General features: G+C 25.7%; 1 protein-coding gene across 1 annotated transcript; it reads left to right on the forward strand.

Annotated features, from left to right (window-relative positions):
* Positions 1–925: 925 nt before the first annotated feature.
* Positions 926–57998, forward strand: LOC129962103 (myotubularin-related protein 13-like). The gene is made up of 41 exons (XM_056075832.1): positions 926–1142; positions 8804–8889; positions 10176–10448; positions 13182–13284; positions 14030–14146; positions 15153–15285; positions 16164–16272; positions 17712–17825; positions 18896–18973; positions 22119–22232; positions 23251–23379; positions 24297–24395; positions 26136–26290; positions 26858–27023; positions 27107–27256; positions 29333–29401; positions 29592–29780; positions 29887–30012; positions 31655–31851; positions 32145–32308; positions 33179–33252; positions 33795–33990; positions 35547–35680; positions 37953–38128; positions 39206–39402; positions 39860–40073; positions 42293–42373; positions 43026–43138; positions 43554–43811; positions 44731–44963; positions 46284–46460; positions 46539–46643; positions 46803–46988; positions 49098–49424; positions 50446–50679; positions 51860–51955; positions 52199–52412; positions 53171–53323; positions 54303–54457; positions 55068–55199; positions 57458–57998. The coding sequence occupies exons 1-41, from the start codon at positions 1088–1090 to the stop codon at positions 57548–57550; spliced, it is 6174 nt and encodes a 2057-aa protein (XP_055931807.1). The 5' UTR covers positions 926–1087; the 3' UTR covers positions 57551–57998.
* The last annotated feature ends 6261 nt before the right edge of the window (positions 57999–64259 follow it).

Raw genomic sequence — 64259 nt, forward strand, 5'->3', positions numbered from 1 at the left:
CCGTTTCATTCTACTTTGCAGAAATATATTTGAATTTATAATCCATAGTTTCAAAACTGATTTAGTGATTAAATATTTAAAAAATGCTTGCTTAAAATTACTAGTGGTCTTTCCTCCTTTTTGTATATAAATTCCTCCCCTTCTTCTTCTTTTTTTTTTTTTTTTATCCAAGTCAAACCATTGCTTGTACTTTGTTAAGCGATACATAAAAAATCTCAGAGATTTTCCAAGCTTATTACAATTTTGTATCTCATTGAGAAATTTTTTGATCATTCATATATCTGAGAACATTTCTCATATCGGCACTTCTATTCTAATATTGTTAACGTGCCACATTTGCTTTACAATTTATTTCATTCCAGGTAGTTAAAGATGCAAAATAAACAGTTCCTTAAAAAAGAATAAAATTTAAAACATCATTTTGTTGCATTAAGATTTTAATCGAAATTCACAGGGAAAGCAAAAAGCCTAAAGCTTTTTTTCTAAAGCCATGCATCAAATTTAAGAAAGCAAGTTCTTTTCCTTTTTATCTGTACTGCATATAAAAAAAATGATGGCGCAGTCATTTGGGAGTTCAAAAAAAAAAAAAAATTGATACAGGAGCAAAAATTTATTTCAGTGCTTCGTCAGCCGTGTTCTATTTTAGCACTGACTAAAAAAATGAATGAGCTGCGTATTTTGATCCCTCTTTTCTCTCTCTCTCTCTCTCTCAAATGTTAGTAATTTTCTTCACATGTTTGTAGCAAGATGGCGTTAGAAACCTGTATGCTATCCTTAATTTTTATTGGTTGAAAGAGAATTGCGTCACCTTTAGATTGGTTCCATCCAGTCTAAACTAACAAATTTGACGTCACTTCCTGTTCAAAACAAGATTCCTGACGTCATCATCAGTTTGAAAACAGCTTCGAAGTCATCATTTAGAATAACCGCGGTTCCATGGATCGAGATTAGCCGTGGTTCTGCTTTCTGAGAAGTCTGCTTCCGAAGCATGGGAGTTGGATGTCAAATGAAGTGGTAATTCTTTAAAAAATGGAGGTTTCACGATGATTATGTTGGGAGTTACATATTTGTGTATTGCGTGGGAAGAATGTCACGCCTAGCTGACTATTTTGTTGTAGTCGGCTTCGACCACGATAAAGAACGTAAGTTAATTTTAAAATCCGCTATATATTTAAATTATCCTTGCATGCTTCAATTTGTTTATTAATGTAAATAATGAGTCATACTCCAGTATGATTCCTGAGTGTTTTGTAAACAATGAGAGAGTTGTAAGTGTTTGAATTTCTTTCTTTTTTGCAAATTTAATACTATTTTCTGTAATGTCAGTTGCATTCAATTAGAATTTAAAAATTCCACAAGTTTTGTCACTTGTTGCAAAGGGTGTGAAACTTCATTAAGATTAATGATTCAAGGATCACCCCGCTAGATCTCGTATTTTTAATTAAAAAAATTAAACTTTTATATGATTTTATCTAAAACTGGATGACCAATTTTAATTTCAAAATTTATGATCAAAAATTGACCCATGGTCGATAATAAATTGCAGATCTATGTATTTTGATTATTTTAAGATATTACTTAATGGGTAAAAGCACTTGAAAACACTTTTCATCCAATTTTTTTAATCCGTCTACACGCTGTTTTTGAAGGTTGGTTAAAAAAAAGTGATTTTGAATCCTTGAGGAAGCAGTCTTAAGAAATTTGATATTTAAAAACTGTTTTTTTCTTTTTAGTGAATATCATCAAACATTTATAGTTTTACAGTTTGTAATATGTATAATATTAACAAATTATAAAAATTTTACATATTTTTTTTTGTTTTAAGTGATGTAAGAATTTAATGTCCAACTTTGTTTACTTTTTTGTATGTGATTACAATGTTTGATATGTTATTTTTCTGTATATGCAATCGTGAACTAATTGTTAAAGTTAAAAAAAAAAAAAAAAAAGAGATTAAAATTATAATTGTTTTTAGAACTATTTATAACTTTTTTCACTGTAAAATTTTTTATTGGGTAATGTTTACGTTTAAGATTTATAAAAAAATTATATTAAACATATTAATATTTAAATTGACATTAATTACTTTTTTAATTTTCTACAGAGTGTTATTGCAATTTTATGTATAATGTATGTTTATAAATTACATTTATGTGCTTTTTGTATAATTTAATTTATTGACTATGAAGTTATAATTTTAAAATTAGGGTGATTTTCAAACTTTTCTTTTTTTAAAACCTATTTATAAAATGTTGAAAAAGGTATAAAATTCATTTGAATGTTTAAAAGAACCTATGATTTCTTTCGGAACTTAAAGATGATGGTAATATTATTAGTAATGTAACATTCATTATATTATAAAAATTTCATTATTTTCCTAAGGATCTTTTTTACATGCATGAATTTGCAGTATTTATACATTCTGTAGATCTTCAGGTTTACTTGGTGACCTTAGGATTACATCAAGATCACCAAGCTCTATTATACATAATGCAATAACACAGATATATACTTTGGTTGCTTGCCATTTGAATCTCGGGTATTATTGTAATACATACGATCCAGGTTTGCTTAAATCTGAAAAATATTTTATATTTTATAAAAATACATGTTCTAATTTTTTTTAAAAACTATCTTTAAAAGTAGAAATGATTTGAAACAAGGAAATAATATTTTATGGGAAATATATATATTGTTTTGCACTTCGATATTTAGAGACTTGTTTGTATAAAAACTATTTACTTTTTGATAATTATATTTTGAACTTAATCCATTCCTGCTTTTTTGTGTATATAATATTCTTGCGAGTTAAATTATTATCTATAAAGACTGTCAACTTAAATTTTTAGTGATATTTTGATTAGAAATATTACATTTTGTAAAATTTTAAATATGTCCTCCTTTTTAAGTTGCTCCCTTTAATTTTTATGAATATGATGATTCTATATTATTTGTATAGTCATAGCTTTTTCATATACATAAATAATTTTTCTTGAATTTTGAAATATTTCTAGAAATAACTAATTATGATAAAGTTATAAAATATGGGAAGTATGCTTGTCAAGTAGCAGAAAGACTCTTACAATATTCATCTCCAAAAAGAAGTTGAATATTCTTACCACAAGTTATAAAAAGAAATTATTTTGGGAAATTTTAACAATTATGTGATATTTTCCGATATGCAATGGAACATTGCTTAGCGAGCGTAATTCATTCTCGAATCTTGCACATAATGTGAAACACTCCTGAAGAGAAAGCATTTTTTTCCATAGAAATTCCATGTAAAATAAGACAGTGTGTTCCATTTTGTAAAATAAAGTGCTTAAAAATTTAAAATGCAATTTATTAATCGTAATGTATGCTTTTAAAAAAAAAGAAAATTGCATAATTTTTGTCTATGAAAAATGTTGAATAAAAAATTTAGTGAAAGGGAGGCACAACATTGTTGTTAAATGAATTTGTAGTGTGCACAACTACTATCTTACCAGTGCAATGCTTCTCAACATACAATGCACTGATTTCCTATGCTTTCAGTATTTCCTTTATTTCTTTAAAATGTTATTACTCTGTTGTATCTATTATTTCTTCGTCTCCTGACCCAAACTGAGGCATTTTTTGTGTGATACAAAATGCAGCTCCATAAGTTCGTTATCAGTTTTGGCATGGTCTTTCAACAACTGGTGCAGTTGCTATGCATCTCTAGTCCCATAATCTTGACTGGAAACAAAATCTCGTCAATAACAGTCCAGTGACATTTGTTAAACCCCTTTAATCTTGTTCATTAATGCAATCATTAATCCAAAACTTCTTCCATGTAGATATAAGGGTTTTCTTCAAACAAGCTCTTAACACAGACTGATATAAGCCAATCCAGCATGTGACATTACAGTATATCAGCACCACTCTTTCTTCGAAACATTGCTCGCTAAATGAGTCATTTTTGCTTGTTAAACAAAATTTGACTGTACAGTGAAGAAATGGTATGTAGAATGTTACAGTTAACTGTGGTGCTTTTTTTTCGTTAAGAGTTGCAAGATTGAACTTTGTGATTCTTTATTGGAAGGTTTATGTAAATTTTAAGATTTAAAAATTCTTTAAAGATTCAGGAACTTTAGTTGGTTATTAAAAAAAAATACTGAAATCTGAGAAAGTATTATGAAGTATTTATGTGTGAGGATAGAGGGAAATGTTTTTACAAAATTAATTGAAAATGTACACTTATTGTAAATGAGGACTGACTTCAATCTTTTTTATAGGTAACACAAGTGTTTATCCAACATTACATCAATGAAGTGCTAGTTGCTTCTCATGAGAATATTAGGAAAATCCCATTATATTACCTTTTAAAATTTATTGATTTAGCTGCTGGTACCCACTGATTGCCTAATATTTTCATTTTAGTAATCTGCTTGCTTCTAGAGAGATTGACCTTGAAACAGTCTGTGGATTCATGAGAGGCATTATCATGTGAATGGCTCAATGAATGTATAGAGCAGCAGTAACTGAAGTAAACCTTCATTAATTTCTGCAGTTTTGATTACCATTTAGGATATTAGCAAATCATGCATTTAGAATATGTATATTAGCTTAAATACATGCTTACATTTGATTTATATTTCTTTGAATAGTGAATACAAGTAATTGTGAAAAGGAGGTGTGATGTATAAAAAGCCATAATTAATTAAAGAGCTCTGCCAACAGTGTCCATGAGAATAAGTGCAGCTGTTGTTGCTTAATATGCTCATTTTCGAATTTAAAAATTTTAATAACAATCGTATTGAATAAAATCAATTATTTTTTTATCATATCGGAGAAAAGAAAAAGCAATTACCTCTGGCTATGTTTCCACTCTATATTTTCCTATTTATAAGTGGTTTAAAAACTTATTAAAAATATTGTATAATTATTACTTATCAACAGTTATTCCTTAATAGTTCACATGTATTACTTTTAAAATTTGTGGAATGATGCTATGTTTCAAAATACCGCTGTGCTCATTTCAGTGTTTGTTGGAGACTTAGCTACAAATTTTTAGCAATTTTGCCAATCTTATGATGATATTTATCTGGGAATGCTTTAGATTTTTAGCTTTGTAAGGCAAATAAAATATTCTAAATTGTCAGATATTGTGAGTTTACTTAATAGGAAATTTATGCTTTCCATCCCAGCCATGTTGGATTTTGTTTGTTGTTGCATATATAAAAATTAGATACAAAATTTTTGGTAATTAATATGTGTCTTGCATTAATGTCAAATATTTCAGGAATGATGTATTATAAAAATTAGTTAGTAATTTGTTAATTTTAAGAAATGCTAAAAACAATCCCAGTTTTTTATTGTTAATCTTATAAAAGTTTAAGTTTTTAATTATACATTTTTTTCACTTTTTTTTTTTTGTCAAAACATTTTTTTTACATCAGAAAACATTGTGCTTCTGCAGAAATAAATATTAAAATTAAAACAAACATACACATATTTAAAAATATACTTTTAAAGTTAAATGTTTTTAATAAACATAATGCATTTTTATAATACATAAAATATGCAATGCTTAGAAAATATGCAGGTTTATGTATGCATGATGTAAAATGGTGCTTAATTTTGTGGCTAAGGTCCATTAAAAAGTCCTTAATTCTTGTAGCAGTTTCTTTCTATGTACCCTGGGTTAACACTGACTCATTCTAAGTGAACTTTTATTTCTGTTAAGCAGTTAAATTTTATTTATCAAGTGTTAATCAGGTTTTTTTTTTTCATTGATTTTGCTATTGTAATTCAGCCACAGTCATAATTTCTGACTGATCAACAGATTTCGTGGCAGATCTAGTAGTTTAGCTTCCAATTTAAATCAATCTAGATCATTCTAATTCATACAAAAGAATGAGTTTCATTGCATTGAAGAAATAGTTCTTATATATTTCCTTATAAACGATGTAATAAATTCTGTGAATGTCAATTGATCATGCTGGTTGAAAATGAAAAATTGATTAATTATCTACTTCATAATTAATAACATTAAATGCTGTAGCAATCACACTAAGCAAATATTTTTGTGTAAATTTGAATATTTTGTTTTGGGAGCAAAGAATTTCGATAAGTGAATTAAACATTATAAAATGAATGATTATATTAACCACAATTGCATTAAGTGTCATTCACTGTATTGTGACAGAACTATTTTCATTTGATGTGGGGCACACACTATTCTAATGGCAAGAAGAGAGAATGTGCAATCATTCACGCTTTTGTCGTATTCGGGCTTGAATTCAGAGATGGACAGCATTTACATTTTTTTCTCAACATTTCAAGGGATTGATTTTGTTTGACTGTTAAGCATGCAAAATGTATTATGAAGGAGTTTTACTTTTGTGATCTAACGAAAATAGAGAAAACCATAATGATTTTCCCCCTCAAATTTTTGAATACCTTAGCCTTACTATCATTACTGTCAGCAAAGAGATAGTAGTGTTAGTAATGGAATATGTTTATTAACCGCTTAACTGGTTTGCCTGTATGCCATATGTGCGTCAATTTACTGAATTTTGATAGTTGTCAGCAAATAAATAAACCATTCATTATGATTATAATTCAATATTAAAATTACTTTGAATATATAGATAAACCAAGTATTCAATGAATTTCCATTTGAATCAAAATAAGAAAATATTCCCAAAATAGAAGGTGTCACCTTATTAGGTAGTAAAGAAAACAAAACAGTTAAGTGGTTAATGTGTAGTGGATTTTTATAAATATTGATAGATATTATTTGAAGAGCAAACAATTCATATACTGTAGAAATAATTAATAATTTCCTTGTGAAGAATACTTGACTTACTATAAGGAAATTTTGAGTTTAATATAACAAACTTTAGGTAGAATCAACTGTTTCAGGCCAATCAATTTTATCTTTATATTGAAAGGTTTTCTTTTAGTTGTAGCTCAACAAAAAATAAATTAAGAATCATTTTCTTCTGTACAATTGAGCTATCTCTCATAAATTTTTTATTGTTGGATTCTTGCTGATTTGTAGTTTAAGACTTCACTTTTTTTTCTAGTTTCCACTTACATGAAAAATCTACAAAATATTAAATTTTTTGGAGAAAAAAACTAATATTAAAAAAAAAAAATTCTGCCTTTTGCAGAAATTCTGAATTTGGATTTCCGACAAGAAAAAAATAGGGAAGAGACAAAGTTCCTGCATTTTAGATGAATTTTTTTTTTAATGATGTACAATTAAAATCAGATATGAAATATTTGGTATGTGCATTAACCGGGATTAATTGCCTCCCCCCCCCCAAAAAAAAAATTGCATTTTAGTCTAGTGACTATGTTTATTCATCAATGACATGTGGTGGTTTAGCCTAAAGTTTGCTGATGGTGTACTGTTAATACGTAATTAACAAATATCTCTTTTAAGTATGTGGGTCGTTACTCTTTGCAAATTAACTGTATACTATTGGTAAACCATAGTATTAACTACATGTCATTGGTGAGCATAGTCCAATTTTGGCTATAAAAAATAACTATAATCTTTGATAATTTGTCTGTGGCATGTGGTTTGCTATAAACCATGAAATCTTTAATGATTTTCTGAACAATAAATCACTAGCATCTGGTAAATAGATAAAAATTATCTAATAAAAACCAATCAATGAGCTAAATACCTTTATTTTTCCAAAAAAATATTATTTAAAATTTAAGTAAGCCTTAAGATATTTCAAATTCTTTATTTAAATTAATGCATATATGAATTAATATGCAATTTCATGTTCTTGCATATAAGAATTGTTATTTTTATCGTTAATTAAACTTAAAATTTTATAGGGAAAATTATATCATAGAAATTATTATATAATCACAAATACTTTTTATAGTAATATTTTAATATGCTGTCTAGTCTTTTTTTTATTGTAACACAGAAATGAGAGTATTGTAGTATATTATCAAAATTATTTATGGGTGATAATTATTTATGATTTCTAATATTTTCTTGTAAAATTAATTTGTAGTCTCTGTTTAGCAATTTAAAAGCAAAGAAAAGATTGAAAACAGAATGTTGAATCAATATTTTATTAGATTGTATTTGACTCTAGTTGTGTTGAATCAATATTTTATTAGATTGTATTTGACTCTAGTTGTACAGATTGTATTTTAGCTTACACTGCATTCTTTCGTATTAAGTTTATAAATATGTTACCATTCATAGAAAGGATATGATTCATCTGGCATACATTGAATATTGGTGTTCCTCTTAAGAACATGCAACTATTTTTTCTTAAGTAAATGGTAGGCCAATTTTGTAATTAGTCAATAATGCAATATAGTACCTTTTGTGCATCATATTGCATTATTGAATAATTACGGATTAGCATTTGGATATTTGTTTGACCATTAAATTAGACCATGAAATGAAGTTAAATACATCTTCTCTTTTGGTCAGTATATGTCAAAAATCCATTTATTGCAAGAAATTGGACTAACTTTGATTTTTTTTAAAAAATTGTTTTGTAAAGGTTCTCTATGCATTCTGTAGCAAAATCATCGTTAAAAACTTATGAATTTTCAATTGAATTATCATTTTCTTTAGTTTTGTCCAAAACAATGATTTTTCCATGTCACAATAATTGAATTGGTGATGAATTAAAACTGTTTATCAGAATTTTTTGGAAATTATTCATTACAATCAATAGGCTTTGCTTTTATATGTGTACATAAGTATTTAAGTTATGTACTTTTATTTTTTGATACAATTTCTTAATAAAGTTTGTTTCTTTATTAATGTTTGTCTGTTGATTTTAAAATTTAGGAAGTGGATTGAGTTCTGGCAAAATTCTTCAAAGATTTCCTGAGAAAGACTGGGATGATACACCTTTTATTGATGGTATTGAATTAGTAAGTATTTCTTTCTCTTGGCGATTTGGCTATATTCTTTTTATTCAGAACTGGTAATTCTTGTTTGTTATTGCTATTATATAGACTTTCAAAATTCTGAATTAATGAATTTAAATATTTATGAGCATTCATAAAGATCTCTTTGTGTAAAAAAAAAAAAAAAAAAAAAAAAAAATTAGGATCATAAATTTAATTTTAGTGCTTTTTTTCCCAGTCTTTTCAACCTTTATAAGCAAAGAGGAAAGATGTTAAGTGCTTTAAATGTCATTTTTCATATATCTTAATGCTTTCTAAATCTCTGGTTTTAATAAATTTCCTAATTTTTGACAACCGAAAGTCTTTTTATTATTAATTTACAAATAGTAAATTGAATTTTAGTTAAAAGCAAATTCATATTAGAGAAAAGACATGCACATTGAAATATATCATTAATACCGGTTCTTAAAATCCTTTGCTCTACATTTTTAATTATTTTTATGCATTTTCATCATTGAATCTTGCTATTAATGTTTGTTTGTCTTTACCTCAAAATCAATACAAAAATGAAACTTAATGAAAATAAGTAAAGTGTAAATACATATTGCTATTATCTTAATTTAAAAATTGTCATGGCAGGATTTTTTTTTTTTTTTTTTTGAAAAACAAGGACAGTAGCTTATTTGTGATAAAATTAATAATACTTTTATATAAAACACTAGCAATATAACTAACATTCTAAGCTAAAATCATTATATTCAGATTGCAAAATTAATATTATTTTCAAATTTAACTAATTTTTTAAAACAAAAATTGAAAGAAATGATCAACATACTGACTACAAAATTGTTACAGGGCACACATGAAGTGATAACTATTATTTTTAAGAGAGGAAGAATTTTAAAATAAAATGAAAGGTTAATAAGTGTGCTTAATATTGAATCAAATTCTTTGTAGTTCATGCTAAAAAAAGGGTTAGAAAACACCAGGAGGTGTTTCTCTTTTGAAGAAGCCTTCAGAAGGTACATTTCTTTCTTTGTAAAAAAAATGTGCTTTTATTTTTAAATTTGAAAATTTTTCTTTTTTTAGGTAATGAATATATATATATATATATATATAATTTCTTATATTTGTATCAGATCAAAAGACTTGAACTTGAAAAAAATTTAATCAATTTTTTAATCTTTTATTTTTAATATTTAATTTCTTATGTTAATAATCAAGTTATCATTTAAATGAATTTCAATTTTCAGTAGATCTATGAAAATTTATAAATATTCATTTTGTAACATTTTAATTTCAAATTTTAGTTTTGTCAACCTCAAGGCTGGAACCTTTCAACAGTTCGTCAGCAACCGACATTTTTTGTATCGGTACTCACAGATATTGATGCCAATCGGCATTATTGTGCTTGCCTCTCCTTCAATGAGCCTGTCGCTATCACTCCTTGCCAACCACCTGATGAAGAAGGTGAAGAGGAAGCAGTGGAGTCCACTGGGGGGCTGGTACAGCATCATTCCATTATGTATGCTCCCAAGTGTCTAGTTTTAGTTTCGAGGCTAGATTACTTCTCAACATTTAGGGTAAATTCTACTTATATTTAAATCATAATTACATTGTGGTTTGATGAAATTTGCATATGATTTCTATTAAACTTTTCTTCCTTTATAAAAAAAAAAATACCTAATACAAAAAAGGATTTTAGAAGTTTCACATTCTGAAGAGATCCAGGATGTTTATTCTTTTGTTCCTTTTTTTGTATGAACTTATTTTGTTTTTATAATATTGGGTAACAGTATTAGGTAGCATAACAATAAAATTATTTTAAACAGCTCAAGAAAAATTATTTCTGTTGCAATGATAAATTGATATCTTTCATTTAATTTTTACTAACCCAAATATAGAAAATATTGAATTTTCTTTTTGAACGTATCTTTAGTGATATGTATTGAATTATTTTATATATTACTTGTATGCATATGTAGGTAGCTGGTTACCAATCAGGCAAGACTGGTCTGAGCTAACTAAGTTTATTTGCAATTAACATTTATATATATACAAAATAAATAGTTAAAAATAGTGGTAAGTATAAAGCACCAAATGTGGACAATACGCTTTGGTTACAAAATAGTGGTAAGAATGTTTGAATTAAAACTAGTGGTAAGGATGTTATACTGCCACATATATATTTATATAGAATTTAGTAGACTTTTAAAATTTTACACAAGATGATAAAGATTGATAAAATTGGTGAAAGAAAAAGTATTTCAGCATTTAGATTAGTAGCTTATTAGATTTGGCAGCAAAATTTGATTTAATTAATATTATATTCCAAATATCTTTTTATCATTATGCATCCTCAGCATATATAATAGAATGTTTGAAAATTTTATTGGCAATATGATTGCAAATTTATGAAAGCATTTATTCTGGACCGCTCTTTTGATGCTTCACTTATACACTGAACATTTGGCACATTTTTTTTTTTTTATTCCTTTAATTTTACTATTTAACTTTTTTTTTTATCTGTTCTTGAGTATAACATAACCATTTTTAATCTTTGAGGGGAAAAAAGAAATGCTTTTAAATTATCACTTAATTCCAGTTGAGCAAAGTTTGCTATGTTTTGAGCTGTTAATGTTCTTCAGTGTTTCTAAGCTATCTTTTTTTTGTCTTTAAGTGTAACATTTGCTTCAAAATTATTTGCTGAATGCATTCTAAGTGTTCTGATTTTATCAAGCACTGTTTGTAATACTAATATAAATTATATATGTTGGTTATTTACAGAATAGATTATTGAATCTGAAGTTATTAAATTTGATGCAAATATGCTTTATATAGTAGGAATGCAAATTTCAGAGTCTACTTTCTTAATTTTTTTTAATACAAATTACAATTAGATAAAAAGTAATATTTTGGGATTTTTTACAATCATTCTTTCACATTAATTCTGAATGAATTGTTGCATAAAAATGATTTCTCCTCTATTTTTGAAAGTGCTAAAATCTATTTTTCCAATGATATTGGTTTAAACATTGTAAAATAAGTAGTCCATTTTTTTTTTTATGGGATTAAGTATGTAATTCTAATGGAGAATTTTACTTATTCTCTATATAAAAAGAAAGAAAAAAGTAAACCGGATATTAGAAAAGGAGAAATTTTATAGTTCACTACCAATTTTTTTTTTCTGAAATTTTTATTTTAGTTTTTAAACATTTTTCTACATTTTAAAATGTTAGTAAGTTTTCCTTTTATGTAAAGATTAATAATGCCAGGCAAGATTTTGGGAAATTTTTGTATCAGATTTATAATCTTGTTTCAAAACAATTTTTCCACAAATTTAATTAGAAAATGACAGATAGTGTTGAATGGAAAATGAATACTAATGGAGACTTTAATTAAATTTTTTCCTTGTTTGGTATTTTTTTTTTTTTTTTTTTTTTTTATAAAGGCATATGTTTGTTAAAATTTTTGGGTTACATATGATTTAATTTTTAGATATTTTCTATTATTAGTTCAGGTTACAGGTATTATTATATTTTATTTTCAAATAATCCTCCCCCTCCCCCTTTTTTTTTACTTGTGATTTAAATGCTTTGTAAATTGTATCAATGATTGTACTAAGAAGTATAAAATCAATAGTTAAGAAATGGCAGTTAATAATTGCTTTCACATATAATTTTTTGAACATCCAATTTAATTTATTTAACAACAAACTTTGAAGAATTGATGTATTATCTCTGATGGTCTATTTTTTTTTTAATTCTTAATATATCTGAATTTTATATTTGATTTTTGATTGAATTGTCTAAAAATTCATTTTTTCTTAAACATTGCACTTGACTATTGTAATAATTTTTTAAATATATCAATTTTATCCACTGTTTTACAAAAAATAATAATAAATAAATAAATAGTTCATTAAGATCTTAAATTTTTAGTGGACAAGATTTTGTGGAATGGTTTTATAATTTCAAATTAATTGTTTACAGTACAAAAAATATTCACTATTTTAAAAACCTTTCAAATTTTATAATTAATTAGAGGAGCCAGCCAGCTGGTTGCTAGAGATAGTTAGTTTAAAATAAATCCTATAAATTGACGTTGAGCAATTAATGTTATCTCCATCAGATTGTTTTTTAGCATCACAGTAAAAAAATATTACAGCATAATATTATTAGTCCAAGGATATGTAAGCAGTAAATATAAAATTTTGTATCAGTACGAAAGGTGTGAAAAATTTATTTTTATTTTAAAATGTTTTTCAAGAAAAAATAACTTTGTTATAAAAAGTTTATTTTATTATTATTTTTTAGAATTGTCTGGGAATCATTTATACTGTGTATATAGATAACATTTCTGTACAGATGGAAACTCTGATTGGAAACATATTAGGCTGTGTTCAAGTACCTCCCCCTGGTAATTATTTTAGTAATTTTTTTTTCTTCTTGGTTTGGAAATGGAATATTATGTATGTAATTGCTTCCTGTATGAACTTATAGACTTCTCATTTGCAGCATTCAGCGTATTTGGAATGCTTGTTTTACTTAGTAATAATATAACAGCTGTTATAAAAAAGTTTTTTTTTAACTTATAAGACTAAATCAAATGATTTCAGTTTAATTTTTATACATTTTTATAAACATTGTCCATTTTGTTTGTAGATAAATTATTTATGTCATTGAAACTCTGAAAATTTATTTAAAAAGTTATTTTTTACCTTAAAAACCTTACTCTGAAAGTATTTCTAATCTCAGTCTTTGATATTTCAAAAATTTTGTTCACTTGTTGAGAACTAATAAAGCATTTACAGTGATTTTACAGGAATTTGCATGATTATAATTTATTGAATTCCAAGAAAACTACTCGAATTATATGAAGAGTTATAAAATTATACTTATTATTAATAATAACATGTTAAATTTAATTCCAACAGAAAAAAAGCTAAGAGTGCAATTTTAATTTAATATTTTATTTTGTGTAATAATTATAACCCATGTAATTTAATATATATGTTTGTTTCAGATTGTTTTTAATATGTATGCAGATTTTATTTGTTTTTCTTCTTTAAGTATCTCTTGTAAATGTAATGCAAAAAAAGGGGGGAGGGGAATGCTGAAGTTTGTACTTGTGGGAATATGAGTGATGTTTTGTATCTCCAAAGGTGGACCACAAGTCAGGTTTTCTATTGGTGCTGGTGATAGGCAAGCTCTTCAGCCACCTTTGTATTCAACAATCCCTGTTACCGGTACTACAGTTTATCAGTTATTTGAACAGCTGGGTATGAATATATTTATATAATCAATTTTATTATAATTAAATAAAGTGCATGAAATTAACTCGCTTATTTTTAAGCATATTAAGTTGTATATGTTTGTAAACTAAATTTGTTATTGGAAAAGAATTGATGACAATTATCACTCTTTTAATTTGACATCTTGCTTTCTTATTGCAGTGCACTAAATATTTTTATTAGACTTGAAAGATATTTATTGATAACTTTTACTGATAGTTGCATAAATCAGGAGATATTCTATATTGATGTGAAACTTCAATGTTAAATGGCCCATTCTTCTGTCATTTTTTTTTTTGTGTGTATGTGTGTCTGTGAACATATTTCGATTCAGCAACCATAGCTCTGGATTAGTTGATCATTTCTCATCAAATTTTAAATAAAATGGTGGAAAATTTGTCATGTAGAATAATTAACATAAGTCTTAGACACACTTCTCAAGTAGAATAAGTTGCATGGTTATAAAATTTTTTTTGGAAAAAAATAAAACCTTTGCTTGAAGCCATTTGACTAAATTATATACAAAGTTTCAAATAAAATTTTACATAATCGGTTATCCAAGTGAACTATTTGATCACCAAAGGTGGTTAGTTTTTGATAAAGCATCTTCATATCAGTTTCATACTTTTATATTTTTTGAATAAAATTAATCAATATAAATTAGAATGCCTTTAAAATAAATCATGCCATCTTGAATGCATTTTTTATACATAAAGAAAATGAAATTTTTGTTATAATGCAAATAGTATCCTCTTTTATATAACTTGATTTCATTCAAATGAAAATCAGTTTTTAATTATTGCTTCATAAACTATGACAAGAATTTTCAAAGATTACTATAAAAATTCTTAACTTTAATTTTTCAATTACTGCAAAACTTACGGTTTTTAAATAATTTGAAAAAGTTTTTATTGTATATCAGTATATCTCAAAATATTATGATCATTATTAAATTTAAATTTATACACTGAATGTCAAATACTTTTTCTTCTAGGTATACACAATCTTGTCACATTGTTTTGTGCTGCTATGACCGAACATAAAATACTCTTTCATTCCAGTAGCTATTCTCGTCTTACAGATGCTTGTCATGCAGTAACTTCATTGATGTACCCTTTCAAATACAGGTAGTGTTTTTTCATTAATGGTGCTATATTTTATTTTCAATTCAATTAATTTTTAAATACTTTGAAATTATACAAAAAATCATCTTATTTATCTGTAAAGGCTTACTTGGAAATTACCGTCTCTTAAAGTATGAAATTTCTTGAAGTAATCAAAAGGAAATAAATTGAATTTCCTTGAGACTGTTTTGTGTTGAAAGCTTAAAATGATGGTATTTAAAGTTTTTAACTATGCAAACTTCTTTTGAAAAGTTTATAAGTTTCTAATATGCGTGATAAATAAAAAGTTTAATGTATTTAGCATTAGATGCTGGTAGTAATTTCTCGGATTAAATATAGCTTTGAAGATTGTCTATTTTAAAACCTGTGTTTTATTTAAATTCATATTTATTAAAAAACAATGCAGTAACATGTAAAAAGTAGATAATTGATTTATTAAAAAGATATGTTCCAAAATTAATTCAAGTATTATGAAGCTTTAGAAAAACCGAAAAAAGTTTGTGGAAGGGGAAAAAAAATGCAAAGTAGCTTTATAAATTAAATTGTTGTTAAACAGGGGTTGGGGGATGAAACTAAAGACTGAAAAATCTGCAGAAGTTGCAGAAATTGATAAATGAATTGGCTCAATATATAATTCATATTTAAAAAAAAAAGTTTTGTAAAATTTATTGTTAAATGTTTGTATCATGGTAGTAAAAAAATACTATTGTTTTTTTTTTTTATTTCACTTGAATCATTAATTTTGCATAATTTTAAATTAGAGAGCATGAAGGAAGTGATCAATATCTCCTCCCCCTTCCTTTATATGTGTTAAGTAATTAAATTTTGTATGTATATATTTATATATTTAATTTAATTTATTGTTATTTGTTTATTTATAGTCATGTATATATACCTTTGTTGCCCTCTGCTTTAATAGAAGTATTGAGCACTCCAACTCCTTTCTTAATGGGTGTTCATTCTTCTTTAAAAGGGGAAGTTTTAGATTTGGTAAGTAAATGAATATATTTCAAATGAGTATTTCTAGTAGAAATGAATAATATTTTTTCCAGTGGCTATTAAATTATTTTTATAGCTTGTAAGCATATGAGCTGGAAAGCTAAATGGGATGTCAAAGTTTAACTATATGCTAGTTTCAGGGGGGGGGGGGATATAAATATATCTTAGAAATATATTTAATTTGAAAAGAGTGCAAAAAGATTTTTGCAACAGTATATTTATCTACCAGTAATCCAATGAAATCTATAATCTATTCTTTATACAATTTCCCCTCCTCCATGTCAAAGAAGTTTTTTTTTTTTTTTTTTTTTTTTTTTTCCTTTTTTGCCTGTAATTACTTGGGTAATTGATCCAAGGTAAAAAGAGGTGATTATAGATCTTACAAGACTTCTTTGTTTTATTACTAAAAAATTGTTACTTGCATTAATAAGTATTACCAAGCATGTAAATTGAACTTGTGGGTTTTTTTTTTTAGATTAATCTGTTAAATATTTTTTCCTATTTAAAATTATCTTTCCTGCATACATAGATGGTCAATAACTTTCTAAATGCTTGAATTTACTTAGTGTTTTTATGTTCAGTTCAGTAGAAGAGGATAGTTAATGTTTGTAACTTTTTTTTTTTTTTTTTTGAAATTTCATAAATGAAATATTTTTTATTTCAATTATTCATTTCAATAGGAAATAATTTATATTTTTCGATTTAAAAATTGAATTTTCATAAATCATATTTATTAAGTCTTTGAGATGATTAATATCTTTTTTTATTATTATTGTGGTAGGCATTTAATACCCAGTTTGACAAAATTGATATTCAGTCAGCATGCAATATTGTGATTTATTAGACAAAATTGATATTCAGTCAGCATGCAATATTGTGATTTATTATATATTCTTATTTGTAGTTAAAAATCTGTTTTCTGTAAACCAGCTATATCGAACCACTACATTGATCTACCTTAAGGCACACAGAAAAATCTGAATGATTGGAATGCTACAGCATTATAGATTGGAACTGTGAAACTTTAATGCCAAACCTAAAAAATTGCTTGTTTTGGCCTTCATAATTGTTTTTACATTTTTAATAGTACAATTTTTAAAATTTGTATTTCTTTTCCTGTTCCTCATTTTAGTGTAGTAAGATTTGTATAATTAACATTGATAATAACATTTAATCCATTTGATTACATTCTTTTTAACGTGTCCCATTTTTTTGTGTAATGAGAATGTCGCAAAAAAAAATCTATATTTTATTCCCCCATGGTTATGTCTCTCAGTTTAAGTAATTTAAAGAAATAAATATATATTTACTATATTTGTGTTATTCCTTTTAATTTTATTACTTGCATAAATTTAATTTGGTTTGTATGCTTTAGATATATAATATTTAAGACAATTGATATTATTAATTTTTGGTATTTCCATTTGTAGTTAGATGTCATTGTTGTAGACCTGGATGGTGGATCACTCTTAGTTCCTGAATGTATAAATGTTTCTAGGCTTCCTGAACCTCTACACTCAATACTTTATTCTCATATGTGTGAGGTAAGAATCTTCTAAAAACTTTTTTAACTGGTAGTAAAATGCTTTTAAGATACAACTATTATTGTCTGTAGACTGAAATTTATAATGCAGATAAATAATTAATAATAAATAATTAAATGGGGAAAAGACCCAAATACATACATAAATTAGGATAAAAAAACAATTGCAGAGCAGATACACAAATTGACACATATATAAATTGGTAATAAGTAAGGAAATGATGTTTTAATATTTGAATTTCGCACTTACACAGGTTTATTAAGAATTAACAGGTTTAAATAACAGGTTTATTTACACAGGTTAAATTTAAGATTTTTTTTAATTACACATTCTATTATTTATATAATTTCTTTTAGGTTAATATTTTATAGCAGTTGTTTAATTGATTTGTCTTATGAATTTTAATTTCACATCTAAATGCTTTAATCCCTTTTATAACACTCATATTTCTCTTATAAAATATGAAATCAGCCATAAACTTTTTATAAATAATTATTTCATTTTTAATATTTAATATATATAACATATTTTGTTTGAAGCAGAATGCAGGTTGAAGACATAGATGAGACATTGTATTTTTAATTCCGTTTCATTCTCTCTCGGCAGGGATGATTATTTACAAGAAGGCACAGTGGGGCACAAAAGCAGAAGTAAGGAAAAGTGCAAAACAATTGATCACTAGTCTTATGTAACATAGGATTTCCGGCCATGTGCCGATGGAATACATGTGTTGACCTTTGACAAGGGCAACGAAAGTTTCACTTGCATTTCATACGTAGTACTGATGGCACATTATTTTTACAAAGGAATTAATTAAACCGAAAGTGGAATTAGATCAGGAAATAAGAGAATATTTTACTATGGACTAAATTAAGATAAAGTTTTGGAAATTAATTTGGATTAAGTTAAGAGTTTAAAATATCATTATATATATATATATATATATATATAGTATTTTGTAATTGCAGTAATTGTAATTGATATATATAGCAAGCAAAATAAAGTAAAAATGTTTGCTTTAACATGACTGCAATTGAAAAAAATGTGCCTTTAATATTATTATTTTTAAGGTTTTGCGTCCTGAGCTTAAGTCAGCTGATGATGCATTTCCTCCTGGTCGGATTAAATTTTCGGAGTCCTGCTTGCTTGTAAGTTTTTGTAAAATTATATTTTATTTTTGAAATTTAATATCATTTTTACTTAAAACTCACTGTACTTGATTGATCTCATTCATTTCTCTTGGATTTTAAATGATGCAGTAATTTTTATGATTAAAAATGATGGCAAATTGTATTAATAAAAAAAAAAGTTCAAAAATTTCTTGTCATTTTCAAAAGAAATTATCCTTGATTGAATTGAGTCTTATTATAGACTTGAATAAACACTTGATGGTGGAAGATTTATTTTATTGATATAATTTCACTTCTATTATTTTCAGTACTTAGTTTGTAAAAAGTTTTAAAATAACTGGTTTAGGATGTAAAAATGTTAAGTGATTATTAATCTCATTTATAAACTTCAGTAAATTTATTTATTTATAGCTAGTATATATATTTATAATAAATGCAAAAATGTGATAAAATAAGAAAACAAAAATGAAAAAAAGATTTGAAAAAGAAATCAGAAAATTGTTTTTCTAAAGAGCAAATATTCCATAATATTTAGATTTTAATTCCATGATGTTTTTCTGCATAAATAATGAGGTACTAAATATTAAATAATAGTAATATATTCTCTTAAAATTCTAAAATTCAAATCAGAGTAAGATGATGAAATGCGCCCTAAACTTGATATACCTTGAGAGATCAAGATGAGAGGGGGAACTTATTGCTGTTGCTTATCTGTTGAGTTTGTTTTCTTAAGCTTTATTTTTTTATTTTGAATGAAATTTTTTTAAAATACCCCTTCTTCCAGTTGATGTACCATTGATTGAGAAGCAAAGCTAATATACTGTGTGTTTCAAAGCTTGTAGTAGTTGATTTAGACAAGGACCATTTTCATACAGTTTATTCTTGGAATTCAATCTATAAAGTACTAAAGATTACTTTTTAGCATTTTGTTTCCCATTATCTTGCTAATATGATATTTAAAGTAATTTTTTTTTTTTTTTTTTTTGTGAACTAGCAAGTAATAATGTTGTAAAGAGGGTGAAAGTTTGGGATGAATTTGTAAATGTGCCACACAGCTTCAGAGAATAAAGAAAATTCTAATGTATGGAAATTTTCATTCCCTTATAATGTCCTTACTAATGAAAATAAATGGATTATTCAAAATGGATGCATTACTGCTTCATTACAATGAACAACTTTTGTACTGAAGGTTTTTTAATAGCCTGCTGTTGCTTAAAAATTAAAAGCTGAAAATTGATTTTAGCCCCTTATTCTAAACAACTGCAGCTAGACTTTAATTTCATGTGCTTATGAGATATACTATTGATGAGATTGCAAAAGTGTAGAAGAGAATGCAACTGATGAGATCTTTCCAATAAAGTATTGCATTTGAAAAGTGTTTGATTTCTAAGCCATTATCAAAAGAGTTTTAAGAGAGGTGATTGTGTATTAATCATTCACTCTAAATATAGATTTAGATTATACAATAATTATTAATTTACATATGTATATACCTGATACTTTATTAATTTACATATGTATATTTTAATGCTTTTTTTATGATTTCACTCATATTTATAATTGCATTTTTTAGCAATTCTTATTTGTTTCTATATGCTAGAAATTTAGTTAAGAAAGTAAGAAATAATATTAGCTTTTAATGTGGTTCATTAAACACAAAAATATTATTTTTTTATATTTTAATTTACAGGTTTTCAATTGGAAATATAGAAATTTGGTTTTTACATGTATAATATGCTATTAATGTTGAAGTATGAATAGTTCCTAGTTTTTAAAAAAAATACATAAATATGCAAATGGTATTTTAAAAATGCATTTTCAAAATGAAATGCATGTATAAAATTAAGATAACTTAAAGCATTATTTTTCATTTCTCACAGCATTGAACATTTTCACACAAATTAAATATCAGAAACATAACACATTTTCAAACAATTCTTTAATTTGAATCTGTTTTACAATGGTAATAACTACTATTTTTGAAGTTTCAACTAGTTCAAATTTGACTTTGGATTGTACTGAAGATACTTAATAAATTAAGTGCCATTGACATAGTCCTCATCTACTTTATCACATTTGTAAAAGTGAATTATTAAAGGTTTTAAATGGTAATTTATATATTTAAAAGGCAAATACTATTGACTCACTGACACATCATGAAATCTTCCAAATTACAAGGCCTAGGAACTTGAAATTTGACAGGTAATTATCCCTTAAGTGGTAGGTGTGCTCACTAAGAATGATTTTTCAAAAATTAATAAACAAATGGAAATTTTTCCATGTTTATTTTAAACCATATCAAAACACATTTTTTTAAAAACATAGTATAACTGTTGAATTACTCCGGCTATGAAAAAAATTATCCTCTTATTTTAATGTTTTATTTCTTAAAGAATATTTCCAGGGGTTTTTTTTTTGTTGTTGTTTTACATCATTTAATTAATTGCTGTTATCCTAAAAAAAATGCTGGTCTAATTTAGTAATTTTGGCAGCTCGTATATTGAAATATCTGTATGCCTAAGAACCCAATAAAATATAAAGGGCACTATAAGGGAATTTGTCATTCTAGAATGTATAGATAAGACATGAGGGTTCTTATCTTGTCACAAGATCTAAATACAAATCCATGCTCTTTCCTAGTAGTATGCATATGCAGAATGTATATTACTTATTAATTATTATTCATTCCATTGCACATATAAAATTTAAATGTAATTTACTAATTCAACAGGAAATTAGGCCAGTAATTTCTTTATGATAGTATGTATTTACTAAAAGTCATCTTTTTGGAATCGTATGTTTTCATGGTTCCAACTATTGTTGCAATTATTATCTATAGATGAGGGTAATGAGTTTTGGATTGGTATGTATTTAAATTAAAATAATGAGATTGTAGGCATTGCCCTGTAGAGGAGACTCTACATACTGTTGATCTTTCTAATTCTATTAAAAATAATTTCCAATAGACATGTTGTATTTCATAATTATCAAAAAAAAAAAAAAAATTGATGAATGCTCAATAATGAAAAAGTGTGATCATTCAAATAGTTAATTTTGTAAACATTATTAATTTCATGAGCTTCAAATTCTTGATTTTAGTAAAATTCAGTACCTAAAATCCATATGTATAAAATTGTTATTTATTTATTATTATTTTTTTCAGGACAAAAACATAAGAGCTATTTTCCTTCGAACGTTTGCTCAGCTACTTCAAGGATATCGTTCATGTCTCACTATCATTCGAATTCATCCTAGACCATTCATTACTTTTCATAAGGTTAGTTTAATAGTATTATCTAATTTTATTTTTCTAAATTGGAATCATGATTAAATTGAAAACAATTGAACTTTTATTTACATATATTGCATATATATATTTATTTGGTCATGTAACATTCTCCCAAAGCAAATACGAATATATGTATGTATATATATATACATACATATATTCGTATATATATATCAGATTTCAATCCCCATCTTGTTTTATGTTGATTTTTTTCACATTTTTGCTTTGGATATATACATATTGATAAAAATTTCTGTAAAGGTTCTTTAGTGTAATTGAATTAATATATATTTAATATATAATAATTATTTATTCATGTTCCATATCCAAAATATTGGAATAATTTCATTCACATTTCAGTCACAAAAGAATTTTATTAGTTAGATATAAAGTAATGCAGTGTTTTAGCAATAAATTGTTTTAATTTATATTTACTTATTGTTTTGCATCATTACTAGTGATTTATTTTACTTTTGTGCTGACAGTGTGCGAGTGTGTTTAACTTTTTGTTTTTTGTCTGTGTATATTTATCCTAGAAAATTCATAATTAATTATGTCACATTATTTTGAGTTGGCTGTTTAATTTTTGTGTTAGCAACCTTTGTCATTCAATAAAGTTGCATGACTTAACAATTAATACACTAAATAACATTTTTTCTTTATAACAAATGATTTTATTTAACTTTGAAAGAGAACATATGCATAAATAGATTATATATAAATGAAGTGTGGATTTTTTTAAGCAGGAGGGTCATCAAACATATTTTCTTCTCTTCATATATTTAAATATATATATAAATTACTTCTAATATATTACATCTTGAATTAATGTGCTTTTTGTGTCATCATAAATATGGGAAGAATTATTATTTTTATTATTATTACTTTTCCTTATATTCTAATTTTCTGAGTCTTGCTAAGTTGAAGTAATTCATTGTTGTAAGATACAATTGCTTAATTTTTTGTACTTATCAATATATACATATATGTGTGTGTATATTTCCAGGCTGCATTTCTGGGTCAGCAACCATATTCTGACTGTGACTTCATTATCAAAGTTCTAGATTGCATGTTCTTCAATACTTTTGTTTCTGAAAGGGGTCCTCCTTATAGAGCCTGTGATATTTTTGATGAGGTAGTACAATTTCTTTTAAATTTATTCATTCTGTGGGAATACTTTTTATTTTGTATATATTATAATGTATATATTATAATTTATTCTTATAATTAAATTATTTCTTTTATTTTTTTAGTATGTATGCATATTATTCTGATTATTTTAAATAAAACTTTCTACTGATATCTAAACGGAAAATAATAAATGAAAGAGTAAAATCTATTTTTCATTTTGTCCTGCAACCAAATTTTATTTCTGTTCAGTTTGCTTAAATGAATCATTTGATGCCAGGTTCTGTATTATATAAGGAACAAGTAAAAATTAATAAGTAAACAATTGCTATGTGTTAATTCTTTCTAAATGCAAACAAAAAAATTTCTTTGTATAACTTTTTATAGTTGTCTTATTCCTTATTTAAAATGTTCTATACTTCATAAAACTTTTGGTCTATTGAAATGAAATTGTAGCAGTAAAAATTTAAAAAACTTATTAAATTACTGCTTTTAGCAGTGGGAAAAGGATATTTTTAAATAAAAAAAATCTGAAGATCAAAACAAAAATTATAAAATCTTGAGGCATAGATCAAAAAGCTTTTAGTTAATTGTGACCATTATTTGGTTTATAATGTATTTTAAGTTTTATGTAATAAATTTTTGGAGGTTTTTTTTTTTTGTTTTTTTTGTTTCCTATGATATTTGTTGTGGCTTTAAAGCTCTCTATTCCATTCTGGTTTGTATGCTTTTCAGCTTGTTTTTAACCTCCAGATTTTTTATTACATTTTTTTCTTTTTAATACACTATTAAAAGCATTTTTTAAATAAGTTTTTTTCCTCTTAATTTCTTATTATATTTGATGATATTTGTTGCTCAAAATATTCCATTGCCATGCATATTTTAAATATGCCTAAAAAGTATTCTAGAAAAATCTTATTTCAGATATATGCAAGCATGCAGGACATTCTAAAAGCAGAGACTAAAGATACATCATTAGTCTTGTCACATATCGAAGAACTGGGAACACAGTTAAATAAAAACGTATGTTTCACTATTTTCTGCTTAACTTATTTTTTTTAAAAAAGTTCTATGTATTATATTTCATTTTTCTATTTAATTGGCCTTACTATTATTTTACTGTCAAATCCTAGGATCCATTTATTTAACTTCCTTTCTTTCTTTCTTTCATTTGTTTTCTTCTTGTTGTTTGTTCAAGTTTTATAACTTCAGCTCATTGTTGCTTTTCTAAAAGTGGTTACTTTTTTATAGAGCATTTGTTTATTCTGTTTTCATTATTATTAGTGAAATATTTTAAATGTTTTCATGGTGAGTCATTTTTGTTCAATATTTATAACTTTTAGGCAATATGTCTAGAGAATATATACATAAATATATATATATATTTTGTTATGAATTCATTATATGTGGCTTGCTAAAATAAATGTAAAGTTGTATACATTATAAAACATTTGAGAATATTGGTAACATCAGTTTATTCAAAATATTGATTATTGTTGGAGAAATTGAGGGACTTAAAAAATTGTTGCCATAGATATGAAGAAGAAGAAGAAGAAGAAAAAAAAAAAAAAAAAAACATTCATTGATCTTTTTTGCAGAAAAAAAAAAAAATCTCTTTTAGAAAGGTAGTTGTCAAACTGAGTGTAAAGCTAAAGCATTTGCTTAACAAGTTTAACAAATCAGAGACTTTTTTACTGCCAAAATCTATTGATAGCTGTTAATCTGTTAAAAAAAATATTACTGGGGAAACTGATCAGTTAAAAGAGCTTAAATAGCAAAATTTTAAAAAAAGAGGCATAAAATTTTACAAATTCAATTTACTATGTAAACGGATTTTTAATCCTAAATTTGTCAATTCAAATTCTGAACTTCTTTTCTTTCAAGAAATTGATTTGTTAATGAAGTGGTAGTATAATGTTCTTTCTCAAATCAATTAACTGTAATGTAAAAAAAATAATTTTGGATATACAATTTTTTTAGTAACATTTTTCTTAAAAAAACTTGCAAAAAAAAAAAAAAAAAAATCTGAATAACAGAATGAAATTTAAAAATATCTTCAGTGTTCATGAAAAATATTCAGAGATTACTGGTATTAATTCTGTGTACATTTGTATAAAATTGGATATTTTCTCCTCTAACTTAGTGAATTTTATATAATACATAACTTTATGTTGAAACTAAATTTTTCCCTAAAAATGCTTTAAAAAAAAGGATAAAATTTAGTTACTCATTCTGGAGAGAAAAGCTATTTTTTTTTTTTTTTCATATTACTCATACCATTTTTCATTTTGATCTACATTGATATATGTGATAAAATAAACTTTTTTATATAGTGCTACTTTGAAGGAAGATGATATATCAGTGATATTTTGCATTATAGAAACTTTTCTGTAATCATTATAATTAAATTTTAAAGTTTCTAAAATTGGGTTTTTCTCCTTAGTGTAACCTACTTAATTAAATGATATCAGTTTTACAGCTAGGATTTCGTAATTAAATTAAAATGTTATAAATGACTATTTTTTTAACTAATGAATTTAGATTCTTTATTATAAGTAAACTTTTAATTTCTGATCATTAAAATTTCTTGATGCCAAAATGAGAGTAGATTATTTGGCATGCATAAATAAGGATATATTTTCTAAATAAATATGGATCTTCATTTCTGATTCTAATACACAATCTCAAATGTTAATAAAATGTTCAAATTAATTCCTGTATTTTAAAAATTTATCCCTTAAAACTTTCATTACTTTTCAATAGGAAATTCCAAATCCTCAACAGTATGTTCAGAAAATACCAAAACCCACTGAAGGAGCTTTTACCAGAATACATCAGCCAACTTTTCCTATGATTGATGCTAAAGTTGTTCAAGATATTATTGATGAGGGAATGTCAAACCAATCACTCAGGGCAAAGTAAGCAATTTTTCTCTAGAAGACGCAATACAGTATATTCTCAATAATCCCAATAATCCAGCAGATATTAGACTTAGAAGGTTTTTTTTTTTAAGATTAAGTTCTAAATAAGCAGAAGTATTTCTTAGTTTTATTTTAGGTTTTTAATTCAAAGACATATGATTGTTGTAAAAAAAAAAAAAATTATCAAATCTTATAGAAATTTCTACTACCAACAATAAATATTTTAGTGTATAATTAAAAATCTGAATAACAGCAAAATTATTGGCATTTGCCTGCTGCGAATTTTTTTCCCTTCCATCCTCCCCACTTATCTTTTTGAAAATGCTGAACTTGGTTGCTAAATATTTGAATTGCCCTCCTCCACCATAATTCCAAATTTGAAAATTTTTCAAATTGATTGATTCATGAAATTTTTCTGAAAAAATTACACTTATTATTTTTATTTACTTTAGAAATATCAGTCATCTAAAAGTATATATCTGCTTATTATGTTCTGATATATTTTTAAATGCTTTCTTTTCCTTTAAGATATTGCCTTTTAAAGAGGTAACAAATTTCTTTTAGACTCTCTGCAATTAAACCTGAGCAGCCAAGAATAGTGCCTATGGGACCTCAAGCGTCTTCTTGGCTTGATAATAGAAGTTTAGTTACAAACAGTGCTAGACGGCTTGAAGTTTTAAGAAGCTGTGTTAATTGCATTTTTGAAAACAAGATTTCAGATGCACGCAAGGTAATATAATAAATAAATTATGTAATTCAACCAAAATATAATATGTATTTTTCATGGCATTAATTTTTCTAAACAATTTCTAGACTTTCCCTGCAGTTCTCCGAGCTCTGAAAAATAAAACTGCTCGTTTAGCCCTAACTCAAGAATTAGCTCTCCACGTTACTGGAAATAAAGCCATGTTGGAGCATCAACAGTTTGACTTAGTTGTCCGCTTAATGAATTGTGCTTTGCAAGTAAGAACTTGATTTTCTATTATTTATTTGTGAATATTAGATTAAATAGAAAACTATGCAAGTAAAGATAAATGACTTCTAATTGTGAAAAAATTTAACTGATGTTTAAAATTCATCATTAACTCAGTCTTATTTTTTATATTATGTGTCTATATTAGGTTATTTTCTATATTAGGTTTTCATCTAATTTCTCTAGATGAAATTAGAATTTTTTCTAGCTTACATCTAAAATATTCATTTTTTGCAACAAACACATTATATTCTACAGTAAATTTTTAATTTCAACAAATTGCTGTTGTAATCTAAATTTATAATTTGAAAGTATTTATATCTAAATTGTATCGTGGAAAAGAAGGAGTTATGTACTAGAAAGTTTCTTTTGAGTCATTTGTTTTGAATGTTGCCAGAATTATTGTACTGAAAGATTTCTTTCCAGCCTATTGATAAATATGAGTTATTTGATGTTATTATAGTATTCATTTTCATTCTTTATTTCTTTTTGTGTGACTTGTGATGTTGCTGAAACATTTGGGTGTTCATTTAAGTTTCATAAATCAAAAGCATGTTCAGGCATTATTTTCATTTCTGTGTTTTATGGCTATTGATTAGGCATAGTGGATCTTAACTATCTCCCTGCTAATTATTTGTGGATTTCAACCTTTTATTTTTCTCAATTCAGCATCATCTTCACTGTGAAGCCAAAATTCACAATGCATTATATGGGTAGTGACTTGTCATGAGACATAATTTATCTGTATATAAATTTTTTTTTAAAAAAAATATGATAGATTCAGATTAGAGTGAAGATAATAGCAAATGCAAATTTTTTTAATTTTTTGTAACAAAATCAATTTAATGTACTGTCATACATTTAATAATAAATTAAGTGAAATCTACTATTTCTTTTTTCATTCAGCCCAATTTTATATGTATGCATTTGTTTTAGAAAAACCAATATTGATTTTTTAAATTAATAATTAATAAATTGGGATTAAAAATATATTTTTTAAAATTTTCCTAGCATGTTAATTTTCCAGATTGTTTTATTAAAATGTACATAACTTATTTTTATATGTTTATATTAATCAATGAGAAATGTATATTTCTATTGCATATCAATGAAATTTTTAACTATTTTGTATTCCTATAAAATTTGTTAGAAATTTAGCAAGTTTTGAATATATATGTTGATAAATTAGTAAATATTATGTAGATTTTGAGTGGCTGTCAATTATGTTAGCATATTTTGTTATAATTTGGTTAAACATAAAATTCCCATGTGTGTGTTTTCTTTCACTTTAGTTATTGCCATCAGTTTGTTAATATTATTTTCATTTACTTCTTTTCAGTGACATTTTTTATAATTATTAAATCTGCTAATTTATTCGAGAAAAATGAAATCATTATAATGAAACTAATTTATTTAAACGTCTAGGAAATAGCCATTAAAGTGATGTTAGTGAATAAAATTCAAAATTCATGCCTGTGATTTAAAAATAATAATAACAATAATTGAATTATCACACTTGCAGTTTTCTAAATAATGATAAATTAAATAAAAATCTTCTGTGTTTGATAATTTTTCTGAAAAATGTACAGAAGTATGAGTATGTGTTTCATAACTGATAGCTCTAAATCCAATCAACTGCACTAGAAGGTCAAGTAAAGGACATGTCCATATTTTTTTTAGGGGGATAAAAAATCATTATAAAGTAAGAAAAAAAATGCCAAATGTTTTATCAATTACATTAATAAATCAGTTGCATTCCAAATATATATATATATATATATATATATATATATATATATATATATATATATATATATATAAGTAGTGAAAAATGTATTAATATTTTTATGAAATATTAATGAGTAGAATTTAAAAATTAATTTGTTTGTTATTTTATGAAAATTATATTTTGATTAAATAAAAATATTAAGTTGTTTGAAGAATTAATCCTTCATATGTATATTCTACAAATGAATAAAAAAAATTAAAAAGCTAATTTTTGCTTGCTTTAAAAAATTCCATTTTGTAATAAACATACTTTCTTTTATTTTTCTTTGAAATTTTAGGATGATTCTTCGATGGATGAATATGGTGTTGCTGCCGCAATTTTACCTCTGGCCATGGCATTTTGCAGAGTAAGTTTTTTTTAAAAATTGAAATAAAATTTTTATTATATGACAATTTTAAATTAGATTCTTATATCAAGTCATTGCATTATATAAAGTCATATAGGCTTAATTTTTATTTGAAATGTTTCATTTTTTTTTACAATAATTGTTTATTGCTTTTGATTTAGTTTTCATATTCAGTATTATGATTTTTCAGAAGTTATGTACAGGAGTGATACAGTTTGCTTATACATGTATTCAAGATCATCCTGTGTGGCAAAATCAGCAGTTTTGGGAAGCTGCTTTCTATCAAGATGTTCAAAGGGATATTCGGGCTCTGTACGTTCCTAATCGTGGTTCCTCAGGTGATAGAGAATCTTCTCTGTCGCCTGTTAACACTCGAGAAGTAAGTTTCTTCTGAAATGTTCTATATTCCTCTAAGATATTTATTCTTTATTTTAAGCTACATTAATTAATATGCTTTTTCTACATATTTGATTATATCCTTACAGAGCAAAGAATTGGTCAATGCTTGGAATAGAAATGAACACAGAACATCCAGTTCATATTCTAACAATGAAGTTAATAATCTAGGTCGTCAACCAGAGCATAGTGCTTTAGAAATTGCTGCTGAGCAAGTATGTTAAATAGTAAAATTATTGAATCATTTAAATAAAAAAATATTACTAATTTTTTTTCCTATAGATATTTGTTTTGTTGTAAAAATAAATTTTTAAAAAATTTTTAAATGCCAAGAATGTTTTCTTCCATCTGTGTCCAATATTGTAAATTCTGTTTAATTGAATTTTTATCAAAGATTCCATTTTATATTAGCATTTGTTGTAAAACAGACTTGTTAAACGTATTTAATTATCAATAATTCATGACTTAAAACATTGTTTTTGCTTCTGTAGCATTTCATTTTTTATTTATTGTGAGAAAATAATGTGAAAAGAATTGTCTTGTCTTATACAAAAAAGATGGTCTGCTTTACAGAGTGGATGGCACAATATGGCCAAAAATGACCCTTGTGCCAAAACACCCAAATCAATTAACCTATAAAGAAAGGGGCTTATTCCTCTTGAAAGAAATTATTTTTATTGGCTTTAAGTTATAACAATTTCAGTTTAATGAATCTCTTTATTCTTCGGAATAAAGAGACTACAGAATAAATCTTAAGATTGCTATATGAAAACAAATTACTGAGAGGAATTCAGTTAATATTTCTAAGAATCTACAACAATGTGAATGAAATTAAATGATAAAATTGTTAGATACATGTTTCTATTTTTCAAAAGGGGGAGAGGTCAAATTTTTGTGTAAAATTCTTATGAAAAATGATGCAAAGAATTTGTTTTTAAAAAAATTTACTAAGCTAAGTTTGTTTATTGCAATTGCTATTTAATTGTGTGTGTTTTTTCACCATTTGTTACCTATATTTTGCATTAAATTTGACTGTGTATTTATTTACATGGGCTGTCCCAAAGTAATAGTTTGGAGCATTAATATTTTTACTAGTGCTATCTGCCAATTAAATATGTAATTCAAATTATTTAGCTTACAATTGGCTACAAGGTAGCTTAGCTTAAATAGGAATAAAGCAAAAGTTTAAAAAGTTCAGAAATTTTACCTTCTTGATTTATTTTATACATAAAATTCATCTAAGTTCATCTATTGTTTCTATTTCTTTTGTGTTTAACAAATTGCAAGATATAATGCATATGTGTATCAAAAATTGGATTTCTTAAAGTACCAATTTACTCTTTACTTGCAATTTGTCAAGCAGAGTCTTTATAATATCTTTCATATAGATCATACTGTGATGAGAAACAGAAATGTAATGGTACTGACCATATAGTAGTGAATAATTGTTGCATACTTCCTCATAAAGTATATCTGAAAGGTAACATTTTTGAACAAATTTGAATTTCTCCTCCTTGTGTCTTTATTTAAACTATCTTATCATTAGCTGGGTTGGAATGAACACTTACATAATTTTGGTTGCAAATTTCATTGCTTAGAAATGCAAGTGCCTTGGCCAGTTATTCTTGACAGTAGGTATTTATTTATTTAGCATGCATCTCACTTTCCATATTCATTTTATTCTTTAAATAGACACAGGATAATCATATTGAACAATGTTTTGTTTTTAAAAGAATTTGTAATTTTTACTTCTTCCTCCCAATTTATTAAAATTATGTGACAGTTTTGAAATAAGTTGTAAAACTAATATTTTGTCCTGCTAATTTTATTCATTTATGATTTTTTAAAATATTTAAGATGAGACTGTGGCCAAATTTGAGTCTTGAGCAGCAGAAAGAACTGATGAATAATGAAGAATCTACGGTTTACAGTCAAGCTATTCATTATGCAAATAGAATGGTTGCCTTACGTGTTCCTTTAGATGTTAGTAAAAGTGCCAAAAATGCTAATGATCTGGAACGAGAAAGTAATAGTAATAGTAATGTTACAAATAGGTGAGATATTTTGTATTACATTTAATTTCTTGAATGAATTTTATGTGCTTTAAATATTAAAATAATATTAATTATTTTTTAATTACATCTTTTAAAATTAAATTAATTAAACTCCAAATTATGCTGCCAGTGATTTAAGTTTTTTGGTATGTGTAGTTTAGATCAAAAAACTAATTAGGAGCTAAATTTTTTTAAATATAGAATTTACAAAAAAATCTTTTTTTTATCATTGTATTTTACTTTTTCATTCCTAATAACTCCTTTAATAATTTATCCTTGAAAATTTCTTTTAGTATGGCTGAAACTGATAGTGCTGATGCTGAAAGTGGTTTTGAAGAAGATACTTCAGAAGTGGGAGCATCTGTTATTAAGTTCGTTTCAAGATTTGTGGACAAGGTTTGCACTGATAGTGGTGTCACTGAAAATCATATTAAAGCTCTTCATCAAATGATACCTGGTAACTTCTCAATACATTTTTATTGTATTTTTAAGAATATAAAAATTATATATTTATACCACATTAATTTAAAATTTTGCAGTTAAGATAATTTTGACTTATTATTAAAGTTTGACGCTCTTGTTGAAACTCTGCTTATGAAAGTGCTATTGCATTTATTTTTTTCTTTAACATTTGTCAAATCTTGCCAACTGATCAATTGTTATTTTATACTATTATATGAACCACATATTGTTTGACATTATATATTTCAGATTGATTCCTTATATAATAATTATTATTGTATGGCACTGATTTGCAGCCTTGGTTTGTAACATTAAATTAAAGGTTTGCCAATATGTTAATGAATTTCGCAAGCTTAGAAGTGCTAAAGTCAGTCTTATAATGAGAAATTTGCAATTTAAATTTGTCATTATATGAGTATTAGTGTATTTTTTTGTATTGAAATTATAAATTACCTTGCTTTTCATTTCACCTTTTTTTTTTTGCTTGTATTTGAATATTTTTATTGTTAAGTTTGTGTGTGTGTGTAATATGATTTTTTTAAAAATTATTCTTGATAATTTAAGCAAAAGTTATTCTCTCTTAATTTTATCTGCTGTATTATTTTATGCGTATGACTGTATTTTTAGAAATTTTAATAAATTAGGATAGTCAGTAGATTTTAATCTTCTGTTTTAGGCAATTACAATTATTTTCAAACACTAAACTTTTAAATTAGTAATTCAAAAGGGGAAATAAATACAAAAAAGTCCGATTCAGAAGAATTATTAATTAAAACATTTATAAGCATTAAATAAATAATATAGTCTAAACTTAAGATGCATTGTGCAAGTTAATTCATACTTAATGTTTTTTTCTAAATACCAGGTGTTGTTGCGATGCAAATGGAAACACTGGAGGCTGTTCATAAGGAAAGTAAACGTCTTCCACCAATAACTAAGGTAAATTTACAATACATTTCCTATAATTAGTGAATATTTTAAACTTAACTTGCTTTTATTGTTATTAAAGAACTATAACAATTTCATGTTATAGAATTTTGTCATCAGTCTAAGTATATCAAAGTGCTTTCTTTAATTTCAAAATTCTTTGCTATATAGAAGAAAGAAGGTTTTAAATTAAATGGAATTTTTATGAATTTGCCGTTATGAACCAAATAGTAAGATTTTATTTATAAAGTAAAAGAAAAATGTATATTTTTGTTTACAAGGAAAATTTAACTAACAAAGTTTAACATGTTTTAAAAGTTACTGTCTGTCACAAACTAACTTTTTTTTTCTTTTATCTACCTTTAATATATGTAATACAATCATTTCTAAGGTGAAATTAACTGTGGTTCAAATATTACTTTTTACTTCAATGTTTAAATGGGTTCAATAATTTATTATTATTTAGATATTTCATAATATTATTATTATACAAATAATATCACAATAGTATTATTATTAAGTATAATAACTTTCTTTTTGTTATTATTATTCAGCCTAAAATCTTGACTCCAAGTTTGCTACAAGGTGAAGAATTACTGATGGAAGGATTACGTGTATACTTAATTCCTGATGGCCGTGAAGAGGGAACAGGTGGCAATCTTGGTGGCCCTAGTCTTTTGCCTGCTGAAGGAGCTGTGTTCCTTAGCAACTACAGAATTATTTTCAAAGGAACACCATGTGATCCTTTTGGTAAATGATAATTTAAGTCACTTTTTATAGATTAAAATAATACTTATTAATATAACTGTGCAAAGCTTCTTTTCACTTAAATTATTTTTTGTTTTGTTTCAACGAAATCTTATTTAATATTGTAATAATATCTTTATTTGAATCAATTATGCACTAAATATGTAGACACAATTAACTAACAATTGAAAATGAACTGACACTTTGTTCAAGTACTCATTATATATATATATATGTGTGTGTGTGTGTCTGGAATTATGTAACAGCTATTTGAATGTTAATTTAAATAATAAACTATAAAATTTTTGTAACATTTTGTATGTTTAGGAATAATATTCAGTGGTAATTGTATACATTTTCAAGGGAAGAAATAAGAGGAATAATTTTTCATGAGATATAAATACATTTTATTTCATCTTTTATATCCTCATGTGAGATAATTTTATGATGGATATAAAAATCACAATTGAAATTTGGTCACCATTATAATACTGTATAAATTTCTTTGATCATATGCATAATACAGTAGACTCCCGATTATCCGCGGGCGGGTTATCCGCACCTGCCGCACAAAGGTGTTTTTTTTTTTTTTTTTTTTTTTGTACAAGCGTAAAGCAAAGAAAATAAAAATGTTCACAAAACTGAGCGAAACGTTAAATTTGCTAACATCGTGCTTATTTATGGCAAAAATATCCCAGGCCTTCTCGGAACTTTCCCCTCTGATGAGTAATATGTATTACATATGTATTAATTTTTCTGTGTATCCTTGACGCCTCTCGTAAGTACAAAGCACTTTTCTGTTTTCATTAACAAAATGCATTTTAGGTTAGTTTTGAGTGATATACTAAAATATTAAGCCTTAGTTAAACATTTCCTTCTGTTTATTTTACCTTTTATTGTACATAAAACGATTTTTCAAAGTTGGAATGACTGTTTTCTCTTTTGCTATACCCGTTTTCAGCTTTTTTCGGATTATCCGCGATGTTTGTTATCCGCGGCGGCCGCGCCACCCAATTCCGCGGATAATCGGGAGTGTACTGTATAAATATAACATATTGAATTAGTAATGTAAATCAAACCTATAAAGACTTGGTTGGATTCAAGATTTTGTCATCAAACTAAAACTATTAAATAAATAAATTTAAATTCTTTTTGGCACAAAGTTCATTTTATTTATTTATTTTTTGTGGAGATAGCTCAATAAAAGTATTATTTTACTAAAAATTAAATATCTTTTTCTAAATTATCTTTGAGTATGCAATTATGTCTTTTACATTTTACAGTGTTTGTTCATAGAATTTCCCCATTATGATTATATATATATATATATTCCCCGTAAAGGTGGAGAAACTAGATTATTTCCCTTTTTTTTATATTATACAATAATATTTTGAAATTGGTGATTTGAAATAAATCTGTGCTCTGCAATTGTGTTTTATTTTAAACAAGAAAATTTGTTAAAACATTATTTTATAAAATGTTTGATTTTTCACTCATCTTTTGTTGAAAGAAAAATATAAACAATTTTTTATGTTGTTTAATTTTGATTCATCTTGCAGCTTGTGAGCAAGTCATTGTGAGGAGTTTTCCTGTTTCTACCTTAACCAAAGAAAAAAGAGTTAATGTCCAGTATCTTACTCAAGTAGATCAGTTTCTTCAAGAAGGCCTTCAACTACGCTCTAATACTTTTCAAGTAATGCAAATTTCACTTTTCCAATATTTTTTCTCTTTTTTTAATATTGAATTGAATCAAGTTCATATTGCATTTTTGTTTTATTTATTAACTTAGAAATTAGTTCAAATCAAAGAGAAATACATTTTAAAATTCTTGTTAACATTAAGAATTTATTGTATTGAAAAATATTTGCTTGTTGAGTTTAAATGGATATTCATAAAATATTTTTGCAGTTAAAACATACATAGAACATGTATATTATTATATTTTTTTTAATATTTTTTCCTTCAGAGTTTGAATTGATTTTTGTTAACAGACTAGTGAATAGAAAGTGATTTATATTTGTTACTAGCCGCCTTTGGCGACCGGCGGTTCGCCAATCTTAATGTTCGTTTAAATTTTAATAATTAAATAGGTTGAACCGGAGTTTAACCCCCTTCTTCGCCTAGTTGCGATAACGCGCCAAAGCTGGCAATCTTTATTATGCACTATAATTGGACATCTGCTCCTTTGCTTTTGAACATTTCGCAAGGCCGTTGTTGGCGATTTATAAAAATTGTGCCAAGCTGGGGGTTAAACTCTGGTCGTACCATTAAATACTTTACGCAATTCCAACTTTAATAGATTCTTCAGCAAAATATTTTAAAACTTCAAATTTTATAGTCATATAATTCACTCATAATATTATAAAGGCCTTCAGTCATAGCGTGATATGTTTCTCTCTAATTTTCTGTTACCCCTCTTAGAAATTATGCTTTAAATTAAAGTGTAAATGATTAATCTGCAATTAATATAATATTATTTTTTACTGAAACAAAGCATTTTTTTTAATAATATGATTACTGATAATAGAGTCACTGAGCGTTTAAACTTTATGGTCACTAAAGAATATCTTTCTTAATTTATGTAATATCTCAAGAATTTGTCAACAAAATTTTCTCAGATTCATCATGAACAGATCGATTCATTAACAATGTTTAATTTTAAATGCATCAAACACTAAGAAAATAAAATGAATTGTTTAAAATAATCGGTCAAAAACAGGTTTAAAAAAACTACTTAAAAAATGATGTACTTCAAACTATAAGCATATACAAAAAATATATAACTAACATAAATACAATTTACTTGCAAAAGCATGCAACTAACCTAAAAATAATTTAAATCATCCGTTGATAATGGTTGTCATGACATCAATCAGAACACAATGTGCATGCTTGAATTTTCTCCGCCAGTTACTTTAACGCAAATGCGTGAATTTTTCTACGCCAGTTGGGGTAACGCTATGCAGATTATACATTTTTAATTTCCTGTATTCTGTGTTATTTTAATTCAAAAGTACTTCAGAATGAATCTGAAACATGGATTAATTAACAATGTTTAATTTTAAATGCATAAAACATTAAAAAAATAAACAGAACCGTTTGAAATAATCCGCCAAAAAATGTTAACCCTAGCCTCATTACTGTTGGGAGAAAAAAAAACTGAAGCCTTACTCATTTGGCGGTGGGGAAAAATGGAAGATTTTTTTGGCGGGAAAGTTAGTTTTTAATTAATAATTAAAATTTCAAAAAAAAGGGACTCCAGTTGCACATTCCCCGACCTCTAAGGTATACATGTACCAAATTTGGTAGCTGTATGTCAAATCACCTAGCCTGTAGAGTGCCAACACACACACACACACATTGAGCTTTATTATAAGTATATAGATTAGAATAAACATTTAGTTAGAATTTACATGATGTAGAAATCTTTATGTAACTTATTTGATACCCAGAAGTAATGCTATATCTTGAAAAGTTTAGACTGTAAATAATAATTTTATTCCCCATAACAACATGAACTATAATGGAAAGTTATAAAAAATAAATTTGATGTAAGATACCCACCCCCTTTATCAGGTTAGTAGCAATATAACATCAGAAAATCAACTGATGTCTTGTGAGTTAGCATAAAATCCTTGAATACATCGAAGACACCAGAAACAAATTTTGATTCTTGTCCATGTTTCCAAAGTACTAGTTTCTCTGATAGCGAAATTTAAAAACTTAATACATTTAGTATTCATGAAATATTTTAACCATTATATTCAGAGTTTTTGTTGTTATTTTAGATAAGAAATATATATATATTTCAACACCATTAACTTTTTGAATATGCTTTAATAGATTTTTTAAGGCATTTTCTATTTCTTCATTTTTTTTTTTGTAAGGATAGGGAAAAGAAGAAGGAATATATATATATATATATATGAATTCTATGAACTAATTTTACCTTATTCTCTTTGCAGTTAGTCAAAATTGCCTTTGATGAAGAAGTTACTTCTGAAAACATAGAGACATTTAGAAAATTAATCAGTCGAGTCCGCTGCCCTCCTAGTGTGTTTCATGTCTTTGCATTTAGTGGTCATCTAGCAGTTCCTCAAACACCATTACATAAGCAGAAAGAAAAAAATGCTACATTGAAGTATGTTGCAGTACAAAATTTAATTCTATTGTATATAACTGTGATATGTTTTTTTTAAATTGGATACTGTTATACTTACTCAGCCATAAATTGATGTTATATGTAATTTTTGAATTGTTATTAATGATTAAAAAAGGAATATTAATGCTATGCCTGTGTTAATGTTTTTAGAAGAAATATCATATATATTGTCCCTTTTACAACTCCTGTATTTTGAAATTTTATATAAATATTTTTCCCTTCAATAATTTTTTAAATGCGATTTTTATGCATAAATAATGAAAAGTAGCTTGTATATTGGGAGGTATTAGAATATTCTTGTTTTCAAGAGTAAAATATTACAGTCTGTTTATTTTCTATAGGCGGTTCAAAGTCACATTTACCTCGTTATTGGTTTTCTGGTACCAGTAACACGGTAGAAAATGTGACCTTGAACTGCCTATAGAAAATACACAGACTATAAGAGCCGGTAATTACTATAAAAGTAACCATTTATTTATTATAAGTGTTTGTGGAATACATTTTGTCAATGATACTGATACTAATATCAACAGAGTATAAAACACTCAGATAGAACAGTTCAAAATGAATGTCAAAGAAGTTATTAAAGGATTTATCTCTGTAATGGTAAAGGAAACTATATTTGAAACCTTATAATCTTGTAAAAAGAGTTATGTGTAATAGATAAATATTATTTATAAGATGTATCATGGATGAAAAAGAACCAATAATCCTACTGTATTGAATCAATAATTTTGAATTTTCCCTCCCTATAAGCTTTAAAGTTTTTTTATTATTTTATTTACAAATAAAATAAACATTTTGATAACTGAATTAAGAATACACTCTTTTTATTTCGGCTTTGAATAAATGGCAGAACATGTAAAAATGATACATTTAAATAGAATTCTAAGTAATTCATATATGCAAAATTATTATTTAAATAATTTTACTGGAGACTTAGATAATTTTTTTGTTTTGATTTGTTTTCTCTCATATGATATATTTTATCATTTTTGTTTTTACTAGTATTTTGGTCAATTTATTATATATTATCTTTCTTTCCTCTTCCTCTAGAGTTATAGCGAAAAAGACTCTTTTAAAAACTGCTATGAGAGCAGGTTTCAAGCCTAAACCTTCATCCAGAAAGCAGAAGTATGTTATTCAAGGTCCACATGATTCTAGGACATTGCCAAGCCCTGGTCGAACTCCTTCTATTGGATTCGACAGCGAATCAGATCGTCCTTCTTCGTTATATGAAGATGATTTATCAAGTAATAAAATAATATCTGATTTTTGTTATAGTGTTTTTTATTTCTGAATATTTGTTATTACTTTTACATTTGTATTTTTTTTTAACTTTAATGGAAACAGATTCAATAGATGAAGTGGGGTGTTAAAGTAGTTGATTCTTGTTGTGCTTTATCTGTTGCTATTATTGAATATGAAACTTTTTCTTATGATTAGAAATGTAAATTTTGAAGTTTTTGGTTGATTATCAGTTCAGGAATTATTAGCTGCATTGATCTATAATTGTAAAATAATGATAATAAAGTTAGAATGATTCGACGGATTGTTGTTAATAAAATTTTCAAATAATCTCATTTCATGTGCAAATTAATCTATAGTTATATTTTTATACTTTTTATTGTGTTTTTTCTTTTGTTACATGTTTTTGTCTAAATTATATGTTTATGTGAAAGTTTATCAAAGTAAACAAAAAAATTCTAGTGATTGAAGAAGGAGATCTAGCTTTATCAACTCCCCATATTCCAACTTATGCTCAACACATGGATTCAAAAACTTTGGAGAAGCTTTCTGAAAGGAGTTACTGTAAGGATTTTCAACGATTAGGACTGGGTGTTCTGAATGGTACTAACAATAAAAGTAAATCTGAGGGCTTTAGAATTTCATCTGTAAATAGTGCATATTCTGTTTGTCGTAGGTAGGTTAAATAATATGTTACATTTGTATTTTTTACTGAAACTGTTTTTTTATGTATTTGATAGAATGTTCTTTTGTCTTTGTTTTATTGTTAAATAAAATATTTGAATTTCTGCATCTTCATATTATAATTTCTTCTTAACGTATTAAAAAATTTCATTCACACTTTATTTAGTCACTTTATGACTACACTTCTATTTTAAGTTATGATTTATTTTATTTTACAAATAAATAAAAATTATCTCTATTTTCCAGGAAACTTTTTCTAGTATCTTTCATAATATTGTAAAAATTGATTGTATTAAACATTATTAAAAATTCACTCAAAATACAATCAGTTAACATGCTGAAAATTTTTATGGTTTGAATTCGAAATGCTTTGCACAAAAACGTTTAAATATTGAAATTTTTAATAAATTTTTTTTAGATTAAATTTTTGTAAGAGTAATAGTTGATTATTAACTCTCGTGTTGTGATTGTGAGCTGTTTTCTGGTAACGGTTTCAAAATAGAAAAGATAGAGTTTATATTAAATGTTTATTAGATTTATTATTATGTATGTATTTTGTCTTATGCAGTCACTTTTTGATGTGAATAGTAGAGTAGAGTTGAGTTTGGAAATACTTTTGATGCTTTTATTATGAAAGTACTTAGATCATTGAGAAGGGCAGATAATTTTCGAAACCTCTTTGAGCATTATTATAATCTACACTATTGGAATGAATCTGCTTATAAATTCACACACAATATAAAGATCAGTAAACAAAACAGCTTGGTATTACCAAGATCTGCTAAGTGTTTATAGAAGCTCCTTCATTCATGCGCAATTTCAAGAAAGAAAATACTGACAATGTCCAAGCATTAACGAACTATATATGGCTGTGCCAGAAAAATATTTTCATATATTGTCTTCATAATGAATTAGAAAATTGCTGTCTTACTTTTCCATTGAAATGAATCTACTTTCTTCATCACTTATTGATTAGTGGTATGCTATAATTTTGAAGATTACTTCTGGTAAGTTTTGCCTGCCGTGTGTGCTTTGAGGTGTCTAATGTGTTCAACTAACATTATATTCTTTAAAAAGTTGAATCTTGTATATTGATATTTCCCGAATATAAAATTAATAAAATAAATAAATAGTATGCTTTGAAATATTTTAAGAGATCATAAAATACTCTTTAATTGAGATAGGGCATCCTTATTTTAATTTCTTTCCCAATAATATGAAGCCTATTATATTATTCTATATACATAATAATAACAATTTAATTGTTTTTCTAATCGACATGGTCAGTTTAAAATAATAAGGAAAAGGTTTTAAACATTTTCTTAAACAATTTTTTTATATAAGCAAGGAAAAAAAAATTAAATTTATTTTTATTGAATATTAAACAACAACAAAAAAAACCCATTAACTTAGCTTTATTTCTGTTGAATATTTTACCTCATATTTTATCTAATAAAAATTATTACATGTTAGCTGTATTCTATATCATAGTCAAGATAGTTGCATCATATCTGCATGATTTATGAGACATTGAATTAAGTTATTTTTAGTAATATTATTAATAATGAGTGGAAATGCATTTATGTATAATTTTTTATTGATGTGTTCATTAAAATATAGTTTGAGAAAGGTAAATTTTCTTTTTGGTGTGAAATGTTTGGGATTCATCTTGATCTTTCCCCAATGCTTTCATTTTTTTTTTTTTTTTTTTTTTTTTGCTTTTAATTTTTTGAAATTTTACTAGATTTCTCTAATATTATTGAATCCATTTATGATATATAAATATATCTGCACAATTTGTTTAATATAAATAAATTATGTATAATTTGAATTTTTTGTGAAGGATTTTTGTGCTGCATGCTATACCTTTTGCGTATTATTACTTTTACTTTCATGCCTTTCCTTCAATGATAAATTCTTAAAATTATCATATTTTAAAATTTTAGATTAGTAATATTTATCAATTTATATTTTCTTGATATTTTTCTTACTAAAAATTGTTGATGTTATATCAAAAATTGATCATACAAAGCTGTGGGAAAGAGGCGTGCTTTATTTATATTTTAATTTTAGTGGATAGTTTGCTACAGATAGATTATATCTCATTTTAATGTGCTATGCTAACCTGTGTGCGTTTTTGATATTTGTTTTCTTACTAATATTATACATTATATTTTTTGTATTCTGATTAGTGTTTTCTTTTTATTATAGCTATCCAGCCTTATTGGTTGTTCCTCAGATCATTAGCGATGAAAGTGTGAGAAAAATTTGCAGATGTCATAGACATGGCAGGTAAGAGCATTATAACAATTATCTGAAACATATTGTGATGAAAATCATTTAACTATTCTGTAAATTAAGGTTTGTCTTAAGTAGGTATTTTGTAACTGAACTTTGCTGTTTCCTTCATTGTATTTGAAGAAACTGATGTATTGTTAATCTGTTATTTTATTATTATTATTATCAGACAATATTGATACTGTTTTAAAAATGGAATATGTTTTTGAAATTTTTATTTCTTTGGATGATTAGTTTTATTTGAGATGAGAATTTCAGCCATTGTTTTCCAAAAGAACTTGTACATGCAATTCTGCATTTTTCAGAAATTTTCCATTTTCTTGAGACAAATTAATTTGAATATAATGTTTGTTCATGTTGTTATTATGAGGATACCTATTTAGATCAGTAACTAAATAATCTACTTGAATTTCATCAAAATTGAGTCCATCTGTTTAATGCTTATTTCTATATTCTCAGTATAACTACAATTTTAAAAAAAGGAGGAGGTAAATGAAGGAGTTGGATTATTTAAAAATTGCTAAGAAAATTTCAGTAAACTTTATGTAATTTATTTGAATTATGTTCAACACTTTTAAGTGATAAATTAAAATAAGTACAATTACACTGTAAAGGATGGTAGATTTTATTTGTTGTATTTTTCAAGATTTCCTGTGATAACTTGGAGACATCCACGAACCAAATCTTTGCTGTTACGTGCTAGTTGTTTCCATGGGAAAGGTGTTATTGGCATGTTAAAAAGTCATCCGTCTTCAACAAGTAAATTTTCCTTCTTATTCTTATTTATTTTGGATTTTTTTAAACCTTTTAGTGACATGTATACATTGAATAAATTAAATATTTACTTGGAAAGAAGAAAAATAATTATGTGAAACTTTTGCTGTAGAAATGGTATAGCATTTATTTATTACTTCAGTTTATCTTAATATTTTTCTTTTTTTTATTGACCTTTCTATTCTGTGCTTTATTCATTTTTTTTATGGTTTTTAAACATATATTAATTTATAATTTTATAACATAAATAATTTAACTTCAGACAATTCAGACCTCAAAAATTTAATAGTAATTAAATGAGTATAGCATTAAAAAAGGAATCTTTTATTTAATATAATGAAATTAATATACTATGAAGATCAACATATCATGATAATATTAATTATTCACATTTTTATAGGTGCTTCCAGTGAAACTTCTGTACATTTAGAACAAGAAAAATTTATAACTGCAATTGTAAATTCTACACCATCTTCAACAATGAGAGCAGCCTGTACTAATGATATGCATGATTCTACACTTAGCATTACATCATTAGTTATGGGAGTTGGTGGTTTGGATAATTTTCCTACTTTAACTCCTGAAGTTGCTCGTAGAAGCAATCCCTTACAGAAAGCTGTTAACAGTCTAAGATCATCTGGAGGGAAAGGTGGAAGACGTAAGTTCTTTTTATTTTGAAAGGTTAATATTAGTTTCTAAAAGTGGCTTTTGTTGCTAGAAAATGTGAAATAGCCTTTTTTTTTTTAATTAATTTTTTTATTACATGGAGGAAGAGTTGAAAGTGAAACTTTTCACTCTTTTCTTGGGAATATAATTATTATGTGTATGCAAAAAAATCATGTTTGGTCTCCATCTGGGCATCATAGGATAAACTGTTTTACTGGTTTTATTATTGAGCAGAAATGTGAAACAGCATTGCATTAAAATGTATTAGCAGGTAAAATAATTTAATATTCTTTCTGCTTGTGTGTTATGCAATGAACTTATTTGCATGCAATATATGAATGAAATTTGTTTCTAACTTAATAATATATAAAAATGAAATATTTCATAAATTTTCTTAGCTGTGAAGTTACAAGGCAAGTGATACATAATAAAATTGTCCTCTAAAATATTATATATAGAGGGAATATAATATGATTAAGCTTAAATAACAAAGCTTAATCATCAGGGTTAAAAAATATGTTGAAACAAGACAAAGAATAAATATAGTATTTATCAGGGTTGTATTTTCTGAAGCGCTTATCCACTTTGAAAATAATTGCGGCCAATTTTAAAAACACAAATTGTTTATAGAATTTTATAATTTACTTCATCATTTGAAAGAAAAAAAAACAGTAATAATAGTAATAACCATTATTGTATTTTAAGAAATGGAAAGATAAATTATCGCCAACAATGTTACTCACTTCAATTCAGTGTTATTGTTTTTTGTTCACTTTATTTTTAGTCGAAATATAAAAATGAAATAATTATAATTTATTATGTGAGTAAATTATCTGTAATGCTGTTTCAACATATTGTTTCTATTTAACAATTATGAAAGTATTTTAATTATAATAAATCTGTTGTAACAGGTGTCAGTACAAATAAAATGGACTTTCGAATGAACAGAGGAACTGCAAATTTCTCTGATTTAAGATGGGGTAGCTTAAAAGAAAGAAGGCAAGGATCTACAACAAGTTTAGGTTCAGAATTTAGTTTACGAACTGGAACTAGACTTTCTGATATACCCGATATATTGGATGCAACTACACACACCCTGCATAGAGTAGCACTTTATGTATTTGGAGAGAAAGCCCAGATAAAGGTGAATATTTTTGTTCATTTTGTCTAAGAGTTGTTAATCACCACAGCCATTACCAGCCTTAGAAATACCATTTCAAGTATGTTTACTTAATATCAATACAGTATGTTTGTTAAAAATTTAAACAATAAATTTTGTATTATAGTTTTTCTGCACACCCTTTTTTTAAAAAATGAATAAATAAAGGCTTATAAGAGACAAATGCTTTTGTTATTTATAAGAAAGTGGATGATATCATAGCCACTTGAGCAACTATCCTACTCCCTCCCCTACTTTTGTTTGATATTAAGAAAAACAAATTATCTGCAAGTAGCATACATTGTGAATGAAATTTAATTTATAAATTTTTGATCCCCAATATTCTCTAGCTATGCTACTTTACAAGACACCATATTTATCTTGGTTATTTCTTACATCAGATGCTTTTATTTAAAAAAAAAAAAATGTGAATTTCTAAACAAAATTTAGAGGATGACATTAAATGCATTATTTAAAATTTGTGTGAGCAGGTTTCCTTTATAAATAATTTTAAATTTAAGGAAATACTGATCAGAATTTACACTTCTGTTATATATGTATTAAATATGAGTGGATAATCTAGAAACTGGTAATATTCATAGCAGGTTGAAAGATAAGTGATATTGGTTAAAAATTAGATAATGATATGGTAACTTTTTATAATATACATGATAATAATTACAATCATTTGTGAATTTTTTTTTTAAAATTTGAATCCAGTTATTTGATATTAATTTCATTATTCTAAAACTTTATTTTTTAATATTCATGCTGTTGAAAATTATGTTATATATATATATATATATAAAACAAAAGTTTAAATATTTAAATTTTGGAAAATTAAGTATGTATTAATGATTTTATACATAATAAATTATTTCATTAGATATTTTTTAAAGTTCATTCAAGACTTTTTACCTCAGTATATGTTTTGAGATTCGTCCTTTTATTTATATTCATAGCACATCATAGTTTTTTTAAAACTTTATATAACTTTATATTTAATGATTATCTTAAATTGTATTAAATAATAGGAATTATCAGACTTTTTACTAAAGCAGCACTTTTTTTTATTTAATCATATTTTTTAATAAAATGTAATATAGTAATAAAAATTGTGTTTCATTTGAAATTTTTTTTTAGTATACTTGCTTAAGCAGGTTTTTTGTTTATTGTAGCAATAATATATCACTTATATATGAATAAATTTCAAAATTTAAAATGTTAGATCATAACTCTGACTTGCAAACTAAAGAAAGGTTTAACATTAGTATGATTTATAATATATATATATACTTTTTTTAGGGTATCAAGCCAGAGTCATTCCCAAATTGTGACTTCATTCCAGTGGAATTTCCTGAAGTTAGACATGTGAAAGCCAGTTTTAAGAAACTTCTGAGAGCATGTATACCCAGTGCTCCTGTTACTGATCCAGATCAGTCATTTCTACGAGCAGTTGAAAATTCTGAATGGCTAAATCAAGTATGTGTTCAATTTTTTTAACTATTCATTTTATCTTGAAATAAATTTTATTTCTATTATAACAAAATTTCTCTGTAGCTCCAAGGCATTCTTCAGTTATCTGGAGCCATAGTGGATTTAATGGATGTCCAAGGATCATCTGTGATGATATGCTTAGAAGATGGTTGGGATGTAACTACACAGGTAAAAATTTATATAACTTGAGCTAATTAAAATCAAAACAAACCTGTCTTTAATTTTATTTATAAATACATTTTTCTGTACAGTTTTACTGTTTCCATTTTATTGTCAGGAATACAAATATTTCATTTTATTTGAAATTTTATACTTTATTTCTTTAAGGTTATTTCACTTGCTGAATTGTGTTTGGATCCCTATTATAGAACATTTGAAGGCTTCAGAACTCTGATCGAAAAAGAGTGGCTAGCTTTTGGCCATAGGTTTACTCATCGTAGTAATCATACAGCTGCAACTTTAGCAAGTGGTTTTGCCCCAATATTTTTACAGTTTTTAGATGCTGTCCATCAGGTACAAATTTTATTAGCAATTTCTTTTCATCACACAGTTGTACATTAATTAATTATAACAAGAATTTTTGTTAATTGTTGTGAAATTTCTCTTATTCTTCAGTGGGGTACCTAACAAATAATTATCTATGGAAGAAAATGCATGCACAGACAATCTAGTATAGTGAAAAATAGATCATTGAAATTTCTTTTGAAAATTTTTGTAAACAGTAAAAATATGAAGAGAGTTCCTGATTTTTTCCCCCCTCCTTTCATTTTCCTTCATTGTCTATCTCCCTATATTCCTTCTTATTCATACTAAAAATTATTCTCTAGGTGAAGTAGACCTGCTTGGAAATAATCTCGTATTTTGAAAGAAATAAAATAGCATTATTATGAAATGTTTAACATTCTCTTTTTGGACATTGTGAGGGTTTTGATAGATTGATTGTGAGATATTTGTGATTTTATTCTCATCAGAAAAGAAGATTTTATTTGAATCATTTCAGGAAATTCATTATAGCTAGAATATTACCTATTTTACCAAGTCCATTAATTTGTTGACTAATTTTAGGCAATTTGATCAAATAAAAGACTTCATAGCCTTTGTTGAATTTTTTTCAGTATTGTCATTATACATTCTCCACATTTTGTTTTATTTATATTGCAAGAGTATTCCCTTCATAGTTAAACAATGCAGAGGATTTTTTTCTATTACTATAACTATACATTCTTCGGATTTTATATTTATTATATTACTATTCACTGTCACAGTTAATAACAAAACCTGCATTGTAAATAGCATACTTTGATAAGTGCAACTATCTCTAAAAGTAGGAATTCAAACAATTATCCTGATGTATAAGAAATTTCTATGTATTCTAATCAATTTTTTTTAAATGAAATCTATCAGGTTCCAGTGTTCTAACATTGGTAGATACAAAAGATTTGAGGCAAAGTACTGGTTCATATTTGTCATTTAATCATGATTCAAAATCGAAATGTCCATTCCTTATATTGTTTTACAATAAGATAATCTAATTTTTGACTTGATCAATGTTTCAGTCAGAATTTTGGGGAAAAAAGTGTTTTTTTTTTAATTTGTGTGTATTCAAATCTTTTTCTTCCTCCCTGCTTTAAAAAATGATAATTTTTATAAATATGTAGTTTTTGTAAGCGTACAAAGTTTTAAAATACAACAAAAGTATTGGAATTGATCCCTGCTCCTCATAAAAACTCACATGATGAATGCTTTTATGAATATAAATACTGAGACTTCTCTGAGATTGTCCCTCCCTCTTTAAACTGTATTTATATTTCTATCTTTTTATGTGCACAGTATAGATTTTTTTTTTTAGTTTTAAGTTGCATACATGAAATTTGTTATGTTAAAGCCAAAATTATAAATCTATATCAAATTTAGAATCTATTTTATTGATAGCAAATGATTCTTCAGGCTTATTTCCCATTATCATCATCAGGCATCAATTTCCCATCATCAGGCTTATCATTACTTAGAATTACACTAGATACTTTACATAACAACATGTTACTATTTATGTATTTTTAGGGGAGATAATAGTCTATATATTATAATCAATGTACTTAATTACATGACCATTATTACTTCATTTAGTTCAATATTAACTAATCACTATACTAAAACTTAAAATCCTAATTTTCTTGACTATTATTATCTTTCCTGTACTTGATAAAATGACTGTATCCTTGTACTTAATAGAATTCTGTAGAAATAATTCAGTCAACTTTAGATGTTCTTAAGAAAGTCATTCATTATTGGGTAAAAAAGTAATCTCAAACGAATTTTACATTAGTATATTATGTTTATAATATCCATAGTTCACTGCACTCTTCAGTATGGATATGGTTTATGTTTTTAAATTATACAGCTCATTTTTTTAAAAAAAAGAATACCCTGTAATATCATAAATGGATAAGTTAATGCAAAAAATAAAGTTCAAACTATTTCCTGTATTTATTTATTTTGATGAGGACGTGATTTAAAATTGCTATACTAAACTTATTCTATTAGTTACGCTGATTTTTCTGTCAATAAAATACTTATTATATTTTTGTATTGTTTTTTAATCTGTTATTTTTATAATTTCAGATACACAAACAGTTTCCATTATCTTTTGAGTTCAACCAGTACTATCTAAAATTTTTAGCTTATCATTATGTGTCTTGTCGCTTTCGAACTTTTCTGTTGGATAGTGAATGTGAGAGAGCCGAAGTAGGATGGCTGCTGGAAGACAGATCTACTAGGTATAGAGGCTTAGATGGAGGTTCAGATGATGAAACTGGATTTTCACTTAAAACTAACTCTTTGAACAATTCTTCCATAAGTGGTCCATCTTTCTGGGATTATGTTGATAAGTTATGGGCACGCTCTCCAATTTTTTACAACTTTTGGTACAGACCTAACAATGAAGATGGTGTAAGTAAACTTTATACATTTCTGATTCTAAATTGATTTCTGTATAAATGTTTAATGGTGTTGGAATGTTTGATTTTAATCAATTTAAATAAATCTAAAATGAGGGAGCTGAATTTTTAAAACATTCACTTAAAATAATTGTATTATCTTATTGCTGTTCAGAATTATCAAATTCATCCTAAAGCAGCTGTTGGATAACTTCAGAAATCAAAAAATCATTAAACAAACTAGTAGAAAAAATATAAGAATTGCAAATTAAAACAGAATGAGAATAAAGCATAAACTGTCTGCTCCTTTTTGTAATAAAATGTTGATGATTAAGGATTATTTCAGTATTATTTGACAGACTGATTAGCAAAAAATAAATATTCTTTGTTGTGCATGAGACTGAAAGCAACATAATTCAAAACTTATATAACAATTTTAGAGTTAAGTATTTATTATATGAATGCAGTAAATTTGAAGTTTTGGAATTTTTCTTTTACATAATTCTTTTACAATTTTTGATACAGATCTAACAGTATCTGTATATTTCCATTATGTAAAAAATAATTTTTTTTCTTCTATATAATGGTTATATGAGGATATATCATCAGTATGTTTGTTTGTACAGCGATAGATTGCATTGCTGTTCAGTCCTTTAGTTTCAAAAGAAACAAAGATATCAAATACACAGTCATTCCTGTGATTTAAGATAAAAATGCTACTTGATAGTTTAAAATTGCCTTTCTATAATTTGAATATTCTATAAAAAAATTGCCTTTTGTCTGAAGGAAGAAAAAAAAAACTCTTATTATGTTTGAGTCAGCATCACTGAAGAATTGTTGCTTTTCAGTGTATACACTGATTATATACATATAATAAACTGAATGAATAAAAAGTTGCAATGTGGTGAAATTAGTCTAAAATGTTCTGAAGTATATAGAATAGTTTTCTAAATCTTATGCTATTTACAAATGCAATTATTATATGTTTTTATTTTATTTTCTGCTAAATTATTTTAAATTTCCTTTTCTCTCAGGTGCTGAGGCCTTATTCTAATATTTCAAATTTAGTAATTTGGGACTACTATTTAGAAGAGGAATTGGCACATGGTCCATCATATGATCTTGAACTGGTTGCAATGGAAAGACAAAGAGAAGAAGAGTCAGAGGCTGCAGATGGTAGTTCTAATTTAAGCTCTCGAAGAATAATAAATACTTGCTATGATAATGTGCAAACTGTTCAGCCAGATTTCTTCACACAAATTTTAGAGGTATTTTTATGTTTCTGTCTTCCTCAAAATCATATTGTGCATAATTAAGAAAGTAAAAAAATTAAGTTTCATATCCATTCACAAGCAGATATGAAGAAAATGTGTTTTATCAAATTGCATATTAGCTGGAATGAAATACACTCCTCTTGTTCACATCTGTAAATATGCTTTAAAAATTGTATAGGCGTTTAAGAATTTTTATATGTGTGTGAAATAGTCTTGAAAGTTATATACTTGTGGTTTTATTATTAAATCGTCAAATGAAAACAACACTGCACTTTTTTAAATTGTATATTTTAGATCAAATAGGTCCATGCAAGTTTGCTGCATTTTATATTATTGGAACTTAAATATCATAATATTTCGAAATCATAATATTTGGAAATATTTATCTAATGATACAAGCAACCTTCATATAACTGTTTATCTAAAAAATGATTAATTGGAACAAAGAATTGTTATAGAAATAAAATTTAAGTTCCAAAAATTATATCTAATAATCATAAAATATTATTTCTTTGTTATTTATTACTCCTTCACAGGGACAACTTAATCATGAACTTTCTTTATTATATTTTCATTCTGCTTATTTATTATAAAAATACATTTTTATTTGCTTGCATATTTACTAAAGATATTTTGATAAATTTTTTAAATTCTTGTGAAATTCTCTCTTGATCTATTGTAAATTGCAGTTCTTGCACCACCCCCTCCTTTTGAAAGTAGCTTGCTTTGTCCTTCTACCCTCTTAATCTTTTTTAAATGGAAGGTTATTTGTTTGTTTTTTCTTTTTTAAAAGCGGATCCATTTTTGCCCCTAAGCCTTTTTCTGTGCTTTTTAAAGTAAAATGTCCAAATTTCTTCATTTTCACTAAATTTTGTTCATGGTTTCTTTCTTTAGTAATTCTGTATTCTTTGAACTCTGTTGAATACTGAAGTCATTTGTAAATATTTTCATTTCTCAAAATATTAAATTCAGTATTATCACTTAAATAATTTTTTGTTTGTACATTTTTATGCTTATTTCACTTTACTGATATTTTTTTATTAGTTAATAGAAGTTATGGCAATCTTTTTTATATTATATTATTGTGTTTGTCCTGTAGAATGCATAGATTATATTTGAGTTTAGAAACATTTGTTTTTGGAAATTAGAAATGTTGACTTCATTCATTTTCCAGGCCATACATAATGCTGAGACTGAATTAGGTCTTTTGCCTCAAAAATGGCTTATGCTGTGGGAAAAAATGGAAATACCTGGAACTGACTCTTTAACAGTATGTGTATATCACTGTTATGCTTTACTTAAAAATGTTGCAAGTGATTAGAGCAAGATAACTGTAATAAATTTTGTTCAAAGTAATCAAATTTTAATTTTATAATCATGTCCTAGAATGCAAATCCAGCATATCATTAATTTAATATTGTTTTTAAAATCATCTTATTTTTGTAAACTGAAGTTTTAATCTTATAATCTTTTAATCTTTTTCATTTCTTAAATTTTTCGAATTCTTTTACAGAGGCAATCCTCATTTACAACTCAGATGGTTAGATCCCATGGGAGATCTATTCATAAAAGATCCACGATTGAAATTTTGGTACGAGGTAAAATGGTTGGTGAAGCAACTCAACCCCAGGTTTATTCCCATCCACATCGTTTTGAAAAATACAACTACACAACACCTACTTATTGTGATTACTGTTCTCATGTGCTTTGGGGTTTAGTGAAGACTGGTGAGTAAAAAATATATATATATATATATCTTTAGGATCCCCCAACCAACTTTTTTAACAGTTTATGTTGTGCGTATTTTAAAATTTGATTATCAGAAGAAAAAAATAAAACTGAATTAACTTTTTTCCATTGGCAATTGTTTAATTCTAAGATATAAATTTGTTTATATTTTTATTTTTGTAGTATTGTTATTGATTTCATGTATCTTTTAATTAAATTAAATTGTTGTCATTTTCAAACTGTATTAAGTTACAGAATCATTAGGTTTGTAATCTAAAATAATATGTTTAATTTTAGAAATGTAAAAATATGTATCCCGGAGCAGACTTCATTATGTTTTTTTATTAATTTTAGCATAGTATCAATTTTATATAAATAATATATTTTAATGTATCAACTAATAAAGTTATCATATTCAATTTAGTAATATTCAGTTATATATTAAAGAATTTATCATTTGTTTTTCTTTTGAATTATTAGAATTACATTGATTATTAAATTCTATTAAAATTATGTAGTTCTTGTTTGACATGTAATACATATTATTATTTCATATATGCACAGATATATATTGAATTATATAAGTCGTCTTGGCTCTTAAAAATGTAAATTAGATTTTATTTTATTTATTTAGTATCATCCAACTGAGCATGCTGAATTTTAAAAAAAAGTTTTGTGGTTATCATTTATGTAGTATAAAAGTGTTCAACTTTCATAATATTTCATTAATATTTTTTTATTGTAATTTATAAAAAAGGCATGAGGTGTATAGATTGTGGTTACAACTGTCATGAAAAATGCATGGAGCAAGTACCCAAGAATTGTACAAAATACAAATCTGTTAGTGATTCTGGTGCTGTATCTGCTTCTGTTTCAAAGGGTAGTGCAGAAAGTTCATCAGTAACATCAAGTAGGTTTTTTTTCGTTTGACTGCAACTTTCACATATTTTTTTTCCATAAAAATTACTTTTTCTATTGAAATTTTCAAATTCTTCTTAGTTTATATTTGTTTTGAAAAATTGTATTACCTAATTGATGGCTTGTTTCTTCAAATTTTACAACAAACAATTTTGCACTGAAAAAAAGAAATGATTATATCAGTTTTATACAGAAATTTCCTCTAAATCACTATTTAAGAGAGAATTTATCAACTTTCATGAAAATATATAAATCAGAAGAGTTTTTAGAGTTTAATAAATATTTTAATCATGTCATTGCTTTTCTACTTAAAATAATCAGTTTCCATGTTTATGTTTGAATATGTTTTAGAGTTTAATAAATATTTTAATTAGCTCCTTTAAACATTTAAAAAAATTTTTAAGCAGTGAATAATCAAAATTTTGATTTTTTACTTTAAATATAGAATTTTTATGTACTTCAAAGTTTCTGTAACTAAAAAAATATTTTTTTTTTGTATTTAATTTCTGATTTCAAGTTTCTATCATAAACAAAACTAAATTAAACAAAAGAGAATGCTATAAGTAAATTAAATCTAAGATAAATTTGTATTTCTAAATAAATGTGATGTAATATGCTTATGATTTAAAATTCTAATTATCTACTTTGTATAATGCTTCTAAGTTTTAGTATTTGTAACATTAGCTTAAAGTTACTAATATGCAAATTTTGTTACATTAAACATACTCTCATATGACACAAATGGTGTTAAATTTGTATCTTTTAAAAGCAAATATATAGGCATTTTCAATTTTAAAATTTTCACTGTACTTTTTTTTCCCCTATGGAAAAGAAGTTTCTCAAATTATAATTTGCAATTGGAAATATTGCAGATTGTTTAAAATTAATGTTTTTGTTCTTAAAATGACTTGTAATCTCTCTTATGTAAAGATATTAAATATTGTATTATATATAATTTATTTTTTATGTAGGTGTCACTGCATTGCAAACCAGTAGTCAATATTATGATCAGTTTTCATCAAATGTTGCGGAGAATAGAACCCATGAAGGATATCTTTACAAAAGAGGAGCTTTATTGAAAGGATGGAAACAACGATGGTTTGTTCTGGATTCAATTAAGCATCAGGTAATAAAACCATGGTTCTCAAAATTCATCCCTACCAGTATTGTTTTCATATGCAATAACTGCTAAGAATATGGAATAACTTCTAAGGTGTAATGCTATGTAATTAAGCTTTCACGCTTGAAAGATTCCTTTCAAGCACTATTTCTTTCAAGTTCAACATATATATTAGATAGTAAATATACATTTAATTACTTTTCTAAATCAAAGAGACAATTCTTTTTTCTCTTCATGAGATCTTGATACACATTTTAATAAATTTTTTGTTTATCAAAAATTGTATGTATGTGTTTACATATTGCATTTGAACATTTTTGTAATTTATTATAATTTTTAAGGTTATATTTAACTTTGGCTTTATTTTGTGATAATTGTGATAAAATAATTGTAAATTATTGACATTGATATATCCTTCTTATTTTTAAATCAAATTGTATAACAATGTTATTTAATTTGTTCAAGACTAAATATTTTATGAGGGAAAGTATATTTTTATATAAAGTTTTTATGATTTTTTAAAGCTATTTTGATATTTTTAAAAATTTCTTTCTATATATTTTAATTTGTATATTTACACACTTTCATCTTTTAATATCTTTAATTTATGTAATAGTTGAGATATTATGATGCAATGGAAGATTCTCATAGTAAAGGGCTTATAGATCTAGCAGAAGTCATATCTGTTACCCCTGCTACTTCTGTTCAAGGTGCTCCTAAAAAGGCAGATGAAAAGGCTTTCTTTGATGTAAGTAGTTGAATCTAATCTGAATTTCTTTTTCTTTTTTTTTCTATTATTATTCATTGTGTTAAAGTTCAAAAGTCTTAAAATCCATTTTGTTAAACACCAAAGTAATTAATTCTTATATGTTTTTATGTTTTCTTAAAAATATCCTGGTACAATACTTTTAAGTGATGGAAAATTTAATTAAATACTAAAAAATAATGTGTTTAAACTTTTTTAAATAAAGCTGTTAGCAGAGCAATAATTAAATATTATTAATAATTTCTATCAGTAATAATGATGAGTAGTTTAGGAAATAAGATTTTGAGTGGAACTTTTCCTTTATTATCCTCCTACCTTTTTCTTTTCATTATTTTATGTTATATATTTAAATGTTTGTGAATTTGAAAATAATAAATGAATTTTTCACTCTAAAATATCGATAAGGAATAATTAATACTAACCACAATAGTTAGATATCAATTTTTCGTATGCAGAGTTTCTAGTCTGATCTTATATGAATAAATAATTCCTAAATATCAAATTAGGTATGTACTTTGAGTTGAAAAAATGTTCTAAATGGTATAAACATTGTATTCTATCCATTTTGAGTCAATAGCATATGATATAAAATCTTTAGTAAATCGTTATGCACTCCATTAAAATTGACTGAAGTATGAAGCTTTGAATTATATTATTTTAGACCAATCAGCTACTGCTTCGAGGAAAGATGGTGTTTTAGTTAGAAGATGATCTAAAAAATTTTCAGATATATACAAATCTTCATAATTCTATTAGTTTTAGCCACTTTTTTTGTTGGAATATTTTTTTTTAACTATGATTATTAGAATTTAAAAAGTGTTAAAAAATTTTAGAGTTAGTGAATTTTTGTGAAATATATTTATTAATTCAATGTAAAATATATTACATTTTTAAAAAATATTTCTCTTTTTAAAAGTGTATGTAAATTGTTTAAAGCTTAAAAATCAACAATGGTTTAAGATGAGAGTCTACAGCCTTTCTATATTCGTTTTTACTCATGATGTATGCAAAATCTCTTTTTTTAAAACATGATATCAAGCCAACTAAATGTTCATAAAATGTATTTTCAATAACAGGTAGATTTTCTTTCCATTGTATTAATTCTATTTCATATTTGATCAATCTTATTTTGCAACCTGAGATAATTTTTTAAAAATTGAAAATTTATTTTCTACTTAATTGTCTATATAATCCTTTCTATTTACAGCCTAGTTATAAAGAAGATTACTTTAAAAATTTCGTGAAAATAATTATGCATTTCTACTAGATTTTAAAAACTATCAGCTAATAATTAAACTTTTTTATTTGTATTATCATTTAAAGGGTGTGAATGTTCTTGAGTATTAACATTTAAATTTTCTGTATTTGTGTGAAAGAGAGGTTCATAACATTTTTATAGTTGAAAATCACTTCATATTTGTGTTTTTATAATATATCTATTTATTATATAGAAAAATTTTATGTAAACATTGCATATTTTATTCCCTTTGTGATTGGCAGATAGCGAGGTATCTGACCCAGTATTATTTGAAATATAGAACGAAAATTATTGTTATGTTTTAAGAAGTATTTATGTTGCACTTGACGATGATATGTTGACAAAAAAGGAAAAATAAAGTTTTAATTAACCCCAAAATAACAGCAAATAAGTTTAAAACACTATTACTTGTTAATTCTACTTTTAGACAGACCGTTTGCAATACTAATGAATAGCTTTCCGGTTTACCTTTCTCAAGAAACAGGAATTTTTCGTGTCTCAACTAACAATTGTCTGAATATCTGAGCAATGCAAGTGTTAACCCTGCATTATTTTTTAAAATGGAATTAATGGTTCCAGATGAAGAAAAAATGTGAAAAAAGACTTAATGGTTTAAAAAAAATTTATTTACTTTGCCTAATATTTTTTTTTATTTCATGTTTTAATTCTTTATTTCTATGCGTAAAATTATAAATATAATGAAATTTCTTTTAAATTTTAACTAATGACAAAATATTTTTTTTAATTTAAAATTGAGGTGTTTTTTTTTTATTACCTTTTTAAAAGCAGTTTGTTTCAATTTACTTTTGTTGCCTGCAGGGAGAGAATCAATCCCTCAGCAAACACCATTAACCTGAGAAAATGCATGATTCATTGTTAATTGCTATTTGCTGTTGAAATATTGTTGCTAGTTTGCTTTCTTTCTGTGAAATAACTTGATTAGGGTATCAATTAATGTGAACAATACGTTTTTAAATTTCAGCTTCGTACAATAAGAAGAACTTACAACTTTATGGCAGCTGATAGTGTTGCAGCACAGGAATGGATTGAAAAGATACAGGCTTGCTTGCAATGAGGAGAGTAAAGGAAAGCTACAAGGAGACCCTTGCTTTTTTTTAGTGATCCATAAAGCTTCTTTTTGTTATGCACCTTATTGTGCCTGAATGAAGAATCGAACGTTTTTTGACATACTTTAGCTACAATATCCTGAAGTTATTTCTAACTATGCAAAGAAACTATTTATCATTTGTTATGAATTGTGGAAGAAGGCTCAAATTTGCTATGCTGCATTGTGTGCCATCGTTCAGTTCTCTACTTTATTTAGTGCATAGCAATATCATTCACCATGCTACTCTTTAAACTCATTTCTTTCAAGCTTCATTAAAGACATATCTGAATACTCTGATCATTGTACAGTGTTGCACTGATGTTCTTTGTTTTTGTTTGTTTGTCAAAGTATATTTGTATTTTAGATAATTTATGTTCCATTTTGTATGATTTTTTTTTTTTTTTTTTTTTTTTTTTTACAAACCACTCTCAGTTTGTACTCAGTTTTGTACTTTCATACTTATTACTGTTTTTGTTTTTCTATTTTCTAATGTGATATGAATTTGTTTAAATTTTAAATATTGCTATTGATATAGTTTAAAAATTGTAAATAGACAAAGCAATTTTTTATTGGTAAATCAAAAATGCCTTTGATAATATAAGTACATGTTGATTTAGTGAGTTCTTTTTAAATATAGGTAATAAAATTTAGTAAATTAAATTTTTATATACATAATTGAAGTTGCTAGTTAATTATTAGCATATGTGGTTTTGCAATGACAGCACAGTACTGAAAATATACTAAACTTGTTGAAAGTAGGAAAAATTTTTAACTCCATTTGTGTACATCAAAAAAAAAAAAATTGTTTTATGAATTTCACTGCCTATATATATATACATATACACTTAATAATTTTTTACCCTAAATTGAATTATAATAATTTTTTGAGATCATAGTGGCAAAATACTAATATTTTTATCTCAATTAAAACTTTCATAATTCCATATTCTAAATCAATCATGCTTTTCCTTAAATATTTTTTTACAGATTGGTTATATGTAAAAAATCTTATATATTTTAAGTAACTATATTTCAGCTTTTTTAAGTAACTTAATAGCATTTTGTCTCATTAGACTGGAATTATGTTCATATTCACTTCTGTATATGTATATTATTACTATACATGAGTTGTATATATTCATTTTTAGTATTCTGAGCAGTTAAGCATTTCTAATAGTTAAATATCAAATATACTTTAAACCATTTTTGTCACTGATTACAATGTTATCATAGTTAAGCTTTTTTAAGACCTCCATTTTATTTGAAAAAGATGCTAATTAAATTATTTTTTGTGGATTTTCTTAAAAATGTTCTTAAGGAAATTATTGATGAAATATGTTATCTAAATTTTGGTTGAGTTTTTTTTTTAATTTTATCAAGCATTTAATAATGCTAAATCTAAATTATAGACCTATATATTTGCTTAATAAAGTACTTTATTACTTGAAAAAATTGTACATTTGTTATAATCAGAAATGAAGCAAAAATAAATTGTTGTCACTGAATTTTGAATAGTTTAAACAAAGATTGACTTAAGATACATTTTGTAAATTTAATTAATTGGGAGGCGGTTTTTGATAATAATTTATTTTTGTAAAGTTTTCATTTTACAAAGTTTGCCATAAAAATACTTTTCCTTCTTCAAAGCATCAGCTTTGCATTGCAATGTCTATGATATAAAGAGCATCATTAAAATATTTACTGTGATTTTTATGTGTACACATCATCTAACTGAAAACAAAATTCAGTTTGTGCATATTTAATTCTATGTGTGTATTGAAATGTCCTTTATATAAACAACACCCATAAATTTCAAATAACTATAACAATCTTACGAAATCTTATTCTTGCTTTGCATGAAAGTGTTTATTGAAATACATTTCAAACTTTTTGTATGACATATTCAATTGCTCACTTAAAAATGAAATGTGTAATTTCAGAGTCATGCACTCAATTTTAAATTGTTCATTGAGTTTTTCTTTCTCTTCATTTGCTATTATTCACATAATTATAACAAATATATATATAGAATACATTATTATTTATTTACATAATTATAATTTAAAACTTTTTGTTTAATGCTTATTACATAAATTTAAAATAGCAATCAAGTAATTATTCATACCATAGTTTATTTTTATGGAAAAATGTCGTTTTGGACTATGCAATTGACTTAAAGAAATTTATGAACAAATTTTTCATTGATTTTAATTTTCCGATACAATTCTTAATCTATCATAGATTTTTTTTTTTTAACCTGTGAAATTTAGCATTCAATGACTTTAAATATCTATTTCAAACTCACGAAAAGGATAATTTATCACAAATTTCTAATTAAGTGCCTCTTGATGATAATACAGAAATGTCCTTTGAAATTTGAATTTAATTATTTTGAATTTTGGAAAGAACGCTAAATATTTTATTAAATCGAGAAGTACAAAAAATATTTAAAATTAATTTAATTTTTATTTCTTTACTGGTACTGACATAGTATATTCATTTTATTTCGTCTCATGTTTAAATTCTTTTTTAGCAGCATTCCATTATTAACTAAACAATAAGAAGATCATTTAGAAAATAATATATTGCAAAATATACCATTACTTATTATATAATTTATTAGAATTATAAATATCTACTTTTATTGAATTTTTTCACTTTTTTTTTTTTTTTTCTTTTTCTTTCAGAATTTACAATTTTTCCCTTTATTTTTAAAAATACTTTTTTATGTTTGACTTTTTTACTTTGATATATTTGGTTATGCATTTACAGGAAAGATGCCAATATCTAAAATATATAGTGCATTTCACATGATTGTTACATTTTTTTAAGCTGTTTATTATTATTATTTTCAAATTATTATTCTTTCCCCCTATTTATCTTTTGAATAAATTTTGGTTACTATCGCTTGTTTTTAACTTTTGGTTTAAAAAAAAATTAAACAGAAAAGAAATGCATTCATTGGAGCACAAGTAATTGTTATGGAAGATTAAGAAACTGTATTTAAAATATATATATATATAATGATGCTGGATTTACTCCAGTTGTAAATTTTACCTAAAAATGAAAAGAGAAAAAAAAATGTGTGTTATGTGTGTATTTAATATATATTTTACTTACAGTTTTCATCAATCATCAAAAAGTTTAAGGGCATAAATTTTTCTGTATGTATGTATATGTATGAATGATGTATTTTTATTGCATTTATGAAAAAAACAAAACTTATGAGGTATTAAAATAAGTGAAATGTTTTCAGTCTATTTTGTTTCTATTTTACTTTTAAGAAATACCATGTGATTTACTTTCATTTGCATATTGTTTCAGCTTTCAAATCTGTACTTGGAAAAATCTTGAAATTTATTTCACAAGTCCTTAAAAAAATTTATCTGAAAGTGCTGGCTATAAGACGTGTTTCAAAATCAAAATTTAATACTACTTGTGAATTTAGAAACAATAAGTTTATTGTAATGGAATTTTGTTCACTGATATTCCACACCTGTAAGTAACTATTAGTAATAATTAAGTAAACATCTGGTAAAAGTTTAAATGATGTACACATGAGACTATAATTAACCAAAACATATACATATCTCCAGAGAAGTGCGATTAATTAAGAATATATAAAACTATTCAACAGTTCCCACTTTAGGATATGTAAATATACATAACAACTGTACAACTCATTACATATGTAAACACAACTGTATTTGTAAATTACAACTCACTTTGGAAAACAATTATTATAAAACAGTTATTTTAGCATCTGTAGAATTCACATGATGCAGTTCCTCAAATAATCTCTACAGATTTCTTTTCTAGGGATTTCTTTTATTGTCATATAACAAATAGTGCACTCTTTCAAAATTTTCTCAACAACTTCCTCTATGGTTTCATGTCACAATTTTTTAAAAGGCATCTTGGGCATTTTCTTGCAAAAACCTCAGATAAAATTCAGTGATATCACTGAATGCAATAGTACTCGTATATCAAATGATATGACTTCTTATGTGAGTATTCCTCTTTAACCAAAATATATGTTCACCCTAACATTGGTGACATTTTTAAAGTGGCTTTCACACTTTGTACAAATAATGGCTTTTTGAGAATTGTTTGCTTTGAAAATTGCTTATTGAATCTCAGCTCATCACTGTAGAGAACATGGATTCATATTTTCTGGTGTACCTAGTGTTCAATCCTTTTAAGAGAACAAATAGCTCTGTTCATATGAGTTCTCTTCAGTGAACATGAATTCGTGTTTTCTGGTGTACCTAGTGTTCATCCCTTTAAAGAGAAGAAACACCATTGTTCATAGGGATATTCATGAAATGAATTGCCCTTTTCAAAGCATTCTATTACTTAAACCATTAGTGTGTTTAATAAAAAAAATTTGGATAGTATAATGATAGTTAAAAAAATTTCCGAAATCGATCGCTTTTTGCTGAAATATTAATATTTTACAAAATGTTAATTACTGCATGTCGGTATACTAGAATATTGAAATTTTTCATTCAAAAATTCTGAGTTCCTTTTTTTTTTTTTTTTAATTTTTAGCCAAGAGGAAATTCACTGATTTGCTTTAACTTGCCTAAGATATGAGATGCCTGGTTTGAAATATGGTTTTAAATTTTCTTTTGTCTCTCCTCTAGTTGTCATTTGTAAGTTAGCAAATGGCATCCTAAATTTGGCGCAGTTTTGTCATTGATTTATCGTATTTTATTTAAAAAGTGACACAAATAAATTATTATTTAATCTCCATGCTGGTAACCGAATAATCTGTATCTTCCTCCATTATTACGTTTCTTTGAGTTGCATCGTCAGAAAGATCACATTTTGGTTAATTATTGTAAATTTAGATCGCGTTATTACCAACAGCTATAACACAAGTATGAGTCAATCATTGACAGAATTGTGTTTTAATAAAGCTTTTTTAAAAATGTAGAGTTTTTAGGCTGACATACTAGCCGAATTTCGCAATACGGAAAACTGAACATTGAAAAGAGGGGGGGGGGTGAACTAGTTCTTTAAAAATTTGCTATAAGACGGATCGACATTCATTCTGTTAATTGAATTATTAAAGTCATTACGCACAGAAAGCAGCCGCTGTAGATATCCAAAATTGCTTGAAAATCATGTTAATGCTGTATAAGCGATAGTTTTGTCTGGTTTTAAAAAATCTTGGCTTGGAGTTTAATTTATGTCTGATATGTTTGTAAGATGCATAAGAATCTAGGACAAGTTCGTAGATTGGGGGAAGGGTAGTGAAGTTTTAATTTTTCTTTAATTTTTTTGCGACGGAAGATAGAAAAGTAAATACAATTTGACGAAGTAGCGTCTCGTAATAAACAACTTTTATGCTGTCAGTTTTTCGATAGATGCAATTGATTAAAAATTTGATGCTGAAAATTGATTTTTAACACGAGTTAGTTTTGTATAAAAGCGAAACACCTCCACAGACTCATCATACAATATAATAAACCACTAAGAAATAGCGACTTGAAGTTTGGCATGTGGCTGCAGCTTGGGTAATTTTAATAGATTTTCACAAAAAAAAAGAGATTTTAATTAAAATTATCTTAAATTTTAATGCTCTTTCCTCACTTATTTAGGGCCTTATTATGTGCGAAATCTTTTTTACAACATTAAAATTTATTTACAGGCATATTCGCATGTTTTCTGCTGGCATTTTTGAGACACATACAGGACCAAAATCTTTACTAAGAATAAAAAGGAATGTGTATATTGGCGCTCTACAGACCAGACCGTTTAACCTACGCCTACCAAATTTAACACACATATGTCTTGGAAAACAAAAATGTTTATCTCGAAGCGGTTTTTTTTTTTTTTTTTGAAGGAATCAAAAATTTAGAAGATAGATAAACCGGATATTTAAATCTTTAATAGCTCTTTGATGTCATGGGCCTGGTCTCTATTAGAATGGCTCAAAGCACAGTAAAGAGAATATATGTATAGTAGTTAAAAACAAAAACAAAAAACGGCTTTAATGCTTGACAATGTGACGGAATCACGCATCTAAAAATATATCTAATTTGTTTGTTTGTTTGAATGAGGGGGATTTAGGGATTTTTAGCTATAAAGGCTGTCATCCCAAAAATATATCTAAACAATTTAACTAGAATGAAATATAATCATTATTCCCAGACAAACAGGTGGTTGCCAAAAAACGACTAGTAATAAATAATTAGAAATTGTGTATGTGTCCTGATCTCCAGATTTTTTTCTGCGTTATTTCCAGAGGAATTTAATTTACAAGGTTTGTAAATTTGAACCTATTCCAATTAAACCAAGAATCATTTAAATTTTGGGAATACCTTTCAAACAATATTCCTAATTAATTAGTATTTGCAAATTTTATGTTATATTGTTTTATAATTTTAACAAAGCATGCTGCTTCATAATTTAGATATGTGGTTGGCACAGCATGATCAAAAATTGGCTTTTGCGCCATTAAATCAAATCAAATCATAATTTAGAAATGGTTTTGACATAAAATTAAAAAGAATTTAGATTATTTTAAGAAAAAACTTTTAACCCTTTTTTACTGTTTTGCTCAAAATTATTTTTAAATTCGAATTTTATTATTTTTTTCAGCAAAATATTGAAGCTAACTTTCTTGTAAAGACCGCAAAAATAAATGTTCTGCTATTTCAATTTGACT

Source organism: Argiope bruennichi, chromosome 1, assembly GCF_947563725.1.
Source record: "Argiope bruennichi chromosome 1, qqArgBrue1.1, whole genome shotgun sequence".
NCBI classification, from domain to species: Eukaryota; Metazoa; Arthropoda; class Arachnida; order Araneae; family Araneidae; genus Argiope; species Argiope bruennichi.

Excerpts from the sequence above, each read along its gene's own strand:
- LOC129962103 (XM_056075832.1), top strand. The coding sequence starts at position 1,088 with ATGTCACGCCTAGCTGACTATTTTGTTGTAGTCGGCTTCGACCACGAT. Across the intron at positions 38,129-39,205 it reads GAAAAAAATGCTACATTGAA|AGTTATAGCGAAAAAGACTC; the intron begins GTATGTTGCAGT and ends CTCTTCCTCTAG. Across the intron at positions 43,812-44,730 it reads TGGAGGGAAAGGTGGAAGAC|GTGTCAGTACAAATAAAATG; the intron begins GTAAGTTCTTTT and ends CTGTTGTAACAG.